This window comes from Corvus cornix, chromosome 11 (genome assembly GCF_000738735.6).
Source record: "Corvus cornix cornix isolate S_Up_H32 chromosome 11, ASM73873v5, whole genome shotgun sequence".
NCBI lineage: Eukaryota > Metazoa > Chordata > Aves > Passeriformes > Corvidae > Corvus > Corvus cornix.
In genome coordinates this window covers 3,543,554-3,615,642 of record NC_046341.1, presented here as the reverse complement: position 1 = coordinate 3,615,642, position 72,089 = coordinate 3,543,554, and the positions used below count along the sequence as shown (strand labels likewise).

General features: G+C 42.4%; 1 protein-coding gene across 1 annotated transcript; it reads right to left on the bottom strand.

Annotated features, from left to right (window-relative positions):
• Window positions 1-24,384: 24,384 nt before the first annotated feature.
• On the bottom strand, window positions 24,385-41,862 carry MLYCD (malonyl-CoA decarboxylase). The gene is made up of 5 exons (XM_019288225.2): window positions 41,206-41,862; window positions 36,129-36,241; window positions 35,090-35,246; window positions 34,455-34,604; window positions 24,385-25,732 (listed from the first exon to the last, which is right to left on the bottom strand). The coding sequence occupies exons 1-5, from the start codon at window positions 41,845-41,847 to the stop codon at window positions 25,199-25,201; spliced, it is 1,596 nt and encodes a 531-aa protein (XP_019143770.2). The 5' UTR covers window positions 41,848-41,862; the 3' UTR covers window positions 24,385-25,198.
• Window positions 41,863-72,089: the final 30,227 nt, after the last annotated feature.

Here is a 72,089-nt window from a genome sequence, read left to right as displayed (position 1 = left end):
AAAACCCCAAAACTGAAACAACAAAAATTCTGAATCTGGGAATAGCATTTGTGAAGTATCCTTGTGTTACACTGGAGGTTTAATTGGCTGTGTTAAATCCTATCTGGATAGACGTGCAGCCAATAATTCAGCAGGGCTGAATCAGCTGTTGGTCCCCACTCAGCCCAGGGCTGGGTTATTCTGTGCCCTGGGGTTCCCCCGTGGAAGTTTCTGCTGGCATTTCGCACCTGATGATCAGAGGGAAAAGCAGTAATCATAAAAAAGAAAAGACACCTCAGCGTGACACCAGTGCCCGAACGAAAAGGCAAAGCTCCGAGCATCTGTTTGGAGTTTAAGGGTTTGATGGAGACCAAGCGAGGCTCTGGAATACCACGGAGCCATCTGCTGGGAAGCGCCGCTCTGTGCTCTTGCCTCCTCCTGCTGCTCGCAGCTCCCAAAGTTAACCCCTCCTCATCTACCTCCACCTCCCCTCGCTGTCCCTCTTGCTGCTGCGGGGACAGGTGAATTCTGAACCGCTGCTGGTCCTTCCCACCTTTCTAGTGCAGGGAAAAGGGAGAAATCCCCGTGTCCCAGCTGGACGCGCAGAGGAAGGAGATGCTCTGAACACGGCTGTGCTTTGTGAGCAGGGAGGTGGCTCAGGTGTGTGTCCTGCTGCTGGCCACACTCCAGCGAGGTTTGAGGAGAAGAAGTCAGAGCAGGAGAAATTTGCTGTGCTGGGAGGCTGACACTTGTTTCTGCAGGGAACTGGAAAAGTTGATCTTGCTTTTACAACGCACTAAAATGTCTTTCATGATGGTTTGATTCAGCAGCGCTGGGAATCATTCCTCCTGCTTTGTTGGGAAAAATATTGAGTAATCTCAGGTGCTACTGAGGTGGCAGGGGTTTTTTTAATTCTTCCTTTTTGCTACTTTTTTTTTCTGGTTTTCTCCTCCTTTTTCTTTTTGAAAGCTGTTTGTCTACCCAGGCAAATGCTTTATCCACCCAGCACATGCTACTTTTCCGCAGAAACTCTTCCATTTCCTGTAGTCATTTGAAATGAGGCCTTAGATTAAAAGAATCATGATCAGCCACCATTTTAAACATAGCCAGAGCTGCATTTGCATCTGTCTTAATCAAGACACTTGCTAAGTGAAAGAGCCCTCCTAAAACAAAGCTGATTGCTTTTCACGCCCTGCAAAACGACTTGGATAGACAACAGCTGAGCAAATACTCTCTAATCTGCTTTGATATTAATTTCAAATCTATATTTGAGTTTACCATTGCACTGGAGTTTCCACACCACAGGATTTCATCCTTGGGAGAGGAGTTGCTGAAGAGTTCAACCGGTGCCGCAGGGAATCAGTGTAAACACACAATTCCTAATGGTGCAGAAGGACTCTGTGCTCCAGATAACTGAGGGGAAAGAGCAAAACTCGCACTTAAACATCACCAGTTCCACAGAGCTCATAAAATTTTAATTTTATTAAATATGATGTAAAATTTATGTATGTGTAAACAGAAAATATATTAACCTTTATCTTCAGTGCTCAGTGCTATTATTTTTCAAGAATTTTATGGAACCCAGTGGAAAAAAGACCTTCTCTGTGCTCGACCTAAACACTCATAGGCTGTGAGGGCAGCTGTGCCAGCATAAGGGCAAAGAACTTCAGGGTTTGGATCAATACAAAAAAGAAAAAATGTGGAAGTTTCTATAGATGCAGCACAAATATTCATTGGGAAGCTGCTGCTTGGAGCCCACATCAATCACAGGAACTTTGTTACAGGGGCCAAACTGGCACAAGCACAGAGACTGAGCTGATAATCCTGCTCTCAGCCCTAATGGCAGGTAAATCAAAATAAGGAAACACTCACTACCAGTGAAAGGTTAATTAGTTGTCCCTATTTTCAAGTGCGCGGTCTTCAGCCTGAGGAGTGTGGGCAGCACAGCCCTGCTGCCCGGTTTGGGCAGGGTTTGCCTCTAAGGGCAGCAGCAAATGGGTTGAAACCAAGGACAACGAGCAGGAAATGTAAATTGCAGGACAAAACAAGGGTTTCTGGTGGGAGCTGGGGCTGTGAGAAGCGGGAGCTGAGCCCTCCTGGGGAGTTTACACAGCTGGGTAGAGCTGACTATCAAATTTAAGGAAACAGCAAGAGTAGATTACTGCCTTTCCTCCCCTCCACTGAAGCAATGTGTCCCCCTGCCTGTTTTTTTCTATCCCAAGCTTGTTCTTCCCACAGATAACACAGTCAGAGCAAAGCTGTCAAACTAAGGAAAAATCGTTTCCACCAAATCATTTCATCTTTAAAAAAACCCCATCCTTACCTTCACTTCAAGGAAGGCTTTTCTTAGACCCATTTTACAGCCATTAAAAAAGGTATTTTACCTTTTTTTTTTTCCCCTCAAATACTGAAATCCTAATGCATCTCTAATTAACCACAGTTTGTAGGGGTTTTGTGAAGCCATTATGCTGAGCTAGAAGGACACACACTTCATCAAGGCCTGAGCATGCTCTAATTAATAGAGATCACATGCAGCCCATTAATTAACTCAAATTGGTAATCAAACATGCAGAAATGCTGCTTAACTAGCCCCTGGTGTCCCCAAGGGCAATGCATTCCCTGAGGGGTGGTGTCACAGTGCTGCAGGAACACCAGTGGTACCTCCCAGGGCGGGGTGCTGGGGCGTTAATTTGACAGAAGATGCGGTAGCAGAGGATGTGTTTGCACGGAATGGATGCGCCTGTGGAAAAAGGATAAATTAAAGATTTCCTAAGCAGCAACCCCTGCCTGCCCATCTCGCTCTGATTATTGGCCACCCCCTCCCATCCTTCCAGCCCACCCCTGGGGCAGGGACCATGCACAGCTCCACACACAGCTGGAGCTGTGGAATGGGCAGCAGGGAATGAGAACCCACAGGCAGAGGGACAGGGCTGCTCACAGCAGCTCTGAGCGGTTCTCCTGCTGGAGTCCCAAAGTCAGGAGTCAGAATGCACCTCATCATCTGTAGGAATGCGGATATTTCTAGCAGTTGTGCTAGCCCACCTCTCCCAGGAACCCAGGACAGGAGGATCATCTTTGGAGATGTTTAATTCTTTCCTCTGGACTCCATGCAGAACCTACATTCCTAAATCAGACCAGTTTTACCTCAAACATGGGAAAATGAAGTGATGTAAATTCCCACCTGAGTAATTAGATGTGACTCAGCAGTGGGGAGCTGGTAATCAACAGGAGCTGTTATCATCTGCATGGGAATGAGGAAAAGAACCCATTCCACGTTCATATTTAGGTCATCAGCTTCTTTCCACATCCCTTAGACCTTCTCTGTCCCTTTTGCTGTTTCACCAGCGTTATAATTGGGTGAATAACAGCTTAAAAAACCCCAGTTCCTGTTTTCCAGGATCCCTCACACTCTGATGAAGGTCACAATAAAGACAGAACAAAACAAAAATAACTGAGCTAACGAAAAAAATTACTTCTAAAGCACTTTCCCCTGCTCTGATTCAGCGTACTTAAATTACCAAGTAAATCAAACTCTAATAAAGCATTGTCCTCTGACATGAAATCACCATGCTATAATTCTGCTTCTGATCATTTGTGGTGCTAGGAGACAGTGAGCACTGTCATTACAGGCTGTGATCTCATTCAGCCTCATGGAACTTTTATACCAGAATTGAGCACTACCTTCATCTATGTGCCTTCCAGTATAATCCAGGTCAAAACGTGTCACTGGGTAACTCCTGCATCCTGAGCATGTTTTGTGGTAGGAGCTGGGGCAGGTTTTAAGAGGATAAAATGAAATAATGAAAACTCTGCTATAGGTCTCTGTGTGAAATTTTAGCATCTGAAGCCTGACTGGGATTTCTGCTGGCTCCAGTTTTCTGCCACAGGTCCCATCCTGCCTTCAATCCCTGAGTTACTGTGCTTTGGCTCAAAGTCAACACAGGGCAGTTATTTTTCCACTGACCTGCAGGGCCATAACTTCAGTTGGAATGAGTCATTATAGGTGAAGCAAAATTAACTGGATCTCATCCTGCCTTGGCTTGTTAAATTAAGGAAATGTCTGCTGTGTCTCATTCAAGCTCTTCCCTCACGTGGGTCTTAATCAAAGCACATCAGAACCTTCCTCCCAACCGGATAATACCATGATTACCTTGAGTTTTCCACATCAGCAACTTGTTCTGAAGCTTTTCAGAAAGGAAGTAGAGGTCGGTTGGCCTTGAGCCACTCCCTCAATCCTCTGCCTCAGCAGAATTGGGGGAGAAAAGGGGATGGAAAAGTTCAAGGGTCAAGATAAAGACAGATAAACAGTTTAATAATTGAAACAGTGTAAAGTATGCTGCTACCACTAATTAAATTGTGGTAAAAAGGAGAGGGAGAGAGAGATAAAACCCCACAAAAAAAAGGGATGCCCACTACAGCTGCCCATAACCCCCTGAGCGATGCCCAGCCTGTCCCAGAGCCAATTCCCCCAGTTCCTGTACTGGGCAGGATGCTCTGTGGTGTGGGATGTCCCCATGTCCAGTATCCATCTGGCCCAGCTGTCCCGGAGCCAATTCCCCCAGTTCCCGTACTGGGCAGGATGCTCTGTGGTGTGGGATGTCCCCATGTCCAGTATCCATCTGGCCCAGCTGTCCCAGAGCCAATTCCCCCAGTTCCCGTACTGGGCAGGATGCTCTGTGGTGTGGGATGTCCCCATGTCCGGTATCCATGTGGCCCAGCTGTCCCAGCCGTGCTCCCTCCTGGCCCCTCCTGCACCTCCTCACTGCAGAGCCACTGGGAAGTCCTTGATTTAGGGTCAGCACCACTCAGCAACAACCAAAACCATCAGTGTGCTGCCCACATGATCCTCACACTGAACTCCAAGCACAGAGGAAAATGAGCTCTATCCCAGCCCAAACCAGGACAGCAAAACTTCACTGGAGTTTCTGTGCCCAACCCATGGCAGAGGGAACTGGAAACTTCCCCTGAGTGCTGATTCCTCCCCTCTGCAAGCTGTCATCCAGGCAGTTTGGGAGCATTTAATATGTGCCACACCGATTTTGCACAGCGATAATTGTTTTTAATCAGAATGTTGTGCAGTGCTAAGTCAAACACATTAGACAAGTCTAAATATATTATGTCAACACGGCTCCTTTACGTGAAGAAGAGGTCCCAGCTCAGGAGCTCCATGGAATATTGGGATTCATTAGGAAGAAATGTTGATTCAGTGGTGTCCTGTCCCAGAAGAACCATTATCCCAGTAATGTTTCTCAGAATGGAGCTACTGGAAGGGCAAGGGAGGAGGCTTAGGGACTGTGGTCCCTCTGTTCCCTGTGTGATGTGGGGTCCATTCTGTCTGATCCCATGTGGGATGGAGCAGGATGGGGGTGAATCTCAGCTCCAGCCCTGACCCTGCTCTCCCTGCCATCTCTTCAGCAGCCAAGGCAAGGGGCATCAGCCCAGCTCTCTGCAGGAATTAAACATCAAGGCAGCTTTTCTAAATTTAACAATGTCACTGGGGGAGAGGGACAGTCTTAAGAGCTGTCCAGGGGTTAATCGTGGACTTATATTGCTTTTCAAAGAAAAAAAATCTCCAAGAAACATTTCATACAGGCACTAATGGACATTTCACACAGACAATAACAGGCTCTTTGGTCAAAGGTGCTGGGCAATGGGGGCAGCCCCAGAGCAGCAGAAACACTGCAATTGAAAGGGCAACCAAGCTCCCATCACAAACCAGAGCTCACTGCTTATGCATCCCCTGGCACTTGCTTGAGATCAATTTAAATGGGGTATCAGAAGCTGTGGGCACCGTTCAGCGTGCAGAAAAGAGCCAGGGGATGATGGAAAGGGGATCTGGCTGAGCAGCCAGGCTCCTGTCTCCGGCCATTCCCTCTCACAACCCGTTCTGTGCTCTCATCAGATAAAAAGGGGGAAAAAAAGCTTCAGCTGGCAGGGGGAATCAGGAACAAATTGTCCTTAAGCACCACTCTAAGTGAATTAAAGTAACAAACTCACCTTAATGATGCCTTTGGAACAGACAGAGCCTTTCAGTATTTTACTGCTCCTTTAATTCTCCATGGAGGAACAAGCAGCTCCTGCTTTTCCTCAGCTTCATCTTGTTCACTCTTTAGACCACGACTCTCACAATGCTTTATTTTAGCCCTCAGCTCCCACTGCCGTTCAGAGTCCATCACAATCTCTTCATATTAAAGGCACCATTTTTATTCCTAAGTATTTTAAGAGCTTTATAATTTTTCCCTTTACAAAGCCATCCTCCCCCAGCAAAATATACAGTGTATTGTTCAACAAAACAGAGCAAATACAGACATTTCCAGACCATTCCAAATAATGGAAAAGAACAAAGGAAACATGAAAAAACTGCAGTTTAAAAGCAATTTCCAGATCATTTTTTATGCATTCATGAAATAAAAGTTTTTTTAGGCTGGGGAGCCTGAGCCTAATGATACGGGAAAGAAAAAGAGCTATTAGGGTGGAAAATTGTGCAGCTTGGCTCTAGAACAGAATCTTCACCTCTCATTATCACCAATCCACCAGAGCCAGCATCCCAAGGAGCAGGAGCTCTCCCTTCCCACAGAGACCCTGGTGACCCAAGAAGCCAAATGCGGCCACAAATTCTGTGGCATCCTGCACAAAATTCTCTCTTTTTCACAAGCCCATGCCCACCTCACGTGGCACTGCTGGGCAGTGAAGGACAAGAGTAAAACTGAGCAAAACTTGCAGGCACTGAGAACCTGCCAGGGGCTGCCACACAAAGAAATGATGCACCCCATTACAGAAATGATCTTCCTTTAAGCCCAAGTGAAATTCTCCTCGCAGAGCAATTTGCAACAAAACCATTCAACAACATTGTGGTTATGGTACGTTTTCATTGAAGTAACTATTTTTTATTTTTTCCAGGAAAAAACCACATTTTTGTCTGTGCTGGGCCTTCCAGATCAGTGAGTTAAAGGAGAACTGGGTTTGCCTGTTCAGCACACCAAGTGAGGCTTCAGCTGGAGCCATTAAGGAACTCACCATCACAATCTCCCCACCCTCTGTTACCTTTTACAGCCTTTTTCTCTCCTGGTTCTGGACACCACCCAAGGTGCACCATGTGTGTAGCACCAGGCTTGTGCTATTTTGAACAGCGAAGTAGAACCACCCACCACCCTGGCTAAAATTCAGATTAATTAGGACCCCTCCAGTCTCTGTTTTCTGATGATTAAAGGCTTGAAAGAGCGTGCAGAGATGGCACCTGTCAGTGTGAGTTATCAGAAGACCCCATTATATTGGGGGTTGGCTTGGTTTCCAACTAAAGGAAGCATTCTGTTTCATTCAAGCAGAGCTCAGTACCACCAGCATAGCTCTTCAGTATAAGTTATTACAAAACCACAACCCATTTTGAAAAGGGAAGAGAGCAAAGCCAAATTAAACTGGCAGATCTGGAAATTTAAACTCAGTGGCAGTTCAAGTTATACACTACATTTAGGGGAAGAAAAAAAAAAAAAGAAACCTACCCTAATTCTATTTTAAGGGCTCATTTTCCACAAATGGCTGAGCTGTTTAAGTTAAAGTGAATAAATACCTAATGAGCCATTAAAGTCTATAAGGCTGTGTGGCCTCCAGGCACTGGTACCTGGATTCAGCCAATTATAGTTCCATAAGATAAGATGAAGACATCGGGTTGTTATTGGAATATATAAAGGTTGAAGGCACTGTTAATAAGTCACTACAGGATGTGATAAAATTGTTTAAACTGTTTAAAAACTCTCAATGTGCTTTGCCAGACACATTTTTACTGCCCCGTTTTCTTCCCCTGTAAAGTCTCATCCTTTCTTTGCACAGCCTTGAGAACCACACAGTATTGCATTAACACCAAAAGGTGATTTGTTTCTACATTTCTGTGGTTTTAGCACATACTCTGCAGGTTATGAAATATTAATGGTGGCAATTCCTCAACCATGGCATAGAGAGAATAGGAAGGAAAGAAATTAGAAAATACTGTTAAAAAAAAGCAAAAAAACCCAAAGCAACCATCTGAGAGAAGAGTCATAAATAGTGAAAGTTTTATTTGCCTTTAAGCAATACCAATCTTACAGAAATTATTCTCACACTGTTCTGTATATCTGTCCTTAACATTTTTCCAAGCTGAAGAACTCAGCCTATTCATAATTAGAATTTTCTTGTGCTGAATATGTTCATTAATCTTTAATTATTTTCCCACGCACAAGCATATAGGATTTGACTACACAATCCAAACACATAAGGAGAAACATATGAAAAATCACCCTGAACACATGGGCACCAGTCTTGCAAAGATTTGTGGATATGCATCATTTTCATCCCACTGGTTTAAGTTTTCCAGGGGGAACCTCTGTTTGTCTTCTCCCTGCTTCACCCCCAAGCCATGCACCCCTCTTATTCCTCTTCTTTTGAACCCTTCTGTAAGCTCAAGCTTGCCAAAAGCCAGGCCTGCGTAGACTTTTGACTTTCAGACTGATCATAACATTTTGGCACTTCCTCTGAGCCTGCTTCCAGTACCCATCTGTTTTCTCTTGGCTTTACCTGGGAGATTTTGGGGCAGAGTCTGTCTTTTTTACTGTGTGTCTGTGCAGCATTTTGTGCAGCAGCATCCTGATCTCTCTCCAGGGTTTCTTGCTGTTACTCAGTTTAACTCACTGATATTGAAGCAGGGCACCAGGGGGGCTCTCGATGGAACAATTCAGAGCCCAAGGTTAAGCAGATGAATAAATATGTACAGAATCAGAGGCTGCCTGATGGAGGCTGAAACATTTCATTTGCTAAAGGCCTTTTAGCAGGAGAAAATTATCTCCATGCAATTTTCTTTATGACTTGCTCTCCTCTAACTTAAGTATCAGTTATTTTAAAAATTGTGGCTCTGTCCTAAGAGCTGCCCCATAAACCCACAGCCCACAGTATATTTTTACAAGCACATCATAAACCTCACGGACTGACCGAGGTTTCTGACAGGCACACCTCCATCCCCCTGCTTTCTCACATCAGTGTACTGCACGTTAAAAGCACACAACACCCCCAGCACAGCTTTATTTCCAGCAGCACAACTTGCATGAAGATTTGTGTGATGCCCTGGACTAGGGATCCTCTTCCCTACTGCCCCAGCAGAGCTTTAGGCCAGTGCTTCTGAATTATCACCTCTGACTAATTCAGCTTCTCACTGTCACAGTCCTGTTCTGGTTTGGCTCCACCAAGGGGAATAATCTTTCCTCCAAGTTCTAGGGTTGGATCCCCAGTTTGAGTAACCCATGGAAATTCAGGAGACATCAGCAGCAGTGAGGCACACTCCAACAGTTTGGGGCCAGCATGAGGATCCCCACCACAAACATCAAACCACACAACCCCACCTCTGCTGCAGCAGCAAATTCTTTATTTCCCACGCACACGCTCCTGGGCACTCCTACAAAGGGTGCCCAACTCCACTTTTACTCAAACTTGTAAAATCTGGAATATTGTAGTACAACAGGAATTCCAGGTCCCTGTGGGAATGTTTTACTGTCCTGAGCTGCATCTTGCACAGCAATAGGTGCCCACTGATGCCATGGGTGGGAATTTAATGAAGCCCTTCAGCCTGTGTCAGCTCCTCGTGGCTGCGCACACAAAAGGCTGGGTGGAAAATCCTGGGCAATACTCGTCTGGTAAAATGGGTTCATTGATCTGGACCTCCTGATTTCATACCCAACCCTCTCATTAATGCCCTGGCACAGCCCCTGGCTTCACAGGGGTTTCTTTATGGCACTGCAGTCTTTCCTTTCATGGCAACTCACCAGCTCTGGATTGTTACAGACCTAAAAACAAAAAAAGGAGGGGGAAAGAAGACAAAGTTACACAGCAAAGCAAATAAGGAACATGCCAGTGTGAAAAATATATTCTAAAGTACAGCAGCCCTATCTCAGGCAATAAAGAGAGGCTGAAAGTTGGAGCATTTAGCTACTTTGGAATTACTTTTGCATGAGCCCTGCCTCTTTGTGCGTTAAAGATTGCTCACAGCTGCAAATTAAATATTTTGGGAATTACAGATAATGGAGACCCAGCATCCTAATGGCACTTGGAGGCATGGCTGTGTAATGCAATCTCCTTTTTATTAAGGGAGGTGCTTTCCTTCTCTCTTGATTGTATTCCCAGGTTATTTCTTTGTCTTTTATTTACTGTTCCTGTTGTGCATGAGAAGCACCCTGCTAGCTACAGGCCAGGAACATCAGTTCAAGCCTGCTCTGAACAGCTGGGAGCTTGTTGGCCTAAGACATATTGCTTTAGAAGCCCCAAAGTATATCAAATACCTGTAGGTGACACAGAAAAAAGTGTGTGATGTGTAAATTTTTAAAAGATTATTGCAAATATTTTTGCAATAAATAAAGATTACACCTAGGTTGGATGTGAGGGTAAGTTAGTTATTGTTGTTATTATTATTATTATTATTATTAATCTTATTATTATGATGATTTTTAAAAGGCTCCATTCTTTGCCTACTACGAGTGGAGTAACATAAGTGACATTTAATAACAAAACAGTAAAACACATGTTCAAATTCCCACAAGAAAAGAAAGACAGAGTCTTTTTGATTTGCAGCTATAAGAAGATATTTAGAAATTAAAGAGATTGCAGAGTATAATAGCAATCTCATTTAGTATAAACTACAATTACCACCATCAAAAACGTAATGTGAGAACTATCTGGAGAGACAAACCAAGCTGGCAAGGCAGAGCTTTCCCATCTGGGATGGGAGTTAAAGAAATAAAATATTATCTATACTAAAAACCATGCTGCAGATGAAGACCTCAAATCCTCCTGCTTTATTAAGAATCTGCTTGGGTTGAGACACTGGAATATTGTCAGTTTTGGAACGATCCACCGGGGCCTGAACAAGTCATGTAGATGTGGAACGCCAGAGGAAAACCCCTTTGCAGAGTCTCAGTCCCCATCCTCAGCACCCTCCCTACCTCATGGTGCTGCCTCAATTTTAGCTGAACCACGATGGTTTGAGGTTACAAAGCAGCTTTAGTCCCAGGATCCCAGCAGACAGAACCCTTCCCTTTTTGCAAAGCAGCCAAGAGAGATCAAACAGTGTCTGAAAAATCACTCAGCAAATATTAGGCAGGGAGAAGTGAGGAAACAAACCCCCCCTGCCAAGCTGAGCCTGGAAACAGAGGAGCTCAGCAGTCACCATTCCCATGCTGATGCTCCAAAAACTGCATTTCACTGCTCAATATGGCCATGAAATGGGAGCTCCCCTCTGCTGGATGAAATGCCCAGGCAGTGATTCTGTATTCACAGAGGTTCTGTCAGACTGAACCTTGCAGAACACCACGAGGAAAAGGGTCCTCAATTATTTGCAGCATAATCAGGAAAGCCTGCCCTTAAATCCCTTACCTCTGGTGAGCAAGCAACTGTACATTTTCAAAAACCCAAAGGAGCAGAATAGAAAATGACAACAGATAGATCCTCTTCAGATCTAAAGAGATACTGGAAAGACTATTTAAACCAACATTATCATGTTATTTACTTTTTTTTTTTTTTGCTTTTAAGAGCTCTGAGAGTGCTCTCAAAGGGTAGTTTGTGTTCCTGCAAACCTGTTTTTTTAACACACATAAAAGATCTGCTCTGTGTTTTGATGTTTGCTGAGCAACAGGTAAGCCTAGGTGCCAGCAGCATGGATGGGTTTGGGTGTCCAGCTGGAGATGAAGGGCACTGAGGGGTGTCCTGTGCCACTGACACAGAGCAAGGATCAATGTCACGCCCCAGTGTCCCTTTACCCCTGGGTGAGGATGGCTGGAGTTACGTGACTGCCTCACACCCCGGGGTTCACTCTGTCCCCCAACCTGCTGCCCAGGTGGGCACCAATTGTCAGCACAGAGCAGGGCCAGCAAGCCTGACCCAGACAGTGCAGATTTAATATTCCCTAATCTCCGTTTCCCCATCCTTAATTAATGAGACTCCTCACCTGCCAAAATAAATTGGAGCCACAAACCAAAAGGTGAGCACAAGGTTATTATTCATGCCCTGTGCTCTTACAAATGTCTCCTCTTCTGACTAATGAAGAAAACAGGGTCACAAAGATGTAACTGAGGAAATTCTTCTGTCCTCAGATTTGCTAAATTTGCTCAGATGTGACAAAAGAATCTGGCCAGCCAGGCATTTTCTCCAAATCTTCTTCAAGCAGAACCATCTCACAATGACAGGAGACATCACCATTTAACTCAGCACTCATCAAGTGCAATCCCCTTAGAGCTGGGCAAGGCTTGGCAGCCTTTAAATAGACTGAACATTTCTCCCCTGGGAATTAGATATTACAGAAAGGTAAATTGAGAATACAGGGATAAAGACCAACAAACACTGAATTTCTGTGGCTCATCTGGCCTGATTTTTGGGGACACCAAGAAAACATCTCTCCTCTAGTGCCAGTTTAAGTTGTAGCCTCTGATTGATTTTGCTTTACAATCCAGGGAGGAAGTGGGAGACTTGTGACCTGAATCTTACTTTCCAAATCTAACTACAAAACTGATCTGGCTCCTAAAATGGTTTGGAAGAGCCTTTGAACTTAAAATGTAACAGATAAGCCAAGGAGAAAAATTATCACATTGAAATTAAATATGGCAACAACAAATAAACCAGACAATTTGTTGCACAGTATGGATTCTGAAGGAAAACATTGCATCCATTACTTCTTATCATTGCTCCAGGAAAGAAATTCACAGTGAAGGCAAAAAATGAAGTTAGCAATGATTTTTCACTCATGAACCTTTCTCCAGGGATGAGTTATAAAGGAAAAATATGTTGCCTGGAAGAAGAGAGAGAGCAAGGATTATTTATGTGTATATATTTAGCAGTACACTTGCACCCACACTTACACTGCTACAGGAGAACCACTCAACAGCACATTTATACTTCTTCTAATTTTGTCCAACTAGATGAAAGAACTGCTTAGTCAAGGAGTAGTAAAATATCCACATAAGCTGATTCTCACTTTCATCTGGGGAAAGCTGAACATGAAGGCTTTCTAAATATCAGCTGGTTCACAGGGGGGCAATAACACTAACCCAGATTGTTGTGTCCAAATGTGCATGGGACAGGCTGAGACCTCAAAGGAAAGTGAGCAGACAGGAAAATAGGCTGCCTTAATCAGAACAGAAGTTTTCCAAAGCAGAGGGGCAAGGGAGGGAGTGCAATTAAGGAAAGGTGTTGATTTCAAAAGTGGTTCAGGAATATCAAAGAGTGGGAAGCCGAGAATGACGACAGCGTTTGGGGCGAGAGCAGGCATTAGATCAAAGGTAATATTACATGAAGCAGAGCATCAAACATCTCACCAACCAGGAGGCACTGAAGTGTAAATAATGAGTAAATAGAGGAAAGGAGGCTGGAAACAGGGAAAATGTGGAGTGAGCAGAGCTGTTCAGGGAGAAGGACAGCCACAAACACGGCACAGCCAGCGCAAAAAGACGCTGCTGTTTGATGAGTCTGCACCAGCTGCTCAGTGGGGCACGGAGGGATTGCACTTGTGGGTTTGTAAATTCAACAGGCAGATCAAACCTTGGAACCTTTGGGCCTGTTTGTCTCCTACAAACAGCAACAATAGTGAATCTTTTGCAGAGGCATTGAAAAGAAGCAAAAAATGTGTTTTCTGCCTCTGAAGGGGGTTTAACCAGGCGTGGAACAGCAGCCTTAGTGCTGACCAGTCTGGAAGCCTCCCAGTTTGCCAGCAGCCTGATGCTGCACTGGGGTGATCACTGCCAGTTTATGCCCAGGCTGACACAGCCTGGCCATAATTCATCAGGGTACATCAGTAATTAGGGCAAAGAAATGGGACCACCCCCAGGATTAAGACTCTGCACACACCCACGTAGTTTGTGGCACTGCAGCTGAGACAATGAAGATTCTGAGACATCCCCTGGCAGTGTGGTGAGTCCCACCCAGACCTCTCTCAGGGGTTTGCATGGGAAATATCCCATGTTGAATTATTGATCATGCAAACAAACAGGGATGGAGAGAACTGACACAATTCCAAAGTGAAAACAAAGAGCAGAAAGGCAGGAAATGGTACAGGATAGCAAAGGTGAGGTATGGAAGCATAGACATTACCCTTATTGAAGGATATTCCTGTTATTCCATGACAGAATAACAGCATTACGCCTTCTTGCTCATGGTGCTGCTTTGGTTAAATCCCTTAAGGAGATTAGAAAGAATTACAGACACCACTGGACAAATCAAACCCCTACAAACATGCATGTTTCAGTGCACATAGCTACCACCAAAATGCTGCCATGGTGCAGAAATGAGTGGAGAAGCAGACTTCCTTGGGTTCCTGATGGGAAGCTAGTGAGGAGAACGGAGGTTAGGAATTTTAAGCCTTACTTGTTCCCTTCTGGTGATTTCCATGCTCAGCTGCTCCCCATCCCTTGGGACAGGTTCCAAGATAAACTCCTCTGTTATAGAACAGTAACCCCCAGTCACCCAGAGAGGGATTGCAGAAACCACCTCTGTGCTGCTTTATTTCGTATCTCCACGTGCTGTGATGTGGGTTTTGCACTCAGGGAGTTATATCCTATATCCGGGTTAAGCTGCAAAAGTCCCACTGAATCTAAAAAGGTGTTAATTCCTCTAAAGGTTCTGCTGATTTTCACTCTAGAGCTGGTATTTTTACAAACTAAACCTATTATGTTCTTCTGCATGTCTCTATTCATAAGAAACGCTTCAAAATACAACGCAGGTCACTCCTATAATGAGCTGCAACAAACATAAAACCTGAGCATGTATTCATGTCCTCTCCAGCATCTTGGATATATGGATGGGTTTACCATAAAGCATTAAATGTCTTTTTTGTTAGCATTCAAAAGAATGCTTGGTCGGTGCCTCCAGACATTTTTCATTTCCCACTTCAAGCAGGATTCTGTATTTATCAGACCTCCTCATGCTTCTTTAATTGGATTCTTTGCCCATTGGAAATGCACAGCAACATTCTCCTCAGAACAATGCGCCCAGACAGAGCACACCTTGTTTAAAAAAACATAAGTACATTTCTTGTTTGAGCACAGAAAAAACAACATTTCAAATTCCTCAAGAAAAACTTCAAGGACACCAGAAGATCCAGGGCAGGCTGGTACTGACCCAGCAGAAGTGAGACCTGTGATAATTTCACTTTAATCCAATTTTCTCCTGCAATCACCTACTGCTTATTATTCCCTGTCAATAACTTGGTTTGTATTTTGAAATGTTTCTGAGACCTCTTTGCTATACCCTGAAGTTTCTGTACTCTCCAAGAAGCAGCAAAGGCACAAAACACAACTGAGAACACACAAACCACAGCCTCATTATTCCAGGGGGTACCTACATCCCACAAAACCAAAATACAGGCAGTAATTTTCCAGAAGATGACACTGCATTACTGCTACACAGAGAGATTTAGTGAATTTACAGGAGAATTTACTGCCTGGAGTACTGCAGGAAACAATGACTAAAGAGTAGCAAAGCATTATTTCTCAGTGCACAGCAAAAATCTACACATCTGAGAGAATCTTAAGGGCTACCATAGACTGCAAACTCTGTCACGATCTATAGACATCTTCTGGGGGCTTCAGCTAAGGCAGCCTCGGTGAGATTTGGGGTAGAACCAAAGAGTTCTGCAAAGGAAAGGTGAATCTTGGTGTGAATGGAGAGCAAATGGGAATTTCAGGGTGTGGAGGCACCACGAGGAGCACACAGCAGGTCTCAGAACAGCCTCTGATCATGGCACTCAGATTTGCAGCTTGTCAGGGCTCCAAAAATGTTAAAAATGCATTTTCAAAACCTGCACATGGTCAGCAGGCTAAGACAACCCCAGGAGACACGAGAGAGCTTGACAGCTGATATTTTCACACAGTTTAAAAAAAATTAAAATAAAAATAAAATTAACTGAAAATGTAGCTGTTATTCTTTGTAGTCATTCCTCTACTCTTGATTCAGACGTGGGCATTCGCCACACTGCTGATACTCTGATACAGCAGCTTTGCCTACAGAAATTATGGAAGAAGATCTGGATCAGGACTTTAATCTTATTACTGATTATGGCTATTTTCTGATTTACTTGGATTAGTTTCTCTGAAGATTTTCCCCTCAAAAAGCCTTGATGCCTCTCATTGCCAGAGCTCATGCGACCACTCCAGGATGTGCTGGCTGTGTACACACAGACCCTGCTGAGAGAAGGCAAATATCATTTGTCCTTTCTTTTTTCTCCTTAAAAAGGGCAATTCCCTGGAAGGTTACAGTAATAGGCCATAGTTTCATGTGAAGAGCTCAGCTGAGACTGGAAGATGTGTCAGTCACTTGGTTGGCAGCATGTGAGGAAGTGTGAGTTTTTCTTCCTCACCCCAAAGAAATTCTGATGGCAAATATCTCTGAAAAGAAACCATTTTGGTTTTGTTGCTGTTGTTTCGGGGTTTGGGGTTTTTTCAAGAGTGCTTGTTAGAATTCTGGCCTTTTGGGAACTGGAATTCACCAAAAACCATTTAAGAATATCTGGCCCCAAAGCTCAACTTCATTTCCAGTGTCCTTGCAGACATGGACCATGTCCTTTGCTCCAAGTGATGCCAGGATTTGATCCAGGGGGTCAGGATTTTCAGAGGACAATATTAAGGGCTTCTTCACCCAAACTCTTCCCATTCCAGGGGTTACCTGAACCTTTCCATCACTCTCACGCTGGAGCTTGGACCTCTCCTGACACATCAGCTATTTCCTCACAATGAACTGGTCTGACTCAAAGAGTTTAAATGTCAGAGAGGTCTTCAGAGCCCTGAAATATGTGTGTGAATATTCCTGGAGAGCCTCAGGGGGAAGGAACTGCTGCAAGTGCTGGGGAATGTGGGTGGATGGCACCTCAAGGAAAGAGAGTGGGCAGGGCTGTAGGGAGTGTGGCATCCAGCTCCCATGGAACCTCATTAAGGGTTAAGGCAGCATTTTTAACCCCAGTGGCAAATGTCATTCTCACCTGACATTCCAGCGTGTCCATTTCAGGTTTTCTGCCCATCTGCATGATCCTGAGAGGATGTGAGAAGCCACACACAAACTGGAATAACACAAATTCATCACTCAGTTAAAAGAAGCGCCTAAAAACCCTTTGGAATTCATATGCAAGCAGTCTCACCAAGGGCAGGACTTCGCTTACTGGATGTACTCTGGCACAGAGCCAGTGGCAGTAGATCAGTGTCAGGGTGGCTCCAAGTGACTGCTCTGGCAGTGATGGAGCACAGGCACTTCCCATTTTTTCATTCCCTTACTCCCATTAACACATGCAAATGATGTGCCTTGCTGTGTCTCTTGTTTTAGCAACCTCAGTTAATTCCCTGTTAACACAGGTTCTTTTTTGCCATGCCCAGTAGACATTTAAGCAGTCTATTTTTTTTTTTCTTTGGAGGGAGTGGAAAGAGAGAGAAACAAGCCCTGATGGGGAGAGATGAAGAATGGCAGAGTAACAAAGCACAGCAATGAATGCCAAAGGACCTTCTCCTTCTATAAAGAACCTGCTCAGGAGTAATGGACTGAAATGCACAGCACAGAGGCATTCAAACAGCAGAGGTGTTTATAAACTCCAGAATGCACTTGTCAGCTAATTCTCCATTGTGCTGCATTTGTGGATGGATCCCTGTAGCTGCTGCAGAACAATGCTCCTTGAACACGCCGTTGTTTGGGACATATTTTCCAGACGTATGCCATTCACTGGTGGTTGTTAAATGCTCCATCCATAAACCATTATGTGCTTCTATATTGAGGTTTCTCCACAACAGGCAGCTGTTTGACAGGGAATAAACTCCTGGGGACAGCAGCAAATCAAATTAAATATATCTCCACAGAGCTATCATAGGGGGCTGCATGGCTTGATAGGCTGCATCAAGAGCAATAAACACACACAGGAAGAGCAAACCAGAGATAAATCAAGATAGTCCAAATGAGCAAACAGGCAGACAAATCACCAGTGCCTCCACGAAAGCCATTAGGAGTTTCAGTGATGATTTCAACAGAGCCACTATTTCAGCTGTCTATCTGTGGGCAGGATGGTTTTAATCCTATAAAAGTCAGAGATTATCTAATTAGTGTTCTTTTCTCCCCGACTTTATGAACTTGGTTATGGGGAATTACACTCACTGATATGCCAATAAATAAATTCACTGAGGAAAAAAAAAAAAAAAAAAAGAAGTGGAACGTGGTAATAGTTCAGATTTCATTAATTCTCTTTTCTAATATTTATTTTCCTTCTATAAACCTGTAGCCTGGAGTTTAGTATGGGCTAAGGAAAGAAAAGGGCCTGATTGCTTCATGGAACAGAATCAAATATGTATTTGCCTCAAACACATATTTGCCTCGAACACTGGCTTATTCTCATGGAGAATGTTTTTATAAATATGACAACATGAATGTTTCCTTACCTCCTACTTTTATGTATGCATCAAAGCCCATGGAATACAGACCGGTAGAGACACACTCTGCCCCAGGGAGGAAGAGAAACAGCAAATGAGATGCCAACATAGTGAATAAATTCCTCTTAATTAATAAATTTCATCATGTTAACAATGGCCTAAGCGTAGGAGTGAGCACTTCAGGGAAAAAGTGCTCACATATCTTACTTCAATATATTTTATATCAAAAACCTGCTCTTTCAATGCTCCCTTTCTCAGCCACTTGTGTCAGACTGAATAGACTCAAATCCTCAGAATTATTTCCTTCTGGGAAAGAAATGATAAATCTGTGTAGCAGCTAGAAGAGCCTTGTTCTGTTTTAAAAGCTTTCACTCCTACATCATTCATTCTGTTAAGGCTCTCCCTCACCTAGCACTGCACAGGCTCCTGATCCAGCTGGGTAACTGGAGTTTACAGCACCACATTTTATTGGGTTTATGGTTTCTCTGAGTGATCTTATCTAAATCAGATGCATATTAACAAACAGAGAAACTCACCTGTGCTGCTCTGCCTCACAGAACAGTTCCTTCTCATCACATGTAACCTGTGTGTTTCCACCGTGGATCTGCAAAGCATCCCTCCACAGGCTGCTTGGGAAAAGGTGGGAAAGAAGCAGTGGACAGCTGTCCCTAATTAGGCTAGCCTTGTATTATTTTAAAATTTAGTCCATCCAGCTTGAAAGCTCCTGTGCACCTGTGACACCACCGTACCTCGGTTAGTAACAATTTTCAGCAGGGACAAAAACCTTCAGTACTTCTTTGAGAACAAAGTCAGGAGGAACAGGTATCCCTGTGCTCAGCTGTGTGTTACTGCTGCTTCACAAAGATGCTTTACACCTTCTCCCCTCAGTGCTCTGCTGATGAACCTGGGAGATAACCAGGTTCCTGTGAAAGCTGGACAAATCTGTCCTGATTTTAAGCCTCTGAAAGTCTTTGCTTGCACAGGCTCAGGGGAAATGCAATCAGAGTGCCAAATTCTTTGAAGCGGTTAGCTGTCCCCAGCATGCTCCATTGCTTGGCTTGCAGGGTCTGAGCAAGAATTCCCTCTGCAGCTGTGTCCCTGACACCCAGAGCAGGGTAAAGCTCTGGGAACTTCAGCTGGATAGCAGCAAACTGTCTCCTGTGACACCAGTCCTGCTGCTGGTCACCAAGAGAATAAAAGGGGACATGAGGCAGTGGGAGCCAAACCAGAGAAAAGCAGCAAAAGGAGAGTGGTGGTGTAAGATCAGCAATAGGAGCTGAAATTCACAGATCTGATGAAGAATTTTACTGGGGTATAAAGATTGGGATAAGAGAGGCTGAGGAGCAGCCCTACAGGAAGGGATCTGGGGGTGCAGGTCTGAAGGAGGATTAGAGAGTCAGGTGTGTCCTGGGAGCCAGGAGAGCAAATCCCACCCTGGGGTGCACAAACACAGAATAAACAGCCGGGCAAAATGGGATTATTCATTGCTCAGAGCAGCTGTGGCTGCCCCTGGATCCCTGCAAGTGTCCAAGGCCAGGCTGGAAGGGGCTTGGAGCAGCCTGGGATAGTGGAAGGTGTCCCTGCCCACGGCAGGGGTGGAACAGGTGATTTTTAAGGTCCCCCTCAACAAAACCCACCACTCTCCAAATGCAGGGAGGCTGGGCCATAAATACAGCAGAGAACTGCACATTCCGAGTATGGCATCAAAGATCTACGGTGCAAACTGTGTTTCAAACACAATCTGAAGTTCGGTAGGGCTCAAAAGATGATTATTCAAAAATCCAATTAAAACTTTATCTTTTGCCTGAAGTCATCCTCTTAACTCTAACATAACTCATTAGGAGAACGTTACTTGCAGTAAAAATATGAAATTTCAAGGCCATCTTGTCAGGAGAATATTCTCTGAAAAAAAACCCCACAACAACATTTGTTTTAAAAATTTAAGCAAACACCCTTTAAATATTTAAATTACATTTTAAATACTATTCTGGAACATGAAGTCTATCTAAGTGTATTCTTAGATACAGACTGTAGTAACATAATGACTTTTTCCCTATTTGAAGTTCTGGCATCATTTCCTTTTCTTTTGTAATTAAGCAAAAAACAACATGTGTCATTTTAATTCTCAATTTTCCCTTTCTCCACCACTCCCCTCAACACTCCCAAATTCTGACCCTGGTTCAGTAAATAATTCCAGTCTAATTCCCAGTACTTGGGTTAATGAGTTGTCTGGTTTAAAAGTCACATTTAGCAGAGAATTTTGCAAATCTGTTTCACTAAATGAGTTACTTTAATTTTCCTTTGTACTTTTCAGTCTTTAAAAAGAAGAAAGGCCTATTAGTTTAAACAATTTAGTAAAAATTACTTTTTTGCTTGCCATTTCTTAAAAATGGAAACAGCATATCTTTTATTTCCTCACAATCTGACCCAATACTGCCTAATTTATCTCGTTCAGCTACAGCTGCAGGTGCTGCCTTCCAGAGATTATCATTGTTAATTCTGCCCTCAATTACGAGATGATAAGGAGGATATCGATCGGTATTACACATAGTATAAAAACGCCATACAGCCTTCTGGTTTTCAATACCGAGCTGTTGCAGTGAGCTAACGCATCCTGCAGGCAATTCTGGCATCTCCAGAAATAGCCACACGGAGAAAGGGACGCAGCTCCTCTGTAAAAACCACAGAAATCTGCATTTGCACGTGTTCACGACAGCCCTGGCAGCAGAGAGATCTCGGGTTTGCTTTTGTCGCCGTGACAAAACAATCAAGGCAGCCCAAATCCCACTTTTTTTTTTTCAGGAAACAAATCTCCCATCGACTTCGACAAGGGCAGCGCTCGAACAAAACCAGCAGATTGCGGCATTTAGCAAACCAGATTAACCGGGGGATTTCTGAGCCTCACTCGGAGCAGCCTGCAGGGACAGCAGCCTCTGGAGCCGATACCAGGCTGCTGATAGCGAGGAGCTGGCTGGAACGCCAGGAGCTGTTCCGGCAGCGCTGAGGGACCCGGGAGAGCCCCAGGAAGCCCAAGCTCTTCCCAGAGGGGCAGCAATGAGGAGGGTGGCGTCGAGCCCAGCGAGTGCCGGCAGCTTCAGCAGGGCTGACTCGAGTGCCCGAGCTGCCCGCCCCTTCCCTGCCCTTCCCTGCCCTTCCCTGCCCTTCTTCCCTGCAGGGCTTCTCCGGTGGGGAGCGGCTCCCAGGCACTGCCACAACCCCCACGGGGGAAACCAGGGACTGGGAGACACAGCCCCTCACCGAGCTGTCCTCTGGCTCCCAGCTGCAGTCTCAAAGTGAGGTTTAATAACTTACCCAGCTGTGTCTCAGTCCTGCTACAGATGTATAAGTATACATTAATTTATTAGCTATTAGTGGCAAAAAGTGATTTTTTTTTTTTATGAACAAAGCTTAAGACTGACTACAAAATACCTGGAATATAACCGGTTTATGCTATGGTAATTCCCTAACTAGAAGCATTCAGCTTGGAAGTGACACACCAAGGCAATTCAGCTTTCCCCATAACCTGTGGTTGATGCCTTGATGGAAGATTTGTGGCAGCTGCATGTGGAAAACTACCAAGCACCAGACACTCAGCTGGGTAACAGCTGGAACACACCTGAACAGGGTCATGACATCCCTTTGGGTCCATTTATGAGTCCTTTTTTGAAGACAGGTACTCAACAGTGCACATTTACACAACAGCCCAGTGGTTGACACCTCTGCTTGAGAAAGGTTTGGGTTCAAATTTCCTGAAAAATTCAAATGCTTTGGAAGCAGTAAAAAGACCAGACAATAAATGTGATGGCTCATTCCTAATTTTCTACAGAAAACAATGCTAAAGTGTTTTAACTGCTCCTGGCATGCCAAGCATAACCCTGATCCCTCCTTCCCAGGGGAGTTTCCTTACCAAAAGGCTGAAGAATCACACTGCCCTTACCTTACTCTTATCTTTACTACACCTTTGTACCCCTTTCCCCAAGGAGGAATTCCCACAGGAGGCACGTTTTGTAGCTCATGACAGTCAATGACTAAAATAAACTCCAGAGATATACGTGGAAAGTTTGTCAGCTTCAAGAAGCACTTACTCCTTTCTTTTAGCAGGACTCTCTGATGGCTCAGCACCTGCAAACAAACTGAAAACTGAACATCCCCCAGCCAAGCACTGTTTTGCGTCTCACTGCTCAAGCAGGGCTCCTCTCAGAGCACAGATCCCACTCAACCCCATACAACTGGCACAAAGGGAGGCCCCGCTCCCGTGACAAGAAAAACGGCCTAAGTTGATCATAAACAAGCCTAAGTGACAAAGGAACATAATTTCTATTGATTTGCTTTCAAAGGCAGGATGCAGCTGTGAAACTGAGATGCTTTTCTATGCACCCCCTTCCAGCACAGCAGGTCCCACTGCTCGCTGAGGAGAGAGCCACTGAAAGCAGCCTCCCTTTTCCTTCTCCACACACGGTCACAGAGGGTGTCCTTTCACATTCTGTGCTCCTCAGAAATGGCACTGCAGTGGCACTCACTGAGAGCGACAGAAAGGAACTGGCCTTCTCTCTTCCTCCCTGTTGTGAAGACTCCCTCTGACAGAGTACAATCCTCTCCAGGGACGGTTATTGTCCTGGTAAGTAGTGCAGATGGTGAATATTTATTTTTTTTTTCTCCTCAGCATCTTTCACGCTAAAATCTCTCTTTAGTAGCAAGCTGGAAAATCCAACAGAAAGACAAAAATCAATGGCCAGTGAAAGAAAACTAATAGCACTTAACAACTGAAGGCTTTTATGGGCAGCCTGTCCCACCTTCATCTTCAAATGATCCTTTTGCACTCACATTGGTGCTGTGATTCTGACACAGAACTCACTGCAGGAGTTCTGGCCTCACATTGCTAACTTATCAATATAACAGATGATGTGACCTCAGAAAGCACAACACAACCAATAACCACAACCATAACAACTGTTGCAAAGGAAACAACTCTGCAGGTGCTGCGGTTCTGATGGAGACCAGATGTCACGTAACAAATGTACCCATCCACAAGAGCTCCAGGAAGAGGCTGCTACAGCTTTGTCTGCAATCTCCTTCTCAGCCCCACATCACAACTCCGGGGAACACCAGCAAATTACACTGGCTGCTAATGCAGGGGTGACTGGGTAATTCAACATCCAGAGACACGTGGCACCTGCACGAGGTGACAGGGACAGACCTGATCGTGACATGCCAAAGCACACGGGTCAGTAGCTGAGAAACCACTCCTGGAACCACAGGGTGCAGGTGTGAATTTGTTTGCCATGCCCAGATCGCAAACAAATTATCCTGATTTGAAGATTGGTAGGAATAAAAAAAAGAGAGAAGCCTGCTTCCCGTGAGCTGAGAGCAGAGCTGTGCTGCTGTGTGAGATCTACAGGCAGAGGTCTGGGAAATAACTGAAGTGTTAACGAAGCATTAGCAGCTTTGCTTTTCCTTCCTCATAAGCTACTATTACTTCATGTCACTGAACCAATTCTCATACAATTGTCTGGGGCTCCAAGTGGAAAAACCTCATTATCCTTCGAGTCCAGCTGTTAAGAATATGGGATTATGCTGTATTTCCATCTGCAATACAGCAGAAGCATTAGCTCTTTTTGGCCAGGAGGATGCACATTTAATTGCCCTCACAGCTCCTCCTGCTTCAAAATAAAACCATCTTTCAAAACCATTGCAATTTCAGAACTCTTTCACTTGAAGTAAGTGACCTGGTTTCCTCAAACTTGAAGAGCTTAACAGAGAGAGAGTTCTCTTGCTCTATTCCTGCCAGCCAAGAATGCCTTGTACATATTTATACAGGCAGCTAAATTTCACCTTGAAACCTGAATTCTAAGGCAGTTCAGAAAGATTAGAAAGCCCAACAAGAGAATGGAGCCATCCCCTGACCACTGCTAAAAACAGGAGTGTTCTATAGTAATTTGTGTGGTGAAACTGTTATCAAGCAGGGTCACTAAGTGAAGGAGGTGAGATGCTGAAATCCACAAGCCATGATTTATTGAGAAAGTTTATTTTATTGGTTTATAAATCACACCTACCTCTTTATTAAAAAAGCTCCTTATCAACTTAAAACGTTACCAGAGCCAAAATATAAGATATATATATTTAGAAACTTCTCAACTAATTCCCAAGGAACAGTCTGGCTTGTTCTCCTCTCCTATTTGAACACCTCCTTATTGCTCATTATATTTTAGCAGCCAAAAACCACAAATGTAACATAACTTCCTGCTGTACTGAGATCCTGATTTTTCAACATGAATGCAAGGCTTTTCCATGCTCCAGCAAAGCAAGGATTCAGTGAGTTTTAGTGTAATTAAAACAGGAAAATACCAGGAAATTTTACATGAGATTTTTCTGAAGGTGCAAAAGACAGATATCATAGAAATAAAACTGTAGATTATGGTTTTGATAATATATTTGACCCAAAATTTACCTTTATTCCAGGTACTTTGGTTCTGAACAATCTATAGCAGCATTATGACAGAGAAGTGCAGCTCCTTTCAAAGACAGCTTATACAATTTATTACCAACAGAATAATGCTGGCTCAGGTATCTTCCATTCAGGTTATCCCTGGGTTGTAACTGGTTTAAGAGGATTTTACTCTCCCTTTAACACAAACCTCCAACCAGAGGTGACTCAATGAGGTTTTGAGTACACGGCCACGTAAGCAAGACCCTGATAACCCAGGTAACTCTGAGTACACTTGATTTACAAGGTACATTCTGATTTGAGTAAAGACACTGCAGATGATTACAGCTCTTTACAGCGAGCAACATTCATTGTTAGTGTCCATGGTATGGAATCACAGCTTGCTGTTCTGCTGGAACTGGGACACCAAGGCCAGCACCTGCTCGGAGGCTCGCACCTGCTTGGAGCCCAGGTACAGGGCACTGTTGGAGGCTGTCTCCTCCAGGAAGTACCTGTAGTTGACCATCATGCCACAGGAGGCCCCGATGCCCCGGGGGCTCGTGTCCCCCATCCAGTTTATCCTCCACAGCACCGAGCCGTTCTGCAGGTGGAAATTGGCCACCGGGTTGAGGGCGTAGCCTCGGTGCTTCTCCCCATACAGATACCAGGCACAGAGTCTCATCAGGGGTGGATGCAGCACCTGAGTCAGCTTCTCTGACCTCACCCACTCGTTGGTGTTCAAGAGTTTCTTTAGTGTTTCGGTGGTGGAGTCTCCTGTGATCTCACAGATTTCCTGCCATTCGGATTCTGTAAAAAGTTCATTCCTTCCCTGTTCTTTTGCCTGGGAGGAGAGGAGACCAACGAGCCATTTTGTGAATCCTGGGATAGGTGAAAGTGTGGAAAAAACTTTTATCTGAGGAAGTTCTTTCTGCAGACAAAAAGAGAGGAAAAAAAAAAACAAACCATGAGTTTGGTCATGACTGACACAGAGAAGTTTCAGTGAAAGGGCAGCTGATGGCCTTTGCTTTATGGCAGGTGGAGACCATGGATTCTGAGAAGGAACTGATACACATGGACACAGAAAAAAGGTGAAATATCACCCTGGCAGTAACAGGTTAGTGATGAGAAGGCACTGGGAACACCCAGAAAACTTTAACAGTGACTGAATGACATTCCTCACACACAATCTCTATAAAAGTACTTATGCAGTGCTTACCACCACTGCGTTCTGCTTTTATAGGCAGAAATAAACAAATAGAATCACAGGCCATAAAGAAGTGATTCTGAAGGGAATCTTTTCTTAAAATAGACATACAAGCTTTGGAAACCATTTAAACGCTATTTATTTTTCATATATAACTATCTTTTTTTGTTAAATCAAGGACAGTTTATTATTTCATTCTATTGTAAAATCATGAGGTACTATTTGTAGATTTTTATGGAAAGAAGTATTTCCTGAAGTTTTGAGTGAAGTTCTTTACACAGGCCATCTACCTTCCATGATATTCCCTAAATCAGTAAGAAATACAGTGTGTGAATATTTTTTTTTACTGCAAGTATAACACTTTTTAACCAAGTAGAATTTCTTCTGTACTCCTACTAATTTCTGATTAAACCCTGCTAACTATGAAATCATGTAAAGCAAAACACACAGGAAAACTGTGTATTAGTTTTGGGGCACACCAGTGCGAAGAATAAACTCACTTGGAATTAACACAAAATACATCAGGCAAATCTGCTGGAGGAGTGGGGGGCAAAGGAACAGAGGGAAGAGAGAACTGAGCTGAAAGCACCCCAGTGTTGGTTTAATTACTGCTCCAACAGAAGAAGTGCTAAGAACCAAGACATTCTTCAACATTACAGACACATCTTAATGTCAGCAGAAAATTGTCTTTAAATGACTACGAACGGCACTTTTTCTACCTCGAGGATTACCGAGGTAACCATTAAAAAGCCATCAGGGCTCAGATGGTGCTGCCAGGTTGTGAGAGCTGCAGCTCCTCACTACTGCTGAGCTCCACACAGCTGCCATCTGCAGTCTGCTCCGGGAGGGTGCAGGGGCCAGGGAATGCTGGCCTGGCACGGCTTCCCCACAGGCTGCAGCCAAGCACCATCTCTAATATCCACAACACATTTTCCCTTCCCACAGGAGCTTCCCAAATACGTCCCTGCTGTCCTGTGCCTTCCAGCACAGTGGCACACAGCCAGCTGTGCAGTTTGGTGACTTACAGCTGGATCACCTGCAGAAAATCACTGGCTGCCCTGAGCTGGAGTTCTCTGACTGTTACACAGACGTGTCAGCCAAAGAATTCTTTTGGGACCAGGAAGAGACAGGAAAAGCAGATCAAGTTACAAAGAAACGCCTCATTTCAGGTCCTTAGAGAACCAGATAAAGAAAACAAAGCAAATTATTTCCTAAGAACACTCATTTCTGTATCTTACTGAACAAAACACCATTTTTATAATCAGAGCTCCCAGGAGATCCTGACTGGGTCATGCTCACAACTGCTACAACTACCACACTCAGATAGTGAAGTTCTAGTGAAGTAGTAGGAACTAGGAAAGTAGAAACTTTTTCAAAGTTTCCGCTGAAGGACACGATGATATTTTATTCTTAAGAGTAATTCCAAAGCTGATGTCTTTTACAAGCTCTGTGAGATCCAACTATGAGGTTTCCTTGAATGTGCATTTCATAAAATAAAAAAGTTCCTTTACAGACATCTCTTACACCTCTTTGCACAATTTCAGGGAATACATTTATGAAACAAAATAGTTTATTAGGGTTGTGTTCTTAGACCATGGCTACAAGAGGCAAAGATACTGAAAGGAAGTTTTAATTAAAAGAATATTTTGTGGAGTAGACAGTTCAGACTCATTAGAAAAGTTTTCCCCTTGCTTTTGAAAAAGAGCAATGACAAAGTAAATTAAAAATATATATATCTGGAGTGAAAGAAATGGAAAAATGAGAACAGAACAAAGCAATTCCACAGATTTCAAACATCTTTCCTTCCTAATCCCACACTGAATACTTCCCCATGGACATAAGGACTATTTATCCAGAAATAATTCAAAGTAACCTTATAAAATTTGAATACAGAGTCAAACAAACTCAGTAAATCCTCCCTTGGTCACAGTAAATCCTCCCTTGGTCACGTCTCATCCACCTCCTCATTGCTTCATCCACCTCCTCATTGCGTTTCTCAATCAAGCAGCTCATCTAATCAGCACATCTGGAATCCACTTCTCTTTAAAGCAGCAGCATCTTAATTAGTACAGCAGAGGAGGAGGATTGTACTCAGGTGCCCCTCTGCCAGCTACACTTTCCTTGACTCACCACTGCTACCACAGACCCAGGGATCTGCTGGACAAGGAGGAGGGAGAAAGATGGCACAGAAGTGAGTTTTTCAAGGCCACCAGAAAAATATTTCAAGGTATTTGATCCTGGGCAAAAAGCTGCTGGCTTCCAGTTTTGCCAGTTGGTAAGAGCAGCATCACTTCCACCTTCCCTCCTCCAGCAGTGCAGAGCTGAGCAGTGCTGGCTCTGCTGCACCTGGACATGGCTGAGCTGCTGAGACACTTGGTTGTCACATAATGGGACCTGCTGCATGTCAGCTCGTGCTGTGGTGGATGAATCTCTGCCCAGAAGGGAGGCCACAGCTCCCTCCTGAAGATTCAATGACCCAGGACCCTCCTGCCTGTCCACACAGTAATGATGGATGAGAACTCAGCAAGGGCCTGGGCTGGGAGGGACCTGCAGATGCACCTCGAGGCACAGAAACCCATCACTGTAATGAGAAGTGCCCTTCCCATGTCACATCCTCCAGCAGCAGCCAGCTCCCCTCAAACAGCCTGCAACTCAAAATGGGGGTGCATTCTTCTGGGTCTTCATTTCTGTTTTGATTTAAAGTTCCTCTTTAACACACAGAGCACAAGAGAGAGGAATACATGGGGTAAAGTTTTCAAATTAATGACCTATCATGAGAAATCTTCCAAGTGCTGCTGGAGAGAGTAAAGATGTTACTGCTGTGCAGTGGGGATGAAAAGAGAAATGGAAAAAAAAGAAGTTTTTAGAGGCTATTTCCTCTAGGCAAGGATTCAAGGAATACAGAATGTGTTCCTTTTTGACCCAAAGGTGGGATTACACTCCTTAAAGGTTTTCCTTTTTTTTATTAACTGTATTACTATTCCTATGAAAGATAGTGCCTTTGAGAACACACTGCTTAAGGTCTCTTTCATGATTTCTTCACAGCTATTTAGGGTTAAAAGCTGAGAGGGGAAGAAGGAAGATGGCATTGAAATTTGAGCGGCAGCAATTCTTCTTTCAGGTGAAAGGGAAAAAGCTGTTTAGCACCAAGTCAAGTCTGGAACTCTTCTGCACCATCTCTGCCAAGGAAGCAGTGTTTGAAAATTCTGTTTTGCTCCTGAACAGAGCTAACAAGGTTTGCACACAGGAGCTGAGCTGTGTCCATTGCTTCCATAGGGTAACAATTCCAATCTCATTTCCCAGCTTGCAGAACCCAAGGGCACCTGTGCACCACCCACGATGACAAAAGTGAGAACGAATGGTTTCTTTCCCCCTCTGTGTAGTAATAACAACCAGTGCAAAGTTCCTAATTAAGCAACTGACATTGATTCCTAGGAATGTTGACTGCTCCTTGTTTATCACCACTTTCAGGAGTGACCCATTCACCAGGACAGCCCCAAATATTTCACAGGAGGTCAGTAGCTCTTATTCTGTTAAAAACACAAGATGGGAAATTGTGGGGTTTTTTACTTCTTAGGACAGATAAGACATGGGAAAGTGACCCCATTTTGAAGCTACAGTACATACTATCACCTACCTGATAAAAGCTTTATTTAGAAGCTTATCTGAGGCAGCCATTTCTTGTGGAAAAATAAGTAAATGCAGTGGAGTGAGCACATTTATGCTTTGCTAAATTGATGTGCTGGTTTCTAAGGCTATTGGTGGAGACCCATTAATGTTTACTTTCCTCTCAGAAACCCACACACAACATTAAGAAACAGCTGCTAACTTTTGTTCGGGCTAGATTTCTGTGTTTGATTGTTGCTTTTTGTTGTTGTTTTCGTTTTTCTTTCCTTGCAGAAAAGCAGAGATTTCTCCCATTATCCATATCTCATCTGAAACTCTCTTGCACTCTTGAAAGCTGCAGTCCAAGGTCACATTTTTCATCAATGAAATCAAAGCCTGTTTTGGAAATTATGATCTCCCCAGGTCACCTAGATCAAATTAAGGTAGCAATTATCAACAGCCCAAGCAGAAAGCTAAATCTGCCACCAATTGCTGAGCATTCTATTGAGTCACACAGCAGCTATCAGTTTTCTCCCTCAAATGCCACAGGCTATAAAATTCTAAGCATTTTCTCAAAGGCTTCACCACAGTTATCTGTGTCTGTCATCTGCTGACTGAATTGCCATGATGTACCTTCTGCAGAGCTACAGACTGTTTAGAGTGGCTATAAACACATTGTGAATTATATGGCTGGCTAATGAGAAATCCATCCACCTCCTCGTTCACCAGCACCTATCAGCTTGCTAGAAATGATCTGCCTGCACTCAGTTTGGGGTTTGTTTGGTTTTCTGCAGTTGTCTGAAATAGCTTCAAAATCCAATTCATTTCTGGGAACAACACAAGCTTGGATTTCAGAAATACAAGAGATCATTTCTGTTGCCTGCTCCCTGTTTTATATACATTAATATAAACAAGAGACTGCAAGGAATGCCTACACAGCCTATTCCCAGCTTTGTACAGGGAGAACAGGGATCAAAGTGGTATCAGTGGCCTAATGAATTCATCCCAAAATAATCCCAACAGGATATGCTCAGACGTCAACAGAAGCCTGTACACAAAACCCTTCTATATTATCTGTGTAGCAAACTTTTGTCAAGAAAGTGCCAAAAAAAGGAATAATCTGCTCCTGAGAGCAGCACCATTTCTCCCAGGATGCCCTTTGTAGGTAACACCAGGTCCAATTCTGATCTCCAGCGTATCTCCTCCCCCTTTACCCAGTTATACAGAACAATTCCTGTGGCAAATGCCAAATCTTAACATCCAGGTAAAGATTAAGGATTCCAGTCGCAAACTGTGCACGTAGAAAGAGAGGACACTGAGGATCCATTTCTGTGCCTCAATTTTATCCATCCTCCATCTGCTTAAATTAATGAAACCCCAAAGCAGTGGCCATCAATTTGTACACAGGGCCTCAGACTAACAGTGCTCAGCACTGGGGTGCAACAATCCTCACTAGTTTTCCCAACAATCCTAAGAAAAACCCATTTGCAAGGAATGCTTTCAGGAGGGAATCAGTGCTTGGCACTCTTTGAAGGTGAGGAGTGCTGCCCTACACGGGCTCATGTTGAGCAGAATATGTGACCAGGCAAATTAGCAAACATTTGCTAAAAATTTTCTAAAAAATTAAATTCTATTTTAATTGTGCATTCATGAGATTTTAAGGAGTATGGTACTAACTGAATTCATAGCCATAATTTTTTAGCTTAGATACCTGCTAGATCAAGGTTCCAGTGAAGTTTTTTGAAATCCTGTCAGATGAAGGCTTCAGTGCAGAGGGGTTCTCAGCACACTCCTAACTTTGTGCATGTCTTTTCCTGATCTAATGATACACATTCATGACAGGTCCAATTTGGAGTTTTCCTCATGAAGAATGACAGCTGGGATGTCAGTTTGGAGGTTACAGTGGCACTTACAGGTAGAAGTGTCAGAGCAGGTTACGCTAAGGTAAAAGTCAGGTAAAGGATTTTTACTGGAGGATAAAAGAAGTGTTAGGAGTTTGCAGCACCTTAAGAAAACATAAATCAAATAGAATTCTGCAGATCAAACAGACGTCCACAAAAGTTAACTCAAATGGCAAGTTATAAAAGTGTCTTAATCATCAATTTAAATAAAATGAAAAACAAAATCCTTAACCCTTTCAAATGCTCTCCTCTTCCCAAGGCATTTTATTATAAGTTAAATTAAAGAGAGTCTCAACTTCTGTAACCTGGAACACTTGGTGATTTAGCAGCACTTGAAAAAAAGATTTGTTTATTGCAAAGCCATGCAAAGGTGATATAAAAAATCCTCCTCCTATCAGAGACCTCACCCATCTATTTTTACAAAGGCTGCTGGACGCTGGCTTAATGAGAGGTAATTTTTGACCCAGGACTTTTTTTACTGAGGCTGTATTGTTTCAGCTGCTGTCACCAAGTCCACTCAGCACTCCTGCTGCACCATTTGTCCCTTCTGCTCCAAAGAATTATGTCCAACCTGAATAGAGACAACCTTGTAAAGTCCTCTGCTTACACCTGACCAGAGAGAAAGAGAGCACATGTGAGCAATTAATCCACAGAAAAAGGACTTCCAGAATTTTGGGAGCCAGGCAACACAGGCTGCCAAGAGTATTACTCATTGCATGCCTCTGCCCTGAACAATCCCGACTTTGTAGAAATTCCGCAGTGGAAGTGTTTTGAAGCTGAAATACAGAGGGCTTCTCTCTGAGGGGTGAAGCCCACTGAGATGGGAGGCACAACGTTTGCAGCTGAAGCTGAATGAGGAGGCCTTGTAGAAGTGCATCAAACAATTCTGGGAACAACAGGACAGTGATTTAGGGTCACTTCACGGACATAAAATATGCAATAGGAGATGGTTCTTGCACCATTCAAGAAAACAAATTCGAGGACAGTACTTTGGAATGAAGGTGGAGGAAGCATGAAGGAGTGGGAGAACAGGAAAGAGAAAAATACTAACATCAAAGAGTGAAGAAAAAACTATTAGACAGCCACATCCACAATGGATAAATATTCCTGGACTATCCTTTCTATTTTCTTTAGCCCTACAGCGGTTCCACTCCAAACAGGAAGGGTGTAGAGGCAATGCATGGAGTTGTTAGACCTTTAGATCCAGACTACACATTAACACCTCAGTCCATGTCCAATTCCCACATTAGAATTTCCTACCGGAGCGTTTTTCACAACACCTTTAAGCAATGTAGGAAGTACGAGTAGGGATGAAGGTCTCCACCTTTGGCATTGCATGGAAAGCACTCAAGTTTTCAATATTAAAGAAGTTCTTTAAGATTGAGGCATTAATTTTATGATTAAAATGTATTTAAAGGCATCTCAGTTTCCTATGATAAACACTGAAGAGGGGATGGATTTTACAACACTGAAATGTAAAAACTTTGTCCTAAGTATAAATACAAAACACACCCTTCTGTTGGACACACCAAATTTTAAGTCTTGCATTAGGTTATCTAAGTATGATGTGTCTGTTTGACTTTATAACTCACAACTTTGCTGGTGTTGCAAGCAATTAGTGATGGTCAGATACAATGTCAATAGGGTTATTTTATGAGAGCAACTCAATTACCCAGAAATTATTTTTCAGATGCGAAAGCAGATAACTGCATGAATTTATTCCAATTTCCCCTCAGTCAAGATCAGACAGATGGCAGAGTCTAATTATACCTGGACTACTGCACTTTCAACAATTAATCTAAAAGCCATTCCAAAAGCAAGAAGCAACAAAATTCAGCCAAAATATCCATTACAAATAAAATAAAATAAAATAAAATAAAATAAAATAAAATAAAATAAAATAAAATAAAATACTTCAGGGCAGCCAGCTATGATTCAGCAATTTAGTGATCTATCACTTTCTGGCAGTAGTAGTTTCAAGCATCCAATTTTAAGTTATTTTTGTGAGTGGAACTGAAGTTCTAAATCACAGACAGTTTTCCAGACATCGTTACTAATCCAGATGTGAAACAATGAATATAAACACAAGTAGTGATCATTACTTTTAAGAGGTAGCTTTGTCAGCAATTTAAGTAGTAAAGACTATTAAATAAAATAACGTGCTCAGTGCAGGAATGCGACTGTCTCTTTCACACCACTCTGAATGAATTTTCAGTCCTTTCTCCAGTGGCTTGGAAGAAGTTTCTGCAAGTACTAAAGCTATTAACAATAATCCCTTCGCACGTAATGATATTATCTAAATTCAGAGAACTGAGTGGCAGAAAGTAAAAGATTCTTTTGCCTTTTAAAACATTTTCTTTACTATATTGCAAGCCATGCCTGGGCAAAGAAATCTCTCTCCATTTTTCTAAATAGAGGTATTCAAGGCATGCATGCACACTGCATAAATAACCAGTGGCAATTCAATATAACAAACAAAACAATGAACTAATTAACGAACAGGAAGTATTACTGTTCCTGGAGCAGCTGTAAGATTTTGGAAAAGGCACTGTCAGGTACTTTGAAGAGAATATGTTGATCAGGCTCTTCCCACGCAACTGAGAGGCAACAGTGAATTCCATCAGAGCCCACACTGCGGAATAAAGCTGTGTCAAAGCCACCTTCAACAGAAATGTTCTTGTTTGACTTCAGGCGGCCCACACAGGATTAGGCAAACACAAGGAGTTTACACAGAACACGTCACCTCTGGAACAGAATCTACACCTGGCAGACATCAACCAAGAGCAGGAAATGTTCTCCCAACTCTCCACACCTCCAAAGGCTGCTCTGGGAAGAAGTTCCAGGGGAAGCCCCAGGAGCTCCTGGCCTGAGCAGTGACACCAGGTGGGAACTAAGCCATGCTGAGCAAACAGACCCTGAGGCCCCCTTGCCACACTCACCTGCAGCTCTTTGACAACTCTTTTGATGAGGTGAGTCCCGAGTTCCACCCCCTGCAGGCCCTGCTGAGTCAAACTGATAGAGTAGAAAATTGCTGTTGTGATTTTGTCTGCATCTTCTGTCTCTAAAGGCGGCACTTCTTTCACTATGGTCTGGGAAAAAAAGGATTAAAAATTTTAAAATGTTAGTATTAGTTATTATCATCATTATGGGGAGGAGGTCTTTCTTTTTAACTTTTAAATGCATTAACACTTTTCCCCACTGTTTTATTCATTGACAATAAAAATCTAATGAAAAAGTAGAAAGAGCTGCTTAGACATTAGCACGTGCAGGTAAAAAATTATAACGTGGTTCAAACTTTCAGAATTAATTTCAACCACTTTGAAATGTTTATCTCATTTGCTCTACTTTACTTCTAATCTTTTCTTATTCTTCTTGCTCTTGAGCAAAAAATTTCAATTTACATAATACGCAAGATAGACAAAATACCCCTGTAATTTTTACCTGCCAATTCTCTCATCTCTTAAAAGATGAAACAAAAGCAAATATTGCCAAATTATACAGAATTGTGGATATTTAAATAAGCACACTGCAATCTGAGCACGTTGCTGTGTACTAAATGCATCAGTGGCTGTACCTGGATGCTGCTGGAGATGTCACTGGTTAGTGCCACGTGCAGGACTATCAATGGCTCTCCTGGGATTGCACAGTGAGAAAAGAAGTAGCATCTTCTATAGGCCCCAACTCGACGCTTCATATCAACCCAGTTTCTGACAGGGTGCACAGCTTCAGAACTCAAGGAGAAAATTTTTTTAAGAATTATTATTAATTATTATTATTGTTGTTGTTATTATTACATTTAAAAATAGAGGTCAGCTGCCCTACAAGCTCAGCACTTTTCCCACTGTTGTCAGTGACAAAACTTCCCAATCAAAAAAGGAGAATTAGGCTGTAAGTGAATAACTTAAAATTGTCAGCAAGCTGTGACAAAGTGGATTGTAAAGGAACATTGCACACCCACTCACTAGTGTGCTTGCCAAATTACCTTGAGGATTAATTAAACATTAGGAATTATTTTTATTTTAAACAATTTAGCTTGTACAAGATCTCTTTGCCTCATCAGCACTTAAGTCGCGTACTTTCAGAACATTCTAGAGGTTATTTTTCAAGATTTTATACAACAAGGTGGCCTACAACATAACTTGCTTTCAGTCATTTTCAACTTCATCACAACTTTGACTGTTAGACAGAAATTCAGGAATCAATGTTGTAGATTCAGGAATCAATGTTGTAGAGCACATTGTATAAAAACCAAGGTGCTCTCTTCACATGTAATTTACACGTGATCCTGTGCACCTCACCAGTTCCAGGCAAAACAACTGCAGCACCTCTGGCAATGTGGGAATGTGGGAAACTGAGAAAGTTGGAAGACAAGACAGCAATCTACCAGTGCAGTGTGGGAGCTGCAGGATCAAATTATGGCACAAATGATCCCCTTTATTCTTTACTCCAATCAGCTTTTAAAATTGGGCTCTACGGCGTGTTAATGCAAATATTTCATAATTATACTTTGCCTATGGTTCAGAAAAGCAGAGTCCTGAAAACAGTGGATCTCTGCAGTCCCAAGCAGTTCGTCACCTCTTCACCAAGGACTCTTTCCAGCCTCTAGCACTTACTCACTAATTTTCTGGAGTACTTCACAAGGAGATTGCCACGTGACCCGCTCCAAGTTGAGGAATCCCGTGGAGAACCACTCTGAGAGCATGTTCTTGAGAACTCCATTCATCTCCTGCAAACAGAACAACGATGGAATTAGCTGCTAAACAAGCAAGGTACAACATGGGAATGTGAGTAAAGCCAACCTTGATTGACCACAAGGCTGCAGTTGCTCAGATTTAAATACCACGGAAACATTTTGCAACAAGATACAGACAGAACCAGAGGCTTTCCAGAATTTTCCTTCTCTAAAAATATGAAAAATTTTGAGCAAGTAAAATAAAAACCAGCAGCATAAGACAATAGAACTGAAAAATCAAACCAGCTTTGGAACAGTATGAGAGATGAAACCCAACTCAATGTCAAATCCTTTCAGAAACATTCATTGTAAGTAATTTTTATATTCCCTACCAGTTTCCTGCTGCCTGTATTATTAAAGATTTCCTGTCTAAATTTATTCGAATTTAATAAGTATTCTTGAACTCAGCACAGCATGAATATCCCTAGAAGAGATTCCAGAGCTTGTTTTTCTTTCTTCCATTTGCCTTGTACACAGGACACAGTGCGATACCAGCACCAACTTACCAACAGCCTGATCAGAAACACGGGCTCACCTGAAACTAACATAGTAACCATTTACTTCAACAAAAACTCTTCATCTTATATTCAAACCTTTGTTAAATAGCTACTGCTGCACATAAAAGAGATAAAAATTAAGCTCCAATGTACTTTAGCTTGCTAAATTAAAAGAAAAACAACAGGAAAAAAAATAAAAATCTAATCAGAAAACCAGAACCATTTTTATTAAGCTCAGATGTAGTCTCAGGACTGTCATAAAAAGCAAAAATATTTCCTATTATAACCTAACCATGATGAAAGCTGCAGAGGCACTTGTAAAGACACACATCAAAGAAGGTTTCTGCTGGCCAAAGCAACTGCTACAAGTATTCCAAGACTGAATGAAAGAATGGGTTTATTCCTTAACACACTAGAAAAACTAAAATTTTCAAACCCAGAAGAAACATTCATTTGCATAAACTCTGTCATGCATGAATTTTTTTTCAATACCTTCTTCCTATACAAATATATTCTGATTGTTTTTTTTATTCTGACTTTAAGGTACCTCCCTTGTGAATTCTCATTTCTGAAGCCCAACTCTGAAGTTTTTAGGTAATAACCATAAATCACTTCGGTCAAATATCCCTTGGTGTAGTGAAAATTTCCAGGCATTCCAGGATTGTTTGGTTTGTTTTCTTTTGTAGGGGCACACTGTAAACCATAGAAATGAGCTGGAGTTGTCAGATGTGGGGGCAAAGCAACAGATCCTTATGGCTCTCTTGTCATCCATGTGCTTTTTGAACAGCATTTCAGCTGCAGTCCAGCAGGCAGAGGGGAAACCGGATGGCTGCACTGCTGCTGGCAGCATTTTGACATTCTGCTCTGCATCTCCTGGCAGGAACAAGGCTCAGACAGCACGGATTGACGTGGGAAAGAGCCAGTTACCCTGCATGGAAAATGGAGGAGTGGGAAGCATTGGAGTTTTGCTCCTTTGGAGGTTCAGCATTCTCCACATGGATGGAAGTGGAACTGAGGGCTGTTCTCAGACAGGGCTACTGCAGCTCCACGGTGCAGCTGGAGGAAAACCATGCAGTTGTAACCAAACAAGCAAGTGAAGCAGATGTGCTTTCAGTAAGGATTTGGGGAGGAATATTGTATATGGGGAATTACAACTCAAAACAACCTGTCAGTGGTAAATAATAAAGTTTTATACAACAACAGGGCACTGTGCGGGAATTTGAATGGCTCCTTGTGGAAGGGACCTGCCACCATCATTGAGTCCACTCCCAGCTGAGCATGGAGCAACAGGACATGAGGGCATGGCCTTGAGCTGACGGAGGACAGGTTTTCAGTGGGTCTTAGGGAGAAATTCTTCCCTGGGAGGGTGGGGAGGCCCTGGCACAGGCTACCCAGAGAACCTGTGGCTGCCCCATCCCTGGAAGTGTCCAAGGCCAGGTTGGACAGGGCTTGGAGCACCCCTGGTAGTGGAAGGTGTCCCTGCCCATGGCAGGGGTGGGAGTGGATGGGCTTTAAGGTCCTTTCCAACCCAAACCAGTCTGGGATTCCATGATTCTGTGATGACAGAACTTTTTAGTGCAGAAGGACATAGAAGTTTTCACTATCCAAAACTGTGTTTAAATCAAGTCATCTAAACAAGATTCTGACTTGTGTTTAATATCTCAGTGTACAGCACATTTCCAAAAAGCTTCACTCCAATAAGGACAGGCTCAAGTTTGGGTCTCTTATTTTGTAGATTTAGTGGCAGGTTCTTTTATTTTGTAAACTTAGTGGTAAGTAAATTTTTATTTTCATTTCAGAGGCCTTTTTAGTCATAAAAATTACATCTGCAACACTTCATTAAAAAGAAAAGCAAGCACATCCATTATTCAGCATCCCAGTCTTAAATTTGAGCAATGAGACATAGTCAGATTAGTATTTCAAATTACCAGCTATACTTCAATTTCTATTAGCCAAGTCTAATAAATTGTGATTATTTTTCTCTCATTCTGTGTTCTTGCTAGGAGACAGCAAATTAGAGGCTTTTTAATCTTCACATCAAGTACCTATTTCTTGGGCAACAAATGGGAAAACTCTCATGAAAAACTCCAATTAATTTTTTTTTATTACAAAGAACTGCCTCTCTGATGAGGGAACTATTTCACTTTCCCTCTCAAACTACTAAATAAAAGACCCCTCACAGGAGTTGAGTTTTCCCATGGGGTTGGAATGTTTGAAGTTTTCAACCTGACTTACTTCATTTGGGACTTACAGATCTGCTCTGATACTGCCAAGTAGTTGAAGGTGGCTGTGGTGGGGGGGTTGACTGGGTTTGTTTTGGGAGGGGGCTTGGGGGGTTTTATTTGTCGGAGTTTTTTTCCCCACAAATTACCTCCAGAATCTACATAGAGAATATCCCTGGTGAGATACTGCAAAAATATCCCCACTAGCAAAATAAGATTCAATAGTGACACAAATTAAAGGGGACTGGGTTCTGCGTTTTTATTGCTAACAGTAATTACTGCAGTGATAATGGCAGTGCTGAAAACTCTCCTAGCTCTTGTGGTTGATATTATTGGACATTTTGTTCTTAAAATTGAAATCATTATTTCTTCTCCCTCCCCCCCCCCCCATTTCTGCTCATTTGGACAATGAGTAAAGCATGCTCAAGCACTTTCAAGTGACTTAATCACTTAAATGTAATATTTTACTGCAATCTGCTGAACAAACACAAAATAGAAATCCTTCATCACCCAATATCTGAGCAGTCCAAGCTGCTTTCATGCTGATAGTGCTGAGGAAATAGAAAAATATTTCATATTTACAACACAACAATGGGCAATCCCTGTTTTAATAGGTCTTTCAAATTACAAAGTAAAAACTAAGGACTGTCTAAGAAATATTTTAGGCAGTTTGAGCAAACCCAAAATCCCACTAGGCCGCATAATGCATTCTGTAATTCTCCACCAGCATCAAGAAGATCCATTTAATTTTATTTCCACATTTCCTTGTCAGTGCAGACACAAATATACAGAGGTTGTAAAACTCTCATTGCACATTTGTCTTTATGTTAGAATTGAAATCAACTTTGCACTAATGAAATGGCTACACAGGACTTTTGATAGGCAAATAGCAAACACTTTTCTTATAGAAAAACCTTTAAACAATAATGGTGCTTCTTGTCTTCCAGCAGACCAACACAAGACCAAGATTACAAATACACTCCAACCACTGCTTAATTTATATAGAAATCAATTTGACAAAAATGCTCTTTTTCCTTATCTTTTGCCAGCAACTTGAACTTTTCACTGACTTTTTCTAAATCATATGGAAAGATGAAGAATATTTTAAAAGCAATTGCTGGATGATTTGCTACCTGAAATCATAATGTTGTGAATTTTTCACCAGACTCATATTTCAAGGGCTGAAATATAAGTAAGCAAGCAAAATGTAACAAATCTCAAGAGGAAAATGGTGGCACAGAAAAAGTAAAAGTGTTGCAGGTGAGAGGGTTCTGAACAGCAAGAGGAAGAACTGCACCCATGAAACAGATTTTCAGCAAATTTCACTCTGTGCATTGCAAGGGCTCATCAGAAATTCAACTGTTTATAAGGGCAGTGGAAAATCAGTGTCCTGTGGTGAAAAGAAGGAACAGAACACATGAAAAGAACATAATACAGACACGACAAAAACTGCAAGAGCATCATGAAAAATAATCAAGCTCAGCATTACTGTAAATTAACTTTTAAAACAATGTATTACGTGCCAGCACTTCCCACTGCCACTCTGGAAATGCCATTGCTTCACACCAGGGGCCACTTCCTTCCTGAGTGTCAGCACAGGGCAGCTCTCACTGATGCCACAGCCTGTGGGAAAGTGTTCACTCGTGTCTCTCTAGAGAATCATGGAATCATTTGATGGAAAAGACATCTGGGATCATCGAGTCCAATCGTTGACCCATCACCGCCTTGTCAACCAACTAAGTGCCATATGCAGTTGTTTCTTGAATACCTCCAAGGATGGGGACTCCACCACCTCTCTGGGTCTGTTCCAATGTTTAATTACCCTTTATGTGGAGAAATTCTTCCCGGTGTCCAACCTGAACCTCTCTTGGCACGGCTTGAGGCCGTTCCCCCTCATCCTGTCAGAGCCCGACCCCCCTGGCTGCCCCCTCCTGCCACGGAGTTACAGAGAGCCAGAAGGTGCCCCCCGAGCCTCCTTTTCTCCATGCTGAGCCCCCCCAGCTGCTCTCCATCGGTCTTGGCCTCTAAAGCCTTCCCCTTCCCTTGAACCACTCCAGCGTTTCAGTGTCCTTCCTGACATTCCCTCCCTGAACTGAGGGACCCATAGAGACCCCAACAGTGAACTGGGCTCACGGGACACTTCCCAGCCCAACGTGGCTCCACGAGTAGCACCACGAGCAGCAAGCCCCAAACCACATCCCCCCACACTCCCTCTAGAGACACCCAGGCCAGCCCTCACCTTGACGTGGGCCCCATCCACCGCCTTGCTCGCCAGCCCCTCCATCAGGTCGGCCCTGAGCTCCACGAGGAAGCGCAGCCCGCCCTCGAGGCGGCCCAGGTGCTGGAAGAGCCCGCGGTACTGGGGGTTCAGGTAGTACCGGAGCCGGTCCTCGGCCTGCAGCAGCGCCCCCAGCTCCCTGCGCTGCTCGCGGGCCTGCAGCACCTTGGCGGCGGCCTCGGCCACCCGCCCGTGCTCCACGCCGAAGTCGCGGGCCAGGCGGGTGAGGAGCTCGGCGCGGGGCGGCCCGGGCTGCAGCGCGCGGTAGAACCGCACGAACTCCGCGCCGCGGAGCTCGGCGGGCGGCGGCGCCTTCTCCTTGGTCTCGTAGGGTGGCAGCGGCGGCACCGAGCGGCGCAGCAGCTCCTCCATGCCCGGAGGAGCGCCCGACGAGAGGCGATGCGGGCCCCGCGCGGCCCAGAGCAGCGAGCGCGGGCCCAGGCGCGGGCACAGCCGGCTCATCCCGCACACCGCCGCAGGCCGCGGCACCGCCCGCCGGGCTGCTCCGCGCGCGCTGATTGGTTGCGACCGCAGACTGACAGCGCGCCCCGCCAATGGGAAGCGAGGAAAGTGTGGCGGGGCTGTGGGTGTGTCGGCCGCCATGTTGAGTGTGGCGCACCGAGGTCACCGGCCGCCCCTCCCCGGGCGGGGCCGGCGTTCCTCATGGCCCGGAGCTCCCCCGACACCGCCCGTCGCTGTGCTGGACTTTAGAACCGTGGAATCATGCTGGGCACAATGCCAAGCTGCACCAGGTGCGGTTGAGGTTGGACTTTGGGAGGAATTTCTTAACCATTGGGCTGCCCCGGGAGGCGGTGGAGTCAGCGGCTATGGAGGTGTTTAAGGGAACACTGGACGTGGCACTTGGTGCTATGGTCTGGTTGACAAGTCGGTGTTTCATCACAAGTTGAACTTGATGATCTTGGAGGTCTTTTCCAACCTAATTGATTTTGTGGTGCTGTGAATCATCAAGATTGGAAGAGACCATTAGGATCATCCAGTCCAGCGTTCACCCAGCGCTGCCGCTGTAGCCCTTAAATACCCAATCGAGACATCTCCTCAGCGTCTCCAGGGATGGTGACTCCACCACCGCCCTGGGCAGCCTATTCCAGTGCCTGACCACCCAACCAATGAAAGAATTTTTTCAGATATCTAATTTGAACCTCCCCTGTCTCAGTTTACGACCTTGCACTGTCTCCTGTATCTTTCTCCCCGGTGGCTCCCATATTTTCTGGTGGGGTGTGCTGGATTTGTGGAGCCCCGGCTTGCACAACTCTGAAATAAATAATCCATGTGTGTCTCGAGTGTGTCATTAATGGATTGGTGCCCAGCAGGGAATGATTCCGATTTCCTGGGCAGCATCCCCGTGTCCTGAGGAAGCTGTGGCTCCTGGAAACCCGGCTGGCACTGAGGGGCAGGGATTACAGCCCCAGCCAGCCCTGCTGCAGTTTTTGCTCTGAAATAACTGCAGGAAACCACATGAATTTGGTTGTGCAATTTTGAGGTCACAGAGCTGAGTGTAGCCTGTCCTTTGGGCCCTGTAGCAAAACCTCATCATGAGCCAAAGTTCTCTCAGGTGTGTCAGGACCTTTTGTGAATGAAGTTAAGCATCTCCGTCCTGCTCCCAGCTCAGGCTTACAGAGGTGTATTTGCCTCCTTTAGACATTAAACCAGCAAAACACACAGGTCACATTGATGTCAGTGAGATCAGAATTGAGCAGCAATTGTCCTTAAAAGCACAGGGAATTGTGATTCTCAGCATTTGAAATGAGAATTGAGGAAAGAATCAAGCCCTCTTTGTCAGTGAAGAGACAAAAAGAGAGCACTGCCTAATTACAGATTTTAGAACAATATGTTAGCAATTCCCAAGGAAGGGGACAAAAGAAAAAAAAAACCATGTGAGCAGTAACTGAGGTAATTTAGGGTCATAAGATAAGCTAATATACCCTTAGGAGAGGGAAAACATTACTCAGAAGCATTAAAAGATATGAAAAAGACTTTTTAAAAACCATTTGAATCGCACTGCCAATGAATTAAACTTCAGAAAATCCCTTCCCACCTTTAGAACTTCATTTTCAGCTAAGTCAAAAGCCTTCAAAGTTGGCTGGTCGGTCCTTCTGCTTCACCTCCCCAGGAAAGGGGCTGCCAAAGAGAGCCTCTGTGTCAGATTCTCAGGATAATGTCTTTGGAGAGAGAGGAGTAGGTAAGAACTTTCACCAAAAATCTTGATGATATTTCCACATGCACTCTTCCTAGCAATTCTGCAGTTTTAAATAGGGATCCATTAGATACGTACAAATTTTTTCCATTTGAAAACTAAAATAAAACAATTTTGGCCATGCCTCATAACAAGAGGTGGACGGACTTGTTGTTTTTCTTAGTAAGGGACAGCTAGAAATTGAACTTTTATATGTTTAATAATGATTTTAAATCCACTGTGTTTGTTTGATGTGATTCTATAATAAACTTCTTTACAGTCTGATGCAGATTTTGTTGACATAAGCCTAAAAACTGTGTTAAAAGCACATGAACCTACTTAGTCTTTTTATTCATTGGAAACCTTATGGACCAGCTCAGTTTCTGATTGAGACATTCCTGGAAATTTCAAGAAGCTCGAGATAGAGATGTTAGCACAGGAAGAGTGGTGATGGAAGATGAAGCCTTCCAACTGCCAGAAAATGGTCAGCATCCCTCAGGATCAATTCCTTTTAAAAATTCTATACAGAAATACTTCTGTTCTTTCCATTTTGACAGCGCTCTCAGATTGGCCTTGGGTAGGATTCCTGCAATAGCAGAGCTCTCTTGCATGACCCACAGCCATAAAAACCAGCTACCACTGTGGTTCATCCACAGAAACCTCTGTGGTGCAGCTTGTAAGGCTTTGTCAAGTAAGACCTTTCTTTTGAAATCTTCTACTGTTTCTTTCCCCCCTCCACCCGGGGGAATTTATTACCTGCTTCAGCTGCTGCTTGGAAAATGAAAACTCATCTCTGTCAGAACCTGAGGGCACCAAGACATGTCAGTGGCCTCACCTGGGACCTTCTCCCTGGGCCCAGGAACCCCATTTCAGCTCAGCCTGGTGGTTTGAGTCCCTTCTGCACAGGGCTGCAGGGGTCCCTCATCCCAAATTCCAGGCCCTCTTCCCTGGATCTGCTTTGCCGCTAGGGACATTTACTGTTGAAAATGTTTATTCTTGAAAACTGAATGTTATTATGAGAAAACTGGAGATTGAAAGAGCCTAATTGCACTTCAGTAATTGTAAATTTTGTCTCCGAACAAAAAGAGAAGCTAATAAAAGATAGAAAGTCAATCTGATCCAAGTCAATCTGATCCTCTTTTTTTTTTTTTTTCTCTTTAACCTGTTCAAATGATAGGTAAAAATAAAATACATGCCCTGGATTCTCAATAATTCCACTATAGCAAAGACAAACTGATTTATGATGGAAATGAAGGCGGTCCTGTGGCTTGGGGTTTGTTTTGTTTCTTTTTTGTATTTGCTCTTACATGCAGAGTGCCACATAAATATATGTAGGACAAGAGTCTGAACTGAGAAACTGACTGTGCTATTATTCAAGAGAATAGCAGAGCTTCAGTTCATTTCAAAGGAACAAGATGGATCCAATGATTTCCAATAAATCTGTGTTTGTGCCTGCAAAGTGTTCATCCAAGGCAGATTTATCAGGAAACATCACTCCCCACGTATCCTAAAGATGGCTTATTCTTGTAATAACGGGGTTTATACACAGATTTCTTTTTTCTAAGTTCTCACACCAAAGATTTTTTAAAAATATCTATGTGATCAGCTGAAAAACAGCCCTTTTCAGGCTGATAAGAGGAAGTAAAAGGTCTCTTCCCCTGTTTTCCTTTCAGGGTTGGTGAATGAGCAGTGCTTGCAGTGGGAGAGCAGAGTGGGAAACTGTGCTGCAAGCTCTGAACACATTTTGTAATAGCTTGGAACAGAGTTTGTAAAATTACTTTAAACGAGCGGCTATCCCATTTTGAAGAGTTCATAAATCTCGTAAGAAACTGAAAAAAGCAAACTTGCTGTAGTTACTTAGTGCTCCTCAATTACTCAGACCCTCCAAACAGGCAGTTCTGAGGGTGGTTTTGTTCCAGCTCCCAAAGCTGGGTGTTTAAACTGGGATAGCAATGTTCCACTGCCACCACGGTAGCCAGTGTTTAGCTTTAATCTTCATTTTAGATAAATACAACATTGTTTAGTAGAATTATCTGGCTTGAAGCACAGGAGGCTTGTACTCAGAGCCTACAGAATCAGCTCAGTGCTCTCAGCTGCACAGTTTTCTTTAGAGTACTGCTTGAAGGCTACCTGGGTTCAGGATTTCCTTCCTGATTCTTCAGCTCTTTGAGTTTTTCTTGTTTAATTTGGCTGCAGTGAGTTGTTGTCCAGGTACTGAACAGAGATCAGATCATGGGAATATTTGTTTCAAGTGATTAATCCCTTTATTTTGAGCAGTTGTCTGAAATCATGGTTATGAACCTGAGGATTTTTATTTAGGGCTCTGTAGAATCAGAACTTTTATGATAAAACTCTGGTTTCTATGTCTTTTTTTTCTACCAAATTTAGGAATATTTGTAACTGACAATGGACTGAGACTGTTTCTAATATTTTATCAAATATTTTATCTTTTTTTTTTTTTAAGGAAAACCAAAGCTCTTGGAGATTTTAAGAAATGTCCTTAATATCTCAATGCATAGTTACACTGATTTTAATACTTTTTTGTTTTCAGCCATGGGTCCTAAATACAATGTTGAAAGTTGCAAATGTTGTTATGAACTTCGAATTTATTTGCTTTATTGTCTGATACTCTATTTTGCTCTTACAGAGTTGATAGTAAATAAAAGTGGAATACAGTGCTTGAATTTATATGTCAGTGTACTTCCCCCTTGTTACCACAGAATCCTTGTAATTATCACAGAGATTGCTCCCACAGAGGCTTCAAGCCACTCTTTCTCCCCCCTTTTTATGTTGGTATCATGAAAAAGTGCAAAAACCCCCTAATTTCTCTTTTAGTATGAAAAATAAAAAGTAAGTGTTAACCAGAATTGTTTCCCCACCACCTCTTTACAAATAGGCCTTTCATTTTTTCCTTCTTTTGTATTTTCCTCACTTGGAAAAGTCTTCATTGGTGATTCAGTTCCCAGATAAAACTTCTATTAGCATTTACCAGCTCATTCAGCACCTTGATATTAATTCCTGTTCAGGCTTAGATGGCATATTAGAGGGAAATGAGGCTAAAGATTTAAGCAGATACTTTTAATTTATGTCTGGCTCTAATAGAAGATGGACAGAATCTTACAGGGCAGAATATTAAGCTACTCTCTCCTGCACGAAACTTTTATGCTTATAGCACAAATCATTCAGTGTAGTAGCCAATTCTCCCTTATAACAGTTATTTCTAAATTGATGTTTGTAATTTTTCTCCTTCATTGCTGAGACAAATTTTTACACTTGTGTGAATTTGGGCATCAAAGCAGTTTCTAAGTGCTGAATTAAATTCCCTTCTAGCCTGTGGAAACAGGAAGAAGGCTGGGTGTAAGAGTGAGAAGCTGTCTCCCTGTTCTCCAGCTTGCAGTAAGAATTAGAATTTTAAACACCCTGGAGCAGAGAGCGAGGAGGAAGAGGAACAGAGGACACCAGGAAGAGGAAGCTGCAGGATTCAAATATGGAGGGAATCTCACTGAAGTTGATGAGAAATTCAACAAAACGTTTGTGATCCTTTGGGGAAGGACATCACTTTTCATCTGTTGTGGGGCTGAGCTCCCCTGGGCTGTACCTCAGGCTGTGAACAGTACAGAGCCCCACATGAACTTTCCACTTTTCACTGCTCTCTCTTTTTTACCTTCTCCATCATAAAGGAGTGGATGAATAGCTCATTACAGAGGGAGGAGCTGAGCTGGGCTCTGCTTAGGGAAATAACTGACCTGAAGCACTGACAATCCTGGTGTTTTATGGACATCAAGGCCTGATTTCTTGTAGCTGCATCATGTGGGAAGTGTTGGATTGTCCGTGAGTGACCTTGGCTTTGCCCTGGATCACCAGTCTCTCCGTGATCAGAGTATTTTTGCAGCCCACTCCAATTCAACTCCAGGCATTGACTGAGTTAAAGGAGGAGGAGTTCAGGTTTCAGCTTGCTTATTTACTGGGTAAATGTTTCTTTTACAGTTAGTGTTTAAGCCTACAGGGATGAGTATAGGCTGACTGTTATAATCCTATGCAAATTTATTTAGTCTCTTGTATGCTAAAAGTATTCATTAGTTTTAATAAACACAAAGATTGGGAAATCGAGAGCTGTAATAATTGCTTTACACAGCATGGAACTTAATAATCAGGCAGCAAACCCCTTTAAAATCTCTTGTGTTTATACTACTGGCAATGAAAGTACTGCTTTTACACTGTTGTCTTCAACAGACCTGACTTTTAGTGTTGCTGGAGTTTCCTTGAGGCAATTACTTTGGAAAATTATCTGTTGGAATCGTGGTGCCTGGACTCAGTTTAATTGCTGAACGCTGACTTGTTCTGTGACATGGTGTTATTTCATAAAGTTACCAGTGGTCTTAACAGATGTGTAATGCTGCAGCCGAGGCACTGAAGTGTTTACAGTGTTCAGCTTGTGTATAAATCCAGGAATACAGAAATTGCAAGGATGTCAGAATTTATGAGACCAACCTATTAATCTGTCACCAGCTCTAAAGGCCTCTAAAAGCTCAATTACCACTAAGGTGGCTCCACGTTATCCCCACAGTTCTGCAGGATTGAATCACAGTGAGGAAAAGGTGGTGCTTATTTTGGTCATTTCTGTTGTTTCTGTGCACTTGCTACATACTGTTTGTTTAGTTTCTTAACATTTCTACAACTGTGGAATTAAAAAAAAACAAAACAAAAAACCTGAATCAATGCTCTGTGGGCCAGTTAATCTAACCTTTTAAAATGATGTTTGCAAAGGAACTGTTCCTGCTGAATGGGAAATACATTCAGCTGATCTCTCTGGGTTTATTTCTACAGTCAGTGGTAGGAAAGAGGTTCTTCCAGAAGGTCACTAAATGTGTTCCTCTGTCCCCACTGACTGTAGGAAGGTCCTGCTCTCTGCAGTCAGTGTTATCCAAGCAAACTACATAGCCTCGATTCGCTTACACCTTCAGGTCAGGGCTGGGATTTCATACGAAATCCATAATTATCATGGGCAGGACACAGTCAGGGCTCCTGGACAGTGGGCAGAGCTCTCCCTTAGCTCCAGAGGAGGCTGTGTCAGGAAGCCTGGGAAAGCTGCTGAACTCAAGCAGTACCAGAGGTGTGGACTCATCCATCAGCCAGGGCCCAGTGGGTGCTGAAGTAATTATTACCAAACCTTTACATCTTTCTTAATTAGCAGATTTGTTCTCCCTGCCAACAGCGGATCTCGTCCTAGTTTATGTACTCATAAAATGCATCTTGGAGATTAGAAGTGCTGGAGTGTGCCAGCTTCCAAGAGTTGTGAATAATTTGCTGTCAGGCTGGAGCCAGTTTTTCCCCATCTCAGGAGCTCCTCCAGCAGCTCAGAGCAGCAGATGCGGGGGGCTTGTCCCCAGTTGCCAGAACACTTTTCCCCTTGAGCCCTGCACTCTGTGCTTCACAGGGAACAGAGTTTAGGAGCAGCCTGGCATTCAGCAGCACTGGGATGTTGGGAAAGAAGGAATATTTTCTGAAATTTAAATTAATGGCTATGAAAGTGCTGCTCTGCTACTGCTTGGAGATCTAAATGCTGCTGGAGTAGAGTTCATTGTTTTCATTTAAGCTTTTATTGATTATTGACCCCAAAGAAATTACCCACAGACTGGAACACAAAAATCTCTACGATGCAGATTTGTATTTCATTTGATGTGATAGCAAATACAGTTATATCAGAGAGAAAAGCATCTTCAGGAGACTCTTCTGGTGCTGCAGATGGCTTTTTGCAAATACTGTACTGGTGGCTGGTGAAATCTCTGAAGAGATGGAGCAAAATAAGTGAAGGCCACAACCTCAATTTACAGCAGACAAAATTAGAAAGTGAAAGGATTTTTGGGGAATGCACCTCTTCAGAAGGCACTGATTTTGTGTGTCTTGGTGTGTGTGTGTCTGCCCTTGTAATTGGGTGTGGTCCTGAGGATGTGCAGTGCTCTTGAGGATGTGCAGTTGTCCTGCCCTTACTTTTTCCAGGGGTCAGAGACTGAGGCTGATGGATTTTTGGGGTTTCTCTGCAGTCACAGTGCAGGATTTTAACTTTTCAGCTTTCCAGAGGGCAATGCTGCACATGTCCCTAGCAAGGCCATGGTAAGAGGGTGTGTTCACTGAGCTCAGGAATTCCCATTGATAACCCAGTGATCTCCTTCCTGCCTACGGAATATTTACATCCACCTTTGATGTGTGTGGATCAGTGTGCCCATATGCTCTGGTTAGGAGTGATTTATGGGATAGGAACTAGAGGCTGATCCTGAAATAAGCTTGTTTTACATACTAATTGCTGTACTATTTGATGTTTCCTTCAAAGTAGAAGTTTTTATCAGCAGTTTGAGTTTGGATGGATTAACAAAGATTAGTACAGAAGTTTGAAGAAAATATGAAGTGTAGTACATTTTATAATGTTCGTTCAGGACAAGAAAACACTTAAAAGATTAAGTAGCAGAATAACAATGAATTATATGATCTTTTTAAAGTTAATGGCATTGTATTTTTTATCTTCAAAATATTCAATAAGCCAATGTCCCAGGTGGGTTGTAGGAAGAACAGCTGATTCTGACACCTGCATGATGTTCTGGCTGGGATCAGCACATGGAAATTTAGGACCCTTGTTGGGAAGCAGTGCATCTCTGGAATTGCTGAAGCTCTCTGGAAATATTCCAAGTGTGTAATTATTTGTGTGGCACGAAGGAAGGAAGAAGGCTCAGTGCTGTGATTCTCTCATGGATGTTTTGTTGCTGCTTATTGGAAGCGTTTGTTGCATTCTGCTCTGCTTTCCTCTCTTTGGCTGTGAATTCATCACCTGCAATTGAAGTGCAATTTATTCCATGGTCACTGTGTTTCCTCATGGATGCTGAGGAAGAGATGTGTGGGAGCAGACAAATTCACTTAATGTCACCTGGCTGGGTCAGCTGTGTCACTGAGCAGAGACAATGTGGGCAGTAATATCCTTTTTTTCTAAATGCAGGACTTGCTCTGTGTACAGACTTCCTCCCTTGGCTACTGCCGTGCTCTCCTTAATGAAATATTTATTTGAAACCCCTTTCCCATTTGATTTTTTTGCTTGCATCCTAACGAGACGTGACAGGGGGATAGCAGACTGCTAAAGCATGGAGACCTGTAAATAAAGGAACTGTTCCATCTTATTAAATTTGTGCAGGGGGGGAAAAAAAGAGAGAGAACTGTTTCATATGCTATTAGATTATTTCCTCACAGTCACAGGTATTTTGGTGGCAGTGGTTCAGATTTAGTGGCTTTTTAATGTATCAAACTTAATTTTCTTTGCTGTAGCTCTGTCAGTTGTGAACTAAAGTTTTCTCCTTTGCTTTTTAATTATTCCATGGATTAATATATTGAAAATGGGCTCATTTCTATGCCTCAAATTAAGCTAGCTCTGTTTTAGCTTTTTCTCAATTACTCCTGTAATTAAGACCCGTTAACCCGTGGCAGAAAATAAAATAAGAAAGTAGAAACAAAAATTAAAAAGGAGGGGAGAGGATTCCCTATTTGGCTTTCTTAATCATAAATTGCTTAAAACTCTTTCTGGAACAGCCACTACAGGGGAAATTATTAAGGAACTTGACAGCCTCTATGTAGTTTTGAGAAGAACATAAAGTTTTCAGACAACAGTCCCATCAGGGATGCCAGTTGTAAACAGCCTGGATGTACCCACTTAATTATGTGAAAACCTGTCGTGGTGCTCTGGGGAAGAATTTAAAACGGCTAAACCTGCATCCCACACTGGAAGTGGGATATTTAATCAAGTCAAAAGCTTCATTGCACCCTATGGCCAGCCAGGTGAAACCCAGGCTGTTAAATATTTTATTAGTGTTGATGTTCATCCCAGCCATATATCAGGGCATGGTAACAACAACAGAAGGGTTTCTTTCACTCAGACTCTGATGGGGAATTTTCCTCGTCACTTAGGGTGGTTACTAGGGAAAGTGGTCTCAGGGAGGGCTGCGTTGAGCTCTGAAGTGGTGCTGGCTGAAATGTGTGAAGATGGTCTGGACGCTGCACAGGAGAGAACAATTCGTAAGTGTGCACCATTTTTTATTCTTTTTACACTGCCAGGCACCATTAACTGCATTAATATAAAAAAATGAGGGCATTGTGGTAACTCACTGTCACACAGACTATTTTTGCTCAAGCCCAAAGACACAGCTAAAAAAAAAATAGAGAAAAAAACCATGGGTTTTGCTTCAAAGCAAGCTCAAAAAACTGAAAAATATAGGATCCCTCCTATGATGCTTGTGAAACCAGCTGTGTTATTTATTTTTTTAAATTTTTTGACCACTTTTAGCACTCTTTCAGTGCTTTGGCAAGCAGGCTTGGACACCATGTAAGTTTGTGCTGCAGTTCAGGTCAACACAGCCCTTTATTGGCTATAAATTATTTGTGAGGTGTTCAGTGGTTTACTATGCCTGCACTAGAGGGCCACCATAAAAGTAGTTATGCACATAGGATGTCAAAAATACATTTTTCATACTTTGGAGCTCTCCTAGGACATTGCTTAGGGATTATCGCCCACCTGCGTGCAGTGAGGTTGAATGGTAGTTCTCTTCCTGAAATGTTTATCTCAAAATGCACTAAATTCAGGTCAAAACATTTCCAGACATTAATGATCATCACCAAGTGTCATTGTCTTCAGCAGCTTAGCACAGATAAGCTTTAAGTGGAAAATTAATGGCTCTTTTGTAAACAGAGAGCTTAGTTTAAGCAGCTTGCAAGAGGCCACAAGCACTGATGGCACACAGAGATTCCCAGCGACTTTCCCAGTTTTCCTGCCACTGACCCCAAGTGACAGCAGGGCTTTAGAAATGCCCCTTAATTGAAAGTACAATTGAACTGTGGGCAGCTGAAAGCAGAGCACCCCTAAATCCCAGCTCAGCATTTCACTCATTGTCTGAGCCCTGTCCCCACGTCAGGTTGGAGCCAAGAATTAGCACAGGACACGTCCTTGTGTCCCCAGTGAATTAATTTACCAGAGCAGGGCTCAGTTTGCTTTCTGAAGAAGCAAGTCAATAAGGTTTTATCTTCCTCTCGTTTGATGCCTTTTGAAATCACCACCTTCCTCCAAGATTCTGCAGTAATGAGGTCTCCAAAGTTCCTCTTTATATATTTGTACTTCAAATGGCCTCTTGTTGATTATGTTCTACAGAATACAAATACAAATACAGAGGAGGGGAAAAAAGACTAATTACCTCATCTGGAAAATTATGAATTCCACGCTAAATATCCTTCTGACTTTTCTCCTTTCAGGGATGAATTGTTCCAGTTATTGCTGCCCCTGAGGTGTCTCCACATGGAAAGTGTGGCTGAGCCACATTCACTGCAAAAATGTTGGAATTTGCAGTCCATAGGATATCTAAATACAGAGCTGTTGTATCTCTCAGCCCCCAAAACTTTAAACTTTGCACCTTAATGTGTAATTATTGGCCCTTCTGTAACTTTATATTTAATACCATTGCATTTTTTTTATGTTGCTATTCAAAGTGAACAACAGCTAGTTGGAATGGAAAATAGTTTATATTTCAAGAGAAGAAAAATCATATTTACTATGATAGAGGGCAATCTTTCAAGGGCTTCTATCAGCAGATGTGAGAAGAAAGTAACACTTGGCAGGAATGGAGGTGGGGAGAGAGGAGGGAAGGGAGGGAGGGAGGGAGGGAGTGATGCCGAGGTCAGTAAATTTGTCAGTAAACTCAGCTCAGGGGCAACCAGAAGAGCAATTCTGGTGCTGGCTCTGCCCTGTTCCCTTGAGACACTGTTGCTTGAGATTTTAAAACACTTTCAAGTAGAATCTGAAGCTGCACAGGATTTCAGTGCTGTGTTCAGTTATTCCCAAGGGCTTGTACAGAAAAGATCAGGCAAAGGAACTTCTAAATAAAAGCTGTATTAATTTAGGGACTGAGGAGATCTTGCTTAGTCACTGTGGTAGTTTTAAGACCTTTTGATGCACTTGTTATGAAGCCTGATGATTGAAGCTCTTCACTTTACAGAAGTTTTCTTTCATGTCCCTCAGTAAACTCTCACAGCTGTACCCTGAGTGTGTTCAGGGTCCTGCCGTGGATAACTCATCTGTGAGTTTTGAGAACAGATACCAAAATAGAGCCAAACAATGAGAACCAAGTGTGGCTGAGAGAGGATTTTTTAATACAAGTTAAACAGTTCCTTGAGTACCAGAACTGGAATCTCTGGCCCTCCTGTGTGCTGAGATGTGAGCAGAGAAACTCTGTGTTTCATAATCCATAACCCACGTGTGTAGGGAATTTGGGCTTGCTTTTCAGGTATTTACTGCAGCTGCTTTCTTAGTTAGAAACAAACAACAGCTAAGTCAGAAGATCATCACCTTAAAGGCATGAAAATTCCTGCAGACACCTGTGTGGGAATGGGCATTATTCCCCTTGGATAAGTACCTGAGGGACAAGGCTCTGCCCATTCAAATGACTGATGTTTAGTGGTTCCCCTGCTGCAGGTCACTGTGATTCTCCTGTGTTCATTTATGCAGAGGAAATAAGGTTCTGATAAGCAGGTTTGTATCTTTGATGAGCAACCACGGCTTTGGCTGAACTGGGGGTTTCCTGCAAAAGTGTCATTTTGATCTATGAATCTTCACTGTAATGAGAGCAGAGAATAAAGCCACCACAAGAAAGAAACTAATGAAAACAAAATCCAGCTGTAATGAGACCAGTAGGAAGAACAGGCTTTAGATAATTCTGCCTTCAAAAAGCTGACAGTTTAATTAAAATTCTTATTGAGAACACTAGGTAATATAGCTTTGCATTTAATAGGAATATTTTGCAAAACAAGTGTGTGACTGTGTTTCAAAACATAAATTAATTGCTTGCTGGCTAGAAAAATGACTGAGATGAGTGGATGCTTGCGCCATCCTCCTGCACCATTTGGTGTCCTGCCATGCTACAGGTGCTCACTTTGCATGGCCAGTTTTGCAAAATTGAGCTATTTCAATGTTTTCCTACTTCTAGTGAATCTAGAGCTTTATGTCGTGAAAGGAAGGAAATCAAATACAAAAAAAAGGTAATTAGTTTTTTCATTCCTATTGGCACAAATCAAAGGTGTACATATTGTCTTAAATTTTAATAAAACTGGGGTGAGTTCCAGCTAGGATTCATTTGGAATGTAAAATGCAAACCTTTTTGAGAGAGGATATTGATATTTTCCCTTCAAACCTCACAGACAGTGGTGTCTGAGCTTATCTTTGCAAAGTTCATGCAAAGCCTGGTGTCTGTCCTGCTTATCTCTTGCCTGTTGTGGTGCTTCAGAATGGTGCCTGACAATCCTTATTTTACACCACCGTGAGTGGGTGAGAATTAATCCAGCTTTACAGCCGGCCTGAAAGAACAGAGGCAAAGTGTTTTGCTCAAGGTCATTCAGAGGATTATTGGCAGAGCTGGGATTAAAATTTACTTTTTAAATCCTAAAAGATGAGCATTTTTAAGAGGGCCTGGAAGTGAGGATGTGGAGGTATCTCTCATGAATTGCAGCAAATTGAAACACTTTCTTTTAAGCTTGTCTTGTCCACAGCAAACCACGTGGGCACAAAAGAAATGCATTTTTTTTCTTCTCTTTCAGCTTTCCTCTTTAATTTGTGGTGCTTCAAATCATCTGTGAGGGCCAAACTCTTCAAAGCTTCCTTTCTTATGCCCCTGTGTTTGTGTGAAAGGGGAATGCAAAACCTTGAGCCTGACTCAAAATTCATAGTTACACATGCTTTATTTTTAACCATCCTATAAATTGCTGCTGAGAGAAGATTAGAGTCAATGTGGAAATTTGAGGGGTTTAAGAAATGTCTGTCTATAGGTCTGCGTTGATAATTTTAGTTGGCTCTTGGTCAAGTACAATTGGATTCTGCTGCTGAACTGCTTCCAAACAAAATCTGAGTAGTCCTAAAAAAATCCAACCCTCTGCAAGGGATGTGTGTCATTAGTGAGACAATTGTTGTTGAACTGCAGGGGTTAAACACCGCTCATTCCCTGGGTGGTTACGGCAGGGGTTGGTTTCTATCTATCCAGTAAAACACGGTGAAGGATCAGGAAGCCAAATGAGGTGAGAGACTTGATCAGCTCTTGTTACTGCTGGTTTGCCCCTGTTTTTCTGTGCTGGATCAAAAGAGTCTGTATTCTGGTTCAGAGTTCAAGAAAACCTCCTGATAAAATGAAACATAAAAGCTAAAAAGAGCGTAGAGATGATTCTTACACAGCTGAGCCTGCCAAATGTCTGTAGAATATTTGTGAAAGCATTAACAGAACAACAGTACTTGGGCTGCTTTGGTTTAGAATTTTATTGCACTTATTTCGTGCTAAAACCACATTTAAGGTTCCGACTTTAAAAGGTTTTGTGATGAATACTTCTTGAGCAAACCTTTAGAGCAGTTTCCTTTATAGGTTCATTTAAAAGCTCCAAACCAGACTCCTTCTCACCCTCCAGTGTTTATTCCTGTGAACTGCTCCACAATGCATTTCTGCCTGTCCTTGCACAAAGAGCCCGGGAGCCCAGTTCCTCCATCATGATGCTGAAAGTCCCAATTTCGTGTTGTGTTACCAAGGGCATTCCTTGGTCGTTTCGCTGCTGTGCCACAGAATTTCCCTTCTTAGGAAAACCAGAAGCAACATAAATAGTTCCAAGAATCACCAAGAAATCACACGAGCAGTTGACAGCTCTTGTTGCTCAGGAATACCAGTGTTGTCAATTTTTTTGAGAATATGTGGCTATTTCCATGAGTAGAAACTCTAGGTAGCATAAAGTGCCTTGAGATTGTTATTGCATGTTGGAGCAGAGTGCAGCCCAGACATTAAAACATCTATTTTTTCATGGCATCTGTAAATCACAGTTACCCTAGGGCTATGCAATAGTTCGTGGAAAGCCCAGGAAAAATAAATATTTCTGTGCAAGTGAAGAAAGAGCAGCATGAAATATCTGTTTGTTAATTCCTGTGATGGAATACTTAGGATTTTTGATAAAGAGAACCCCAGGAAAAACTATGTGTCTTCAAAACTGGTCTTTTGGTTATAATTTTGTGTCTACAGAAACTCTACTGGATTGCAAATATAATAACATCAGCAAAGCTTGATTATATCAATAACTTCCTGGGGATTCCACAACAATTTAATTAAAGGGGAGGTGATCTGAAGATTTGGCATGAAAACACAGGAGTGCAGAGTGAGCTGAATTGGTAAATTTTTGAAGAATCTGGTTTTCCAAGTTGCTGAACTTGAGCAAACTGCTTATTAGAGCACATCTGGCATCACATCTCTTCCTGTAAGAGCTTGCCTGCTTCCTGATAACTTATTGAAACAGCAGCTTGAGGCTTAGCCATTGTCCAGCTGGGCTGGTGTGGGGTTTTGGGTGGGACATCCTGGCTGTTCTCTTCAGAAAGTACTTCACAAACCGCCACAAATGGGCAGGAGTTACACAAATCACACAAATGCATACAGCACTGGTGACATTTGACCATGGGTGGTAATGGGTATGGATGTGTTGGCTCTGCAAGTCCAAGCCCCAGTAAAAATCCCTCTGGATCAGACCTGAAGTAAGCAGGACTGCCTTACATGGCAGAACTTTGGAGCTTGGATGAACTGTGCTTTAACTTGGCAGCTGCTCGTGATCTGCAGAAATGGTTTCTTAGCAGAGGGTTTGTTCCCTGAGGTCTGGAAACAAAATCGAGTTGAGGAGCCAGCAGCAAAGCTTAAACTTCAACAAGTCTTCAGATGTATCAGGTGTCTGGTTCCTACTTGGGACAGAAACACTCCTTAGGCTTAGGAAAATTTTGGCCAAAAAGTAAGAAAATAAGTGTACTAAAGCACGGAACTGCACTGAGAGCTGCATTTATCGGCCAGCGTGGTTATGTCATATTTATTTAATTTATAGAATCATAGAATCACAAAGTGGTTTGTGTAGAAGGGACCTTGAAGATCACTTCTTTCCAACCCTCTGCCCTGGGACGCCTTCCACTGTCCCAGGCTGCTCCAAGCCCCATCCAATCTGGCCTTGGACACTTCCAGGGATGGGGAGTCCACAAATTCTTTGGGCTTAAATATTTTCTCACAAGCCTTCGTTTCTCCATCTTTCTAAGAGAAACGCAGCCTCTGTGTCCTTGTAACTCTGTGACACACATTAGAAACTTCTGCTGGGTTCTTCCAAACTGTGATGGAGAATTTGATGAAAGAGAAAAGAAGAAAAGGTGAAAAAAAGTTGCTAAAAAGGAAAAACATTCTTAAATCAGAGACCTGTCAATAGCAGCATGCAAACTAAATTTAACAGCTAATTTGCTGGTGACAGAAATATAATCCATATAATTTATGCATCTAATATAATCTGTCATTTGTGTTTAAGGAGGAGAGCAAGGCAACATCTAATAAAATGTAGAAGAAAAATGAGTTTGTGAGGTGAGTGACAGAAATGTTCATTACCTCAGTTCTTTCCTGTGGTGTTCCTCTCTTTTAAGGCAGGAATCTTAAGAATTTGATCCTTATGAAGTAGAAAATTATTACTTGAAAGGGCATTTTTTTTCTTCCCCTTTCTTGTCAAAACCTGTAATTGTTCCAGTTCAAGGCCAATCAAAGAAGAAACAGAAGATTTTGACTTCATCCCTGTCCAAAGAGAGCAAAGAGAAAAGAGGTCAGGGGCTCTTTCTGAGATGAAACCCCCGTGGAAGTTAATTTGAAATCACCATCAGTCATTCAGACTGTGCATTAGGTGCACACAGGCAAGTGAAAGAGGTTTGGATGTTCTGCAGCCTGTGCTGGGTGAGAGGAAACCCAAACATTGAAAGAATTCAGAATTTATAATATATAAATATATAATGAGTTTATATTGGAGTTGCATCTGGAATCACAAACCAGCAGTGAAGAGACTGTGGGATATTGAAAAACACTGGAAGTAAAAGCTGAGAGAGATTCTGGATAGATTTTCCTGTTGCTTTTGTAGGTGGCATGGGATGATTAATGATGCCAAAGTCCTAAAAAGCAACACCCCATGGCTGTAGCAGCACAAACTGCTGAAGACTTTTCACCCTAATCCCAGGGCAGGCCAGAGATTTTGCCAATCAAGGCATTGGCTGCAGAGCAGTGAAGTCAGAGGGCTGTGAGGATGCTGCTGTGACTCTTACTGGGACTGACACGTTCCCTGTTGCGCCGTGATTTGGGGTTTTTGCTCTCTGTGGGTTCAGCAGCCTCACAAAGCTGCTTTCTGCAGTTACACGAGAATTTTAACCCTGTTAATGTCATATCGGGGGGAAGACATGGCTCCTCCAGTTAAGAGCTTCTTATGACAATATAAAATAAGAAGCTTCTCTGCACAATTGCATGAAAGAAACCTTCTGAAAAATATAAATCTGGTGTAAAATCCTTCTGGCTGTGACAGACATTAATTCCTGTAACACTGTTTGCTATTTATTGCGTCTTGGCATTTGGGAGTTCAGAGATAGTGCAGTACATGGCAGGCAATGTGATATTTATGTGATGTGATAAACACATTTATTCATAGGCATTTCTCTATTAGATTAAGACAAACTGTTGATTTATAAAAGGAAAAATGTTGTGTTTGCAGAAGAGCCAATGGAGCAGACAGCCTCTGTCTTTTTGTTTATTCATGTTGTAATCCTGTGATATTATTCCTCTAAAGCAGAAGGCCTGCTCCCTTGCTAATTGTATTTATGATATTTATCAACAACATGTAACAAATACAGCATATTTTCTATAGGTTATTCTTATAGAGGCGTGAAAGCTCAGAACTTGGGTGGCAGCTTTTAAAACTAATTCTTCTAGTTAAGTACTTTTAAAAAATTTAAATGCCTCAAACACTGAAATACTTAAGCTTGAATAAGCACCAACTTTAATCACTTTTATTTGAAATGAAAGGATGAAGCTGGGGATGCAGTGTTTCAGCAAAATTATGGATGGATGTGTCCCTTCAAACAGTTTTATTTCAGATGTTACTTTGGGGAAAGAACTTATTGCTCTGGATTTGCACAATGCCTGTTTTTCTACCCCCATAATCTGGTTTTCTGTTGGGTCTTTTTAATATAAATTCCACTAAAATCATCACTTTTGAGCTGGTTTCATGCCCATCTCGTTGGCCATTTATTATTATTAAATGGGCATTTATTTATCCAACATGGGTTTTGGGATCCTCAGTGAGGTTTGGGGTTCTTCAGTTACAAAAGCAAGCAAGTTTTGGAGCCGGGAATCCAAATAGGGACCTGGAGGAGCAGAAGAAAAAAGTGGCAAGTACAGTGCAATTATCAGTACCTGAAACCTTTCCAAGAACATTTTCTCACAAAACAAAAACCCAGTTTTGCCAGAATAGAAACTTTCCACGAGTCCATAGTAACTTCAGGAAAATGGAGTTATGAAAGAGAAGTCAAAGTGAGTGATTTCAAGAAATGTCAAAACATTTCTGAAGGACAACTTGTGGAGGGTTTTTCTTTTTTTCTAAAGTGTGTTAATTTTGATACTATGTCTTTTAAAAACACGGTACTGAAATCCAGGGTTTCACTTGACTCAAAATGCCCAACGTGCCAGCTTTAAAGGGAACTCTAAGTGGCAAATTTAGAGGAGATTTGGGATGAAAATTAGGTTCATGACAGGTGTTTCTGTTGCCTTTGAGCAGGGCTACAAACCATAATATGTTGCACTGTCCTAGAGGCTCCTCAGGAGTTTGTGATGTCTTGGGATAAAATTTACATCTTGAGTGGGTGCAAAGGAAAAACATAAAAACAAAAGTCAATCAGGAGATAGCTGAAGTATTTCCAAACCTAATAAAGCTGAGAGGCGAAAGCAAGGTGTGCAGGACAACTGAAAAGATGTGGAGGGTGGCTGCAACGACAGAGGTGGGAGATAAAGAACATTTAAAAAGTCCAGTGGCATCAGAAAGCCATTGCTTTTTCTGTCTTTGCTCTTTTATCTCCATTTTGGAAGCTTTCTCAGTTCAAAACCTCAAGGCTGAACATTTTTTGCTGATGTTTAATACCATGTACTTAAGTGCTTAATCACTGCACCCTAAACTAGCATAAACTCCATATATTCTGATTTTTTAACTCTCTGCACAATGTCTTGTTGCCCTAATAAAGAGGATGAGCTCATATCTCTCTGTGCCATCAGGTTAAGCCTTTAAACACAGATTGCCAGCTTTGTCCCAATGGTTGCCAGTGAGCATTTAGGGTGTCTGGATGAATTAAGTGCATGCAACAACAGGATAGGGAGCATTGTGAAGGAAAGCCAGGCTAGGGGAGGTCAGAATTCCCCTGTGCCCTTTTCAGGTGTGGCTCCCAGAGCCTCCCTGCCTGCACTTGCTGTGATCCTTGCCATTAATGCAGAGTCAATGACACCAGCAAGGGAAGAGCTTTAAGGTGACCAAGAGTATGAAGCCTCAAAGTGTCTCTGATGCTTCCAGGTTTACTTTAAATCTGGGTTTGGTTGCAGATCCTAAAAGAGAATGTGCATTGATGGTGTCTCATCGGGATGACTTCTTCAGATTAGGCCTCCTTGGATTTTGTGACACTAAACAGAGCAGAGAGAATGCTGGTAAAAAGTCCTTTTTACTTCACATATCTTCTTTACTGTGAAGTTCTTTGTTTTATGAAGTTTGCACTTAATAAAAAAAAAAAAAGACAGGGAAGATCAGGTGAAAATGCCACTGAACTGCACTGCAAAGTCAGCAGCCACTGTGGGCATCACTGGGATTGCCAATGTTATCATTTCTAATGTGCACTTGGGATAAAAAATTATAAACGTGCATTTCCTCAGTGTTCAGCTGAAATGAGATCCCACCAGAGGAGAGTTGCCTCTGACTGGAGAAGCACACTGTGCTGATGGAAATGGTGGAGAAATGGGAACTGACGGGTCCCATCTGATCATTGACTATTAATTCAGCTTCATAGTGGCTGCACAAAAAGAACAATCTCCAGTTCGAGACTTCCAGGAGAAAACCACAGCTGAGTGAGCTCCTTTAAACAGAATCATCCCACGGATGGTCTGCTGGGATTCAGGGCAGGAACTGCTCCTGATACAGGGAAGAGCAAGGTGTTGAGTCCGTGTGAGTAAAGGACAAGGTTTGCCAGGTGAAGCTTAGCTGACCTCTACTGGGAAAAGTGACATTTTCTTCAGACAGATCTTAGGCAGTCATAAAATCACATCTCCACTGCCAGCTCAGGTGTTATGGGGCTTCAAAATTCAGGAGGAGCAGGTACTGGAAATGGAGATACAGTTAATTTTCCTATGGAGGTGTGGATTTGGTGGGCATAAACCATCCCTCTTCAGCAGAATTTGCAACATTCACAGACTTTTCTCCAGAAGGGCTTAGAGGTTTGAGAGCAGTTGCCTCAATAGGCATAGAGTTTAAAAAAGATGTAAAAATAAGAATATTCCTGAGAGAGCCAGGGAAGTGAAGCCAAGTGAGTTATGAAAGGCTTTGCTTCATGATTGCTCTAATTTTGTAGAAAGTGCTATACCTTATTAAAAAGCTGCCTTGTATTCAATTTACATAAAGTGTTTTAGTACCAGAGCAAGAGAGTTATAATTTGTCTCCCCAGAGGGTGGTAATCTCACAACAGAAGAAGATATAATGGGTAGAAATAGTGGCATTAGGCTAGCAAAAAAAAAAAAACCTAAATAATCCACTTTTGTCACCTAAGCATAAAGAAAGAAGAGAAACAACTGTTACAGTAATTGTATTCATACAAAAACCAGAGCTACCACTCTCACAGATTTCCATGCTTCCCAGCCAGTGGGAAGTCCAAGAGCCAACATTGCCTTGACCACAGCTTTTCCTCTGAACAAATATTCAGAACTCTTCAAAAATGAAGTTACTCCTTTGACAGATACATTGAGGCCAGTGTCTTATTTGGAATGGAAACCTCCTGTCGCCAGGAAAACCTTCCTAGCAAAACAGAGAGAGAAGAGGAACAGTTTTGAGCTTCTGCTCAGCTTGATGAGTTTGTAGTTTCTCCTTAATCTGTCTGTAAGTCAGGCTATTCCTGGCCTGTCTTGAGGAGACAGAGCAGTTCCCAAGGGCAGGAATTCTGCTCTCTCCCTGCCTGAAGAAGTGGCTGCCCCCAAATCTGCCTCCTCTCTGCAGCAGCCACTCCTTGGGATCAGCGCTCCAATCCTCTTCTGCTCTGTCAACAGGATTTTTATGGCTCTTGAGCAGCCCTGAGAGCCCATGGGGCTGTAGCTGGGTTCCAGAACCTCACTGCAGTTGCAGATTCTGGCTCTGCATCCCGAAATCCCGGCGGCTGAGCTGAGGAACTGTCAGCATTTTATCTTCTGCAAAAGCTCTTTGCCTTGGGAAGATTTTTGTGTCTCGGGGAGCAGGTGGTCATTCCTGCCTTGATTTGTTCTATTTCTCATCAGGTTAAGATCCTTCCCCTGTTTTACACAGCAAACGTTTCATGTTTGAGAATTCAGTAATAAAGCAGTGTCTTTAAACTTGTCTTAAAGCACCAAGGCTGCAAAGACAACAAGGTACCAAAGATTCCACTTTTTTTATAGTTCCTATTTTTTCTCTGCTGTTACTTTGTAAAGCAAAGCTGCATTTATTGCCTTTTAGAGCAATAGGTTTTACGGGGTTTGTGTGATGGATGGCTTCAGGCAGCACAACACATTTTCCTTTCCTGAGGTTTTTCTTACTTGTGTGTGTGTGTCTGTGCTTAAAGGAGGAGTGGAATTATCCAAACAGTAAAAAAGGAAGCAAAGGGATGAGCAGGGAATGGTTCTGACTCGAGACTGAAGCGAGGGAAAGAGCAACAAAAGCAGTGGTAAGTACATATTAGAATTTACATTCTGGTTGAACAGTAAAGCACCCAAATGAGGAGAATCCAGCCTCAGATTCTTCAGCACTTGAGGTAAACATATGCAAACTGCCACTTAAAACATTCACTTGTCTTTTGTTGACAATATAATCTCTTCTTTAATTGACAATCACAGTTACACTTAAAAACCCCGTTTGAGCACACTTACCTCTCTGCAAATTTATCACTGTGATAAAAGCTATCAAAACAATAGGAACAGTTATATTTAGTGCTTCATATCTCATTATTTCCAAGGATTTAAATTGCTTTCTCTAACTGAAAGTAGCAGGTTTATGCCTTTTTTTTTCCCCAAACAGTCCCAAATGTCCCCATAACAGTGGATTTCTACCAGTTTGCTTTGTAAGCAGAATCGAAACATGGTAACACAGAATCCTGATAGTTTCATAACAGAGTGAGATGTCTTACTCTTCTGATGCTCTCTCTTTCCACATATTTATAGTTTCTTGTAAGGAAATGTAAGGAGAACATTCACATGCACTTCCCTTCCACTGTGTGGTTTCCATCTGGGAAAATATAAATAGAAGCATCAATACCTTGAAGAAGCAGAATTATTAGAGAGAAAATGTATAACCCTCTATGGGTTTGTAGATGTCACTTTTCAGGTCTGCTTGTGACTGACAACTTGAACCAAAGGCTTAAATATATAATAGAGAACTCTGAATTTTTATTCATTAACAGAGGAAGGTTCAAAAGTAATCTTGACTCAACATTAAAATTATTCTTTATGTGTTAAAGGATGGAACTGTTGCACTCAAATCCACGTGAGTATTGATCCAAATGCATAATGAAATCTAAATGTTACTTATTTAAAAAATTATGTATGCGTGGCTATAATTTTTTGAGTAAGGCACATAAGCCTCTTCTCCCAGGTAACAAGTGACTGGATGAAAGGAAATGCCCTCAAGTTGTGCCAGGGAAGATTTAGTTTAGATATTAGGGAAAGATATTTTCATGGAAAGAGTTGTCAAGCATTGGAATGGGCTGCGTGGGGATGTGGTGGAGTCACCAGCCCTGGAAATGTTCAGAAAATGTGTGGAGGTGGCACTTGAGGACAGGGTTGAATGGTGAACATGGTGGTGCTGCTGGTTGATGGTTGGATTTGATGATCCTTTCCAGCCTTAATCCAGTGATTCTCTGGCTGTTACTTGATTGCTTTTACATTCCTGTAAACACTGTCCTGTCCATGGCAGACAGGCCTGGACAGTGCTGGAGAACCAGGTGACACCTTAAAAATATTCTGCTACCTTTCAACTAATTTTGCAGTTTGGGTTAGAGATTTCTTGTTTCCCGCATCCTGATTAAGTTTACAAATAAACTACTCACTTCCTAGATCAGCCCTCAGTTGGTGGGTCAAGGCTGAAAAGGTAATAACAGTTACAGAACTGCAAGGTAGCTTTGGCTAATGTGTAGGAACAAATTTTTTTGTGACTCACATAAAAATCAAAAGATTAAGGCAAATGAATTCTTTTACTTGCGAATTTGCAGTTGCAAGATCGGTGCTTAGCACATAGAGGGAGATGATAGTCTTTACATGTAATGGTGTTTCATTAGCTTCCCTATGTATTCAAATTATGCTTTTACTGTTATAGAACTGTTCTGTTTATGTTTACATTTTATAGTCTTATGTTTACTTAAGAGAATAACTTGAAACCATTCCACAGATGTAGCAGCACTGAAAAGCTGCCACAATCCAGTGAGAAAGTGCTTCGTTAGTAAATGTCATTTAATCAAAACCATTCAGACTATTAGGAAGAAAAACCCCACACATTTTTATGATAATTGCATCAAATAAAGGATGTGCTGCTGTTTCTTGACTGGGGTGCAGTTGGAGAGTCAGTGTTCCTGCTTTTTGTGGCCTTAATGGGTGGTTCAGCATCTGCAAGTGGCTGAGGCCTCTGGAAGGATGTTTTAGGGAATATAAATTATTATTATTACCAGCTGTGACAGCAGAAAGCTGACTTGGGGAAATGTTAAAGCCACCTCCTGGAGAAGCACTTGGTTGGTGCTGACATCAGAGGGCTTCAGGATGGGGAAAAAGATAAATAATTTGCAGAGAACAGCAAACACCAAACTGAGGAACACGAGCCAGAGAAAATCCCTGTCTCTCAATTTCACATTGCTCTGTGGCTCATCAGCATCTGCAAATAAAGCTGGATTTGGGGCCAGTGGTTTGGCTGTGAATCAGAAGCTTGAACACTCCCACACTGAGACTGTGCTGGAGGTGCTGGGTCAAGGTTTGGGAATGTTTTCTTCCCAGGACACCCAAATCTCCAGTTTCCTCCTGGTGGTCTGAAGCCCTCTGTGTCAGGGGACAGAGGTTGTAATGCTGGTTTGTGCAGCAGGGAGATGGATTGTGGGAACCTCACTATCTGGCTTTGGAATTAGGAATTATTCCCAGTTTGTGGGAGCAATGTGTCCACAGTCATTTCAGGTCAAGCTGCTGTAATTCCATAAATTGTCTCCTTGGCTCCATTCCTGCTGCTCAAAGGTGTTTTTCTCCAATCACTGAGAGGCTTATGCAATGTTTTCTGTATAAGGACCTTGAGGACTTTACCTGTTTCAGAGCAAGATCAGTAAAGATCATGATGCTTAATAAAATAATTATGAATGTAGTCATTTATCTTGCAAGTCTGCCATGCTCTCATCCATAAGGAGGGGGAAATATGAAAGCATTAATTGATATTTCTCCTTAATTGACAGCATTTGTAGATAAATCCCCAAAGTATGAATTTTGGCCAAAGCCAGACATTTCTGTGTGATTGGTAACTGAGTTCAAAAGGTCTTCATTTTACATTTTGGCTTATTGAGTCTTTTTAAAGAAAATGGAAACTTAAAAAGCTCATTTTAAAAATGTATTTAAATTAAATACCATTCTTTCAGCTTCAGGGTTCATAAATGTTTTCAGTCAAACCAGTATCTATTAGAAAATATTTAAACAGACATTACAAATGTAAGTATAGAAGGAACTAATTTGCAACATTTTATCATAAAGGCATTTGCAAATTGCTTCCTGCATTACTCGACTATTTGTAGTTATTTGTTCTTTTTCCACTGGAGCAGACTAAAATTCTCCTTTCCAGCTTCTTGCTGTTATCTCTTGAAATGAATTGTGTTCCCCACACAGCCCCCACGATCGATGCAAATATGCTTTGATTTTTTTCACCAAGCAATTACCCCTAAATACCAGAGTTCATTGCCAGGTTAGTGCATCTGGTGCTGCTGATTCAAAACTGGAGGAGTCATTTGTAAACACTTTCTTCTTGCATTATCATTTAGGAGTTGAGTGATGTGATGCCTCGCTATCAGTTTATTTCCAAACACAGTTAAACGTTTGACTGCATCACCTGAACACAAGAATCCCTTTTCCCAGTTCTCCCTGAATGCAGCACTTCTTCTTTTGATGTGATTTGGGCTGTGAGGCCTCTTAAAAAGAGTGGAAAGTTTTGCCACTTTTTGAGGAACTTAACTTAAATTCAGAAATGCTGGTGAGGATATTGTGAAAAAATCAAATAGCACCAAGATGTATTTTGGGCTAAACTCTGTAAAGTCACTGCAAAAGGTGAATTTGAGAAGAATTACCTGATTCAGCTGTAATATTCCTAATCTGTATTTAAGACATACAATCACAGAATCATTAAGGTTTGCAAATGCCTCCAAGATCATCAAGTCCAACATGTTCTTTGTCCTTTTGGAGGATACACAAATAAACAAATAAACAAAAAGCAAAATAAGGACGTGTGCACAGTGAAATCAAGGTCTTGCTCATCAACGTCTACATGTCTTCCACCAAGGATGAAAATATCTGTGTCATAGTACAAGTGGCTGCTATTTTCTATTTTACCAAATAAACTTCTGAGAGAGTTTTGAAAAGAAATTTGCACAGTGTTTGGGGAGATAAACTGCAGCTCACTGAACCCGGAGCACTTCAGAGACACCATTCAATGCGTTGTAAGGGGAATAAGGAAACTGTTTTCTTATCTCAGTGGAGGATCTTGGGTTTTTAAAGTGAAAAGTTGCCTGTTTCCCCAGTGAGGACTGACTTCTGTCAGCCTCCAGCTTCACTGAGGCACAATGAGCTGCTTTCAAGGCTGCTCCTCATCACAGATTTACTCCTCACATATTTCCATTTGTTTCATGATGTTTCTTCTGTGCCACTTACAATTAATGTCTGGGCTGATCCCCAGATTAATGAATTACTTTAAATGCTTGCCCTGTGGACAACATCCCACCTGTATCTATTTGTTTAGGATTTCTTCCCTGGAGCAAGTGATTATGCAGTAGGTATTCAATCCCAAGTTATTTTCACAGACAGGAGCCAAAGCAGAGGCTTTCCTCTTTGAGATCCTTTATTTATTGTTTCACAGCTGTAAAGGGACTGCTTCGGTCACTTTTTTTTTTGAATGAAACAGAGGTTGTTGCATTAAATCAATATCAAATCTGATAGACATGAGTCAGATGAGTTCTTGGAAACTCAATATGGACAAAGGTTTGGCTTAGCAATTTTTTGACTTTGCAATTTTTTGTTTCTTCACCCTGGAATTATAATGAAGAAGACAGAGGAATGTTTTTAACCATGGATCAGTTGGATATCAATCACTTTTCCAAGCTGTTTGTTTACAGCAGGTTCCCTGACTATTCTGACAACGGAAAGAGCTCAGTTGTTAATGCCTGGTTCTGACTCGGGCCCTTCGTGCTTAACCCACTTGTATTTATTTGGCAAAACTCTGAAATGTGACACCCTAGATCACTCCTACAGACTCGTTGAGGCTGGGAAGTGGCCATTTACTCACTTTTATCTACTCCTAAACTTCTCTGCTGGGTGTTGCAGGCCTGGCAATGGACAGGGATAAAAGCTAAATCGCCCTGAGAAGAAGAAAACTTGGTTTAATATTTGCCCTTGACTCTTCTGCTGCACGTGACTCCTCCAGTTTGGAGGAAAAGAGTTTCTCTGCTTGATCTCACTCCAGCTGCACTTTGGAGACCTTTTCTGAGGGATACATCTCCCAGGATGTAGATGTCACTGAGATCCTGATGAAAGCTTTTCCTGTGATTCATATTTCTATGAAACCTTGTAATTGAGGTTGGGTCCCAAATGCTTTGGCATTCCTAATGCCTGACACTTAAAGCAGTTTGGCTTCCTCCTTCCTTTCAGAAATGCCATTTCTTTCATATATAGAACTTTTTTCTCCTTCTCCCTTCCAAATTTGGGGGCCTTGTTCAGAGAGGGTTTGGTTACATGGAACCAAAGAGCATTGTAACTTCCTTAAATGATGGAAGAAACAAGAGACAAAACTGACCCAGCAAATCTGAGCCTCCTCATTCTGTGGCTGGGTCCTCACATATTTAAAGAAGAAAGGCAGCTCTGACAAGGTCCTGGCCTCGCAGAGCTCCCAATGAGCAAATCAAAATTAGGTTTTTTACTTAATCTGCCAGGTTTTTTCCTCCCTAGCTGTTAAACTTCTCCAGCTTTAAGACGGAGGCAGTTTTCTTTCTTCTATCCCACCTCCCCTCAAACATGATGGAATTTTCACTCTGCCCTCACCTGAATGTGCCAATGTCTTATTTCTGCTAACAATAATTTTTGGAACTGTTCTGGAGCTTTACCCTTGTTGCCTCAAGGAATGGGAAAACCTTTCAAATTCCCTCGTCCCCATGGATTTCTACGCTTTGTTGTATCCATATTCCCACTGTCTGATGCTGAGGAGCACCATGATGTGCTGTACAGATGTTCAGAGTCTCACCTTGTAGCTGTGATGAGATTTTATGTTTGGCTGCACAGTGCTAATCTGCCAGTTCAAATCTGCTTTTTCGTGCACATTTCACATCTGTGTATTGCATTGTTCCTGCATAAAGGGGAAAATGAGGGTATTAAACCCCACTCTGTATCTGGAAACCTCTTTCATGATTCTGCCCCTTCCCTTCCCTTCCCTTCCCTTCCCTTCCCTTCCCTTCCCTTCCCTTCCCTTCCCTTCCCATGTTTTCATGTAACTGTTGCTTGCAAGGGGGTGTGGGTAAATAAATCTGTGGTTACTTTGGCTTTTATCAACTAAAAAAAAGCACTGGACTCTCTGAAGTTTGCCTATGGTGACAGTCATAAATAATATGTAACTTCCAAACTCAAGCCCATATTCTCTTCCAGTTAGGTTATTACTTGAAGTGTGAGGTTACAGTTAGGGTTCCATGGGTTTGGCACATGTGGCCGAGTCTCAGAGCTGGGGATAAATCAATCCCTGCACTCCACATCCATGGTTCTCAGGGCAGAATGGCCAGTGCAGCCTAAGGATCCTGGAGGATCACTGGGGTGTTTGATCCTGGATGAGTCCAGGATAAGAAGCTGCCTCCCTCACTGCTTGGGGAGACAGAGAAATGAGTCCTTGAGAGGCAGCTCAGCTCCCAAGTCAGTGCCAGAGTCAGACTGAGGGAGCTGAGGCTGCTCTGCTGAAACCAGAGAAATCTTTCCTGAGGGAAACACTCAGTGCTAATAGGGTGACCTGTGTCTGCAGTATTTTTCTTTCCTGTTTGTGTGATGATAAAGTTCAGAGGTAATTTCACAAACTTGCATCCGACTGGCTCAAGGTTGCTAAATGTCTGCCCACCCGCTGTGGTTTAGCGTAATAATCAGATTAAACATGTTCTATATGGAAAAATGATCAAGCATTTCCTGCATTCGGCTCCCCAGGGTTTTCCAGGGCCTTTACACTTTAATAAAAAAACCCTCCTAGTTTTACTTAAGAAAAGTAGAAACAACCTACAGATTTGTGCTGTTGTCCTAATAATTGCTCTATATTTTAAGCAGGCATTTTTCTGTAGTTAACCTTCTGCTATGCACATTCAAATAAAGTTCAGAGGAAAACTTCTGTAGTGATGGTGGCATCACAGTGTTTTGAGCACTAATTTGCTGCTTTACCTGGAGGAGCAATATTTATTTACAGTATTTTTTCACTTTTCATGCAAAGATATTGTTTGGTGATCAGAGCATAATCCTGGAAGTTTTGGTTTTCTGCTAGACTGGAAACATCACTCTCAGCAGCATTTTGGAAAATTGATTCTCTGTGTTATTGCAGCGATTAATACATATTCCCTCTTCTGTAAAATGAAGATCCTTCCTCAATACTCGCTGTACTGAGAACAAATACTTGGGGCTTTTAGAAGTGAAAAGGTTATTGCATTTTTTGGCTTGGTGTTGCATAAAAAGCTTTGAAAGCTGAATTTGACACAGGGACAGTAGAGTGAGCTAGAAAGGACTGGGTTTATTTGGGGGAGAGAAAGCAGACAGTGCTGAAATCAGGCAGCAGAGACAAAACCTGCCCTGACCTTGTGCTTCACTTCAATATTAATAAAATCTAGGAGAAATAATTATGTCATATGTTGTAAGAATAATTTCCTTTGATATTACAGTTGGCCTGGGTGATAGTTCAATGTGATAAATGTCTCCCTGGGTTTTCACTTATCTGTGGTGTAAATCAATGCTCAGAAACAGCCGGGGTAGCATTTGGCTTTTCCTGTCCTGCGGATTTGTCTTGCTGGGAGTCAGGATCACATCCCATCCTTGCCAGAGGTAATAAGGTGGGAAAAGTCTTTTGTTTAGTCCCCAGGGATGAACTTGTCTTGCTCATGGCTCCAGGAGAGTTTACCTTCTCTGCTCTGGATTGTATAATGAGCTTGGGAGCACTAATTGTTTCAGACAGGGTTTTACTGGGTGTCAGGGCAGCCACTGATATGAGTTTAGTGGTTTATGGCATTGATGTTTTCCAACAGATGCTGCTGAATCAATTAATGATGGTGTATTAAAAAAGAAAATAAATTAATCCCTTAACTCTGCCAGGGAAGGTGTTTTCTGCTCTAGAGTAATAATTGACAAAAGAGCTGTGGGTGGGATCAGTAGAAGGAAAATTCATTGTTTGAAAGGTTCTTGGGACATTTCACTGGAATAACCTCCTTTTATAAAGATGTGGCAGATACATCCTCACACAGGTGGAGAAATAAATGAATTCATGGGGTTTAATCAAAAATGTCAGAGCTCGGTCTAAACAAGTTCTGGAACATACTTGACTTTTCATAAAATATAAATTGACATTGTTTTGGGGGGTCTTGTACAGAACAGTTCCCAATTTGTTGATTTTCCCCACCTGTAATAATCTTTGAGCACTTTTGGGCAGGTAGTTTTGCATGAATTTAGCAATTGATTCAAAGTTAAACAAAAGGTGACGCATGTGGAGAAAAAAAATTAAAATTTTATTAGGTTCAGCTGCATCAATCCTGATTTATTTCCCACTTCATCTTTCTTTCAACTGGAATTAAAAAATGCTGCTGTTCTTGACAAATTTTACTATTTTATAACTTGCTTCAAAAATTTATATAAACTTCAGACTCTCAGCATTTTTTGCAAATGTTGACCCATGACTGGTCAATTTAAATTGCAGCAAGGTCAGATCTACCCCCCATAAGTCACATCATGAAATGCCTCATGAGGTCTGAAAAGCCATACACCAGGAAGTGCAGAGGGAACAGGAACTTCCTCAGCTGTTGAAAAAGCAATAAAAATGTTGCAGTATTTTTCTGTGAAGGAGCAATAACAAAACCTTTCCAGCCAATAGTCTGACTTGATTTTAAAGATTTTAAAGAACATTCAACTGGCTTTAGAGTGAAGGCATTTTCTGCCTGAATTATAAACATCACACAGAACTCAGAATCATAAACAACTGATTTGATATTTCTGTAGAAATATCTGATATTTCTGTAGAATCATCTCTGCCAGCCTTGGATTTCCACAGCTCTGTGCCTGTGACAGGGAAGAGG

Coding starts and splice junctions, on each gene's coding strand:
- MLYCD (XM_019288225.2), bottom strand. CDS start 41,847: ATGGCGGCCGACACACCCACAGCCCCGCCACACTTTCCTCGCTTCCCA. Junction 35,247..36,128: donor GTACTCCAGAAAATTAGTGA/GTAAGTGCTAGA, acceptor TTTCTCCTTGAG/TTCTGAAGCTGTGCACCCTG. Junction 34,605..35,089: donor ACATCTCCAGCAGCATCCAG/GTACAGCCACTG, acceptor TTTTTTTCCCAG/ACCATAGTGAAAGAAGTGCC.